Raw genomic sequence first — 72089 nt, forward strand, 5'->3', positions numbered from 1 at the left:
CCCCCCCCCCCCCAATTTTCAATTACTAAATTAATGGTAGGACTGTGGCCACTAGAACTGGTCTCTGGTCAGCAAAGGTCTTGAAAACAGCATAAGTGTGCTTGTGACATGCGTGCCACCCATGCATGTGTATAGGCACGTGTCTCAGCAGATTTTTGAAATCTGAATAAAAAAAATAAAGTTTGTAGTTATCGAGTGTAACATGTTCTTAGCAAGGGCAGACTTTCATAAATAAAGGTTTATTTTTTTAGCAAGATATTTGGTCAAAAGCTAGTGGTCATCCGTCCCTCTGTGCAGTTGTTAGGCATCTGGCTGCTAGCAAGTTATGTTCTCTTGCTAATTTTACTATTCATCTGAGCTGAAATAAATATTGACTTTTTCCTTTATTATCTTCGCCAGAATGCACCAGAATGCTTAGATTACATGTTAAAAACACAAAAAAATCTTCTGGGGGGGGATGCCCCCAGACCCCCCTTCAGGGGTTTAGTTTTCTGACAAACATTACAATGGATACTAACATGATTTGGGCATTTGGGATTATAAATCATCTTTGAATTGGTTGTACAGCATATCACATGCTATTCATTCAAGGGTGCGATGGCCACCCCACTCTAACTCTGTGGCCCACCTTGGCCACCCCCAGTCAAAATTTCCTGGAATCGCCACTGTGTGTACCCGTGTGTACGATGTGGCTCTTTGCAGTAACACAGTAAAAAATGTGGCTCTTTGTCTCTGACTGGTTGGCCACCCCTGGTCTAGAACGTTTGCCTGGACTGAAATAACATAGGTAGGAGAATTTAGTGCATTTGGGCTACTTTAAATTTAGTAAATTCCCGTTTATTCCCGTTAATTCCCAAAATTCCCGTTAATTCCCATGGAAAGTTTCCAACTTTGAAAATTCCCGGAATTTTGCAACCCTAGTTAGGTAGCACATAGGGTTTTTTTTGTGCTACCTATGTGTTAGGTAGCACATAGGGTTTTTTTTTGTGCTACCTATGTGTTAGGTAGCACATAGGTTTTTTTTGTGCTACCTATGTGTTAGGTAGCACATAGGGTTTTTTTTTTGTGTTACCTACAACATAGGTTTTTTTTTGTGCTACCTATGTGTTAGGTAGCACAAAAAAAACCCTATGTGTTAGGTAGCACATAGGTTTTTTTTTTATTGTGTTACCTACTACATAGGTTTTTTTTTGTGCTACCTATGTGTTAGGTAGCACATAGGGTTTTTTTTGTGCTACCTATGTGTAAAGCTGGGAACACACCGCACTGGCCGCCTGCGGCGGTTGGCCGCGTGGACGCAGGAGGCTCGCCGCTTGATCATTTGGGTCATATTGGGCCATATTCACCGCAGCCGCCACCGCGGCCGCCGGCCGCCACATCGAAGGCGGCGGTTGGCCGTGTGATCGAAAGAGGCTCGCCGCTTGATCATATTGGGCCATATATTCCTGACGCCGACGCCGAAATCAGACCCGTCACACTTACGGTGCAACAACAACAACATGGTCCCGCTGTGCCAAAAAATACAGATGTAGGTTCACTGTGTAACCAGCGGCAGTCATGTCACAAATAACATTAAAACAGCATGAAGACGCACCCCGATCGCAAATACACACACATTAACAGCAATTCAGCAACATATCTAAACACAATAACAACAGCAGTGTGTGCTCAGCGGCTAAAATAAAGGCAAACATCAGCCTACCTGAAAGTGAAAGTGTGCCGGCTGACGGAGGACAACACCGGTTCTTCGCTGCACTATATTGGAATTCCACACGGACACCGCCGTCAAGTTTGGGTATATTATCCTCAGGAACACCACACAGCTTGGTGAGTTTCACTATGCTAACCGGCGCTACCTTGGCTAAAGTACAACCAACAGCTAAACAGATGCAAAATAGCCTACACATATTTGCAGAATGTATTGGAAGCCCGATGTCCTCACTCCACACGCCCACCTCGTCTTGCAGACCACCGCCACCGGGCAATCTCAACGCTGATTGGCTGTGGAGGCGCGGTGCCCGGCGGCGCTGCAGAAAAAGATGAAAAATTTCATCTTTTGATGAAAAATTTCATCTTTTTCTGCGGCGCCGTGCTCGCCGCACAAGCCTTCGATTCACGCTCCTTCGATGACACAATTTCTATGCGCCGCTAATGACCTCTCATGAGGCGCGGCCACGCGCGAGCCCCCGCCGCCGGCCGCTGGACGCCGATTATTGGGTGGACGCGCGGCCACGCGCTAGTACATTGACTTTGTATGTAATCTCGCCGCGCGGCCAGTGCGGTGTGTTCCCAGCTTAAAACACCACAGAAGAAGAAAAAGCTAGGGGTTCCCACCTGATTCATTTGATGCAGGAAATTATTAGTTTGAGAACGTCTGAACCCTAAGTGAAAAAGACTCTGATCTGAATCAGTTTCTGTTTTCACCCTCTCTCAAAATAAGACTATACTTTCAGGGATCATTTCTATAGTTTCTGACTTGTGAAATGTGTTTCTAAAGTGATTTGTCGTGATATTCCCTTCTGAGCGTGAAGTGGACAGAGAATAATGACTCAGTTCATATGTTCTCTGTCATTGATGATCGTTCATTCCTTCCTTGTGGAGCTTTGATGAAAGGAATATGATCAGAGTGGTGGAGAAATTTTATGAGAAAGAATTCAATACAAACAATATCAATAACTCCTCAATAAAATGTTTTGAAATACATATTATTACTATACATCGGAGAGATTTAAAATGGTGTTTGATGCTGCCAGAAGATTTTTGGATATTGTGGGTATTTCTTGAGAGGAACTTGACACTGCGCTGAGGGAAGGATATGGAGATCAGCAAACAGTCGGGACAAGGAAGTAGGATGTAAAAGATAGTAAAGGAATTAATATTTTTAAATTATTAGATTTTACAGAAGATTGTTATCCAGCAGATTGCGTTAATTCATCGATTAGGTATGCCAATCACCATAAAACACCACAGAAGAAGAAAAAGCTAGGGGTTCCCACCTGATTCATCTGATGCAGGAAATTATTAGTTTCTGAACGTCTGAACCCTAAGTGAAAAAGACTGCTCTGAATCAGTTTCTGTTTTCACCCGCTCTCAAAATAAGACTATACTTTCAGGGATCATTTCTGTAGTTTCTGACTTGTGAAATGTGTTTCTAAAGTGATTTGTCTCACTAACCACGATGATGAGTTGTGATATTCCCTTCTGAGCGTGAAGCGGACAGAGAATAATGACTCAGTTCATATGTTCTCTGTCATTGATGATCGTTCATTCCTTCCTTGTGGAGCTTTGATGAAGGGAATATGATCAGAGTGGTGGAAAAATTTTATGAGAAAGAAATCAATACTAACAATATCAATAACTCCTCAATTAAATGTTTTCAAATACATATTATTACTATACATCGGAGACATTTAAGATGGTGTTTGATGCTGCCAGAAGATTTTTGGATATTGTGGGTATTTCTTGAGAGGAACTTGACACTGCGCTGAGGGAAGGATGTGGAGATCAGCAAACAGTCGGGACAAGGAAGTAGGATGTAAAAGATAGTAAAGGAATTAATATTTTTAAATTATTAAGGTGCGAACACACTGCACAGCGCGGCGCGGCGGTTGGCCGCGCGAATCGCAGGTTCCGCGCCGCGTGGTCATTTTGGCTCATTTGTGTCCGCCGCCGGCCGCCGCCCGATGACTCATTGAATGTACACGCCCAGTTTCTTCCCGCTATTTACATCTCTCTCATCATCGTCGTCATCCTCACTGATTTGTTTTTGTTGGGAGCGTCTCTGAAGTAGGCTATTCTGCCTTCATCATCTCTGCCATCGGCCCTTGTATTGGTCTCACTGCACCTCTCACACATTTCTCCCCGCCACCTGCCACCCAAGCTTCGTAAACACACCCACACATGCACCCACACACACATACACACACAACCCGCCCACACGCACACACACACACGCACGTATCGATGGCCGTGCATATAGGCTACACATTCACGCCGGCATATCAACATGTAGAGAAAACCCAAACAGATTTTCAGATGTTTAGGGAAATGTTTGGAAGTGTCAGTTGTCGTATTTAGTTTTTATTGTCTCTGCATATTCACTCATCTGCAGTAGGCTACATCTTCCCTGGCTTTCTCTCCTTCTCTCTTCTATAATGTGAGTCTATTCCTTGCTCCTTTTACTAAAAGGTGTCTCATTAAACTGCTGTCATACATTTTATCGATGTGTTGGAACTTTCTCTCTCTCTCTCTCTCTCTCTCTCTCTCTCTGTCTTTTTCTTCTTTTTTCCCTTCATCCCTCCTTTCCCGACTGCACCGCCAGCCAGGTTTCACGTGTCTTGTAGCTCAGCAGACTCACCCGAGTGACGTCGGGAGGAGCTCAACGACGGTGATTGGCTATCGCGGGGCGGCCGGCGGCGAAAAGTTCAATATTTTCAACTTCTGCGGCGGCCGCGCCGCCCCATTCGCGCCGCGCCGCGCCGCCCCTGGCCGCGCCGCGTGATCCGCTCTCCGCCGGCCGCCGGCCGCCGGTTCGCGCGGCGGCGCTCGAAATACATTGACTTTCTATTGAAACTCGCCGCGCGGCGATGTGCAGTGTGTTCGTACCTTTAGATTTTGCAGAAGATTGTTACCCAGCAGATGGCGGTAATTCATCCATTAGGTATGCCAATCACCATAAAACACCACAGAAGAAGAAAAAGCTAGGGGTTCCCACCTGATTCATCTGATGCAGGAAATTATTAGTTTCTGAACGTCTGAACCCTAGGTGAAAAAGACTCTGCTCTGAATCAGTTTCTGTTTTCACCCTCTCTCAAAATAAGACTATACTTTCAGGGATCATTTCTATAGTTTCTGACTTGTGAAATGTGTTTCTAAAGTGATTTGTCTCGCTAACCACGATGATGAGTCGTGATATTCCCTTCTGAGCGTGAAGCGCACAGAGAATAATGACTCAGTTCATATGTTCTCTGTCATTGATGATCGTTCATTCCTTCCTTGTGGAGCTTTGATGAAGGGAATATGATCAGAGTGGTGGAGACATTTTATGAGAAAGAAATCAATACTAACAATATCAATAACTCCTCAATGAAATGTTTTGAAATACATATTATTACTATACATCGGAGAGATTTAAAATGGTGTTTGATGCTGCCAGAAGATTTTTGGATATTGTGGGTATTTCTTGAGAGGAACTTGACACTGCGCTGAGGGAAGGATGTGGAGATCAGCAAACAGTCGGGACAAGGAAGTAGGATGTAAAAGATAGTAAAGGAATGAATATTTTTAAATTATTAGATTTTACAGAAGATTGTTATCCAGCAGATGGCGGTAATTCATCGATTAGGTATGCCAATCACCATAAAACACCACAGAAGAAGAAAAAGCTAGGGGTTCCCACCTGATTCATTTGATGCAGGAAATTATTAGTTTGAGAACGTCTGAACCCTAAGTGAAAAAGACTCTGCTCTGAATCAGTTTCTGTTTTCACCCTCTCTCAAAACAAGACTATACTTTCAGGGATCATTTCTATAGTTTTTGACTTGTGAAATGTGTTTCTAAAGTGATTTGTCTCGCTAACCACGATGATGAGTTGTGATATTCCCTTCTGAGCGTGAAGCGGACAGAGAATAATGACTCAGTTCATATGTTCTCTGTCATTGATGATCGTTCATTCCTTTCTTGTGGAGCTTTGATGAAGGGAATATGATCAGAGTGGTGGAGACATTTCATGAGAAAGAAATCAATACTAACAATATCAATAACTCCTCAATGAAATGTTTTGAAATACATATTATTACTATACATCGGAGAGATTTAAAATGGTGTTTGATGCTGCCAGAAGATTTTTGGATATTGTGGGTATTTCTTGAGAGGAACTTGACACTGCACTGAGGGAAGGATGTGGAGATCAGCAAACAGTCGGGACAAGGAAGTAGGATGTAAAAGATAGTAAAGGAATGAATATTTTTAAATTATTAGATTTTACAGAAGATTGTTATCCAGCAGATTGTGTTAATTCATCGATTAGGTATGCCAATCACCATAAAACACCACAGAAGAAGAAAAAGCTAGGGGTTCCCAACTGATTCATCTGATGCAGGAAATTATTAGTTTCTGAAAGTCTGAACCCTAAGTGAGAAAGACTCTGCTCTGAATCAGTTTCTGTTTTCACCCTCTCTCAAAATAAGACTATACTTACAGGGACCATTTCTATAGTTTCTGACTTGTGAAATGTGTTTCTAAAGTGATCTGTCGTGATATTCCCTTCTGAGCGTGAAGCGCACAGAGAATAATGACTTAGTTCATATGTTCTCTGTCATTGATGATCGTTCATTCCTTCCTTGTGGAGCTTTGATGAAGGGAATATGATCAGAGTGGTGGAGAAAATGTATGAGAAAGAAATCAATACTAACAATATCAATAACTCCTCAATGAAATCTTCTGAAATACATATTATTACTATACATCGGAGAGATTTAAAATGGTGTTTGATGCTGCGAGAAGATCTTTGGATATTGTGGGTATTTCTTGAGAGGAACTTGACACTGCACTGAGGGAAGGATGTGGAGATCAGCAAACAGTCGGGACAAGGAAGTAGGATGTAAAAGATAGTAAAGGAATTAATATTTTTAAATTATTAGATTTTGCAGAAGATTGTTACCCAGCAGATGGCGGTAATTCATCCATTAGGTATGCCAATCACCATAAAACACCACAGAAGAAGAAAAAGCTAGGGGTTCCCACCTGATTCATTTGATGCAGGAAATTATTAGTTTCTGAACGTCTGAAACCTAAGTGAAAAAGACTCTGCTCTGAATCAGTTTCTGTTTTCACCCTCTCTCAAAATAAGACTATACTTTCAGGGATCATTTCTATAGTTTCTGACTTGTGAAATGTGTTTCTAAAGTGATTTGTCTCGCTAACCACGATGATGAGTTGTGATATTCCCTTCTGAGCGTGAAGCGGACAGAGAATAATGACTCAGTTCATATGTTCTCTGTCATTGATGATCGTTCATTCCTTCCTTGTGGAGCTTTGATGAAGGGAATATGATCAGAGTGGTGGAAAAATTCTATGATAAAGAAATCAATACTAACAATATCAATAACTCCTCAATTAAATGTTTTCAAATACATATTATTACTATACATCGGAGACATTTAAGATGGTGTTTGATGCTGCCAGAAGATTTTTGGATATTGTGGGTATTTCTTGAGAGGAACTTAATCCGTGTACCTTCCGTTCAATCCATATCCGTTTGGAAATCAAAACACGAAAAACGAAAAGTGACCTGTTTTTTTGATAATCATCCTCTCATCTACATTATATATTATACTAAAACACGTTTTTATTCATTTTTAATCACAATTCATGACCAGGATATCAAATATGAGAATAATGGCCTAAATGTCGATTTTGAAAAATACATGTTTCAATTTAGTGAAAGAAGTGCGTGCGCACACGTGTGTGTGCGTGTGTGTGTGCGCGCGCCCAGAGGCGAACTTAACCATTGCGCAAAGGCAGGCAATTGCCTTGGGTCTCATAATCATCTAATAAATGTTTGTTTTACTCTTCATTCATTAATCACCGATTACGTGCGGACGTCAGCATCGCACTGGGAACTGAGGGACACATCCTACATTATTGATAATGTTACTGATACTCGTGATCAGCTGAGGCATAAGCCCCAGTGCAGACAGCTGCATATGAAAGCATTTTTATTGGTTAGGTCCACGAGTGAAAATTGCGTCTGAGGCGATCGTTGTCTCTGTCTCTCTTTTTTCCCTGTCTTCACTTCACTTGTAGAGTCAAAGTGGGCAATCACCCAGTTTAAGGGTGCGCGCGCGCGTCTGTCTGTCTGTGTGTGTGTGTGTGTGTGTGTGTGTGAGTGTGTGTGTGTGTCTGTGTGTGTGTGTGTGTGTGTGTGTGTGTGTGTGTGTGTGTGTGTGTGTGTGTGTGTGTGTGTGTGTGTGTGTGTGTGTGTGTGTGTGTCGAGAAAAGAAGAAACTTGTCTAGGCTATATTTTGTCCACGTTTAGGCTGGCTATCTGAATTGAGCTTTTTGTAAAATAAGGCTCTTGATGGCAGCCAGCCAAAATGTGTTTCCCCTCTCAATAAAGATTAAACATTTGGTGGTTTGTCTCGTTTCGATCTGGATCAACAGCTGTATGTCTGTCGCTGTTTAGATCATGCCTCGTTTCCTCTGAGCAGCACAGTTCGGTTCGGCACGGTTCGGCAGGGTTACCCTACTAGATCTGCCATGCGTTTCCACTACCGACAAGAGGCTTTAGCCTACTTAAAAGACGGAGATAGCCACGGTCAGAAAACAGTCTATGGGTCAGAGCCATCACGGCGATGGCCGCGCATAGCTCGTGGCATTGTGGCAGCGGGACACAGTTTAACCCGCTGATTAATATAAATTATTATTTGGAACTTCAAAAATGAAAATGCACATTTCTTACATTTTCTGTTTGTCTCCTTTCCCATTTTCGTATGTAAAGGGCGACATGGAAAATAAAAAAATAAGAAATGGCAATCAATTCATGTTTTACAGGCATATTTTGAATAAAACAGTCAGTTTTTTATTTTTTTAAATGAAACAAATAATTAAAAAATTAAATCAAACAGTTTTTTTTCGTTTTTCGTGTTTTGATTTCCAAACGGATATGGATTGAACGGAAGGTACACAGATTATTTATGTTAATATAAGTGTTAAATCGCTCTTTATTCATACAGTGATCACTTACATAATGTGTGCGTTTCATAAAGCCGATCTCTCAGTCAGCTACAGATGGGTGAATGTTTATGCGCCTACAATGGCGGGGCAGGTAAAAATCCTTCCCAATGTCTGTTTTGATGGTTTTTTATCATGTTGTATCACACTTATGGATCTGAGATGATGCTAGATAACTCGCTGCTTGGGTTTAATCCAATGACAGTGCTAGTGATTTATTGTATGCTTTATTGTGGAATGGCTAAATTAAAGCTAAAACAAAACTAAAATGTGTAATCTCAAAGAAGAAACAGAACAAATTTTTACGCACTGGCCCCCTGCGGCGGTTGGCCGCGTGAACGCAGGGGGCTCGCCGCTTGGTCATATTGGGCCATATGCACCGCAGCCGCCGCCGCCGGCCGCCTCATCGATAGCGGCGGTTGACCGCGTGAACTCAAGAGGCTCGCCGCTTGATCATATTGGGCCATATATTCCTGACGCTCCAGTGACTATTGGTAGCGCAGACTGTAGTTGGAGTTTTGCACATTGAGCTCCAGTTGTTCCCACTTTCGTTTAGCGATAAAAAAAAAAAAACGTTAACCCAATTCCTTAAACATGTAAGGTGTATCCACTAATATGTACACTCTAAGAAATTTCCCTGTAAAAAAACATTAATCAACTGGCAGCAGGGTTGCCATTTTCTTACTGTTAAATTAACATTATTTGACTGTCACTAAAATTGACAGGATTATACTGTTAATAAAAAAAGGGATGAACCTGGACTAAATGTGTGTTATGTTGTTTGCACCGTGAGCGAAGGGGATGTTATATTTCATTGGGCAGATGTGTTTCATTCCATAAGCAAATTGACTTTGTCCCCTATTTGTTCAAATGCTAAACATAGACAGCAGCTTCTGTTTGTGACTTCAAGACACTTTTTACAATATATTAAGTTCAATGGAATGATTCATTTCTTTTGTAAAATGTCTCCCGAGTTGAATTAGGGATCTTGTTTAAGATTTCCACAAAAAACCGTTTGTTATAAACAAAAATAACAGTTAGTTCACACAGGAATGTTTTATTTAAACAAAATGCATAGTGAGGTAATGGAATGAAACATCCCCTTCACTGAGGGTGCAAATAGCAACATAACAAACGTTTAGTCCAGTGCAAGTCATTGTGGGAAAGGGGGCGTCTCTACAATACACTTTGTTGTGCTTACTTGATTTATCTAAGGCAATCCGTTTCCTTCATTCTATTGAGTAACACAACTCTTCAGTTAAGTAAGACTAACTCGGTTTAATTACGTTAACTGCACTTTCCATTTCCAAGTAGATATAAGTTTACTTAAAGTTGAGTTATATCATATAACTCAACTTTAAGTAAACTTAACCAGAGGATATAAAGTAAACAACACTTATTAGTTGAGATGTGGATGGATGAGGATTAATGAAGAACATTGTATAAGCTTCACATGTGCAGGCAGCTCATGTCAAGTTGTCCCTTCTAAGTTTGATGGTAAATTAACAGGAAAGTTCAGTATTTTTGAAAAACATTACCGTTCCGTAAAATAACAGAAAATGACCATTATTTAACAGACTGCCTTTTATTTTAACAGTTAAATGCTGTTTTTATAAATAACAGGTAAATGCTGTTGAAATCCTGCTGTAAATTTACAGCAATTGTTTACAGTGTAGGCCTATTTCAAAAAATGTCATTGAATCATTGAGGAGTTATTGATATTGTTAGTATTTATATCTTTTTTACAAACATGTCTCCAAGCAAGACTCTCCTGTGAATACATTTCTGTTTTCACCCTCCCTCAAATTAAGACTACTTTCAGGGATCATTTCTATAGTTTCTGACTTGAGAAATGTGTTTCCAAAGTGATTGATAGAGTTAAAACTATGATCATCATTTATATAAGTCCATTAGTTCTGTTTGTTATTGCATGTTGTAGGAATGTTGGGAACCAATCCTAGCAATGCATGCACTGAGAACTTCCTGTGTTTTTACAGTGTTATACAAAGTTCACACTTTTTTGTTGCTATGATATATCATATATTGTATAGTACCAGCGAAGATTGTAAAACTACAGTGTAGTGGACGTACTGGACACTTTTCAGTGAATATGAACTCTTTCTAAATTCAATGCAGCTATAATTGTACGAATAATGTTCACCAAGGCAAGTTCTGCAGTTAATAATTTAATGTAATATCTAATATTTGTTCAAATGATAATAAAAGGCTAGGCCTATATGTTGTGGCTCCATTGTTCTTTTAAAAGTCACATTATCCACATAACAAAAAAGGGACTATGGTCATTCAAAAGGAATATCGGTAGGTCCTACATATTTAAACTTTTGCAGAAAAAACAGCAATGTATTACGATAATTCTCATTGAACACACCCCATGAATATAATTCAACAAAACCACCAAAGATCATCTGCAATAATAATGACTTTAATAAAATGCTCAATAAATATCTGTTTACTAAAGGCTCAGAAAGGTAGAAAAAATGATGCAATAAAATTCCCGAATAAATCACAATGCTTTCTATATTTAAAAAAATCACTTTTTTGGGGCGCTATTTTATTATGAAAACATAAAACAGGAAGTTACGCTTTACGTAGACCCTCCGCGTGACGTCATACGTAAATAAGTTGCTCAAGCTTCAGCGGCTTTCCTCGAATGGTTGTTGTTTAGCTCAAATTACCTTTCGCTTATATTTATGACAATGTTAAAATTACATACAAATTGACAGAGATGAAGCGGAACTGACATTTTCTCCGAAACATAAGGATATACCATTGGTAACGTAACTTCAAAGTTAGCCTCGTGAAGACAACAAACCGAGTCGCTAGTCAACCAGCTAACGGTGTCAGCGCCACAAATCTCAACACCGTGCGCTGTACAGGCTGTGCATGCTCACTTTTCTACGTCTGAAGTCGCTCTTCAGATTCTTTCACCAAGTTCAGTCCGTGGTTTCGCCCAGGAGAGGATGAACTGGCTTTTCCCCTTGTCCAAAGGCTCCGGACCGCTCCCTCCTCTCAACAGCCTACAGCAACAAAGACAGCGGCAGATTGAGTCGCTCAAAGCTGCTCATCCCAGGTAAAATGAACGGCAGCATACCCCGGTGCTGCTGATTAGCTAGTTAGATAGAACGTTATGTTCTAAGACCCAGAAGAGAGTCACCACAATGCCTCACGGCCACTGGACATATAGGCTACCTTCATACAACATGCTGACTAAGTTTACACTCAGTTCACATATGAAACAAGGTGGGATAACCAATAGCTCATACTAGACTTTTTTTTGTCGCAGACATTCGTCCATGCGATTCTTCAAATATGTCTCGAGATGCCACGGATGCCGCCCGAGAGACACAGTTTTACGTGAACTGCTACTTTGACACGCATTTGTGTGGTAGCTGAGCGGCTAATGTTTGCTCTCCTTCCTCGTAGCCAACAAGCTAGTGGGATTCTGCCAGGGCGCCGTGTTAGCTTGCTAGCTAAGCGTCACCCAGTGAGTTACGATGTCTATTTTTAGGGTCGTTGATACAAGTTGTATTTGGCCTTTCGTGTCCTGTGATCACCATTGTTGGCCACGCCAACCTGTCACGCACATAGTTTTAGGTGGAGCCAAGTGACTAGAGAGATTAAAGTTTTAGCCTTTGTTTACTAAATAGCTCTGTCATCCCAGTAACACTTTGTTTTGGCTTTCTACTCAGGCATGATACGCCTTTAAACAGACGGTTCCTGTAAGTCTTATATTGTCAGAGACATCCATTAAATCAGAGTCATCTGCCTCTTTGTAAAGTATGCGGAATGTGTGACGAAGAAATATCATTACACACTGATTTAATAGAATCGTGCCTTTCCTACTGGTGTGCCGTTCATGGGATTTCAGAGGCCACTGAGGCTAATGTGCAGTGGTGAATGCTTCTCATGGCATTTCAGTGGTGTTGAGAAATACGTGGATGGGAAAGAGAATTCAGACTCTTCGAATTGAGTATGGAGCAAGTGTTAGGTCAGAGTTCTTGACATGCAGCTCAAAATAAGCCAAATGAGGCTGTGGAGGAGCATTGACTTAAAGTTAGTCAACTCAACAGTGTAACATATTGTAAACTTAAAAATCAGTTTTTATTTTGAGAGTATAGCATAGCAGTTAGTTACTGATTGCATTAGTATTGAAATGTTAACAATGGGACATAGCCAAATATTGAGACTAATAAATAGTGGGTAGCAGCAATTATCACACTGAAAAGGAAGTGACCAGTTGCTATAGTTTGACAATATAAAAAATAGCATAGTTGGAAAATGGAAAGGAAAAATGGAAATTAAGAATGAAAAGTTGTCGTATTTGGTCAAGTGTATTGTACTGTGTTTGTGCCATAACATTGACACATCTGATTTGAATAAAGTCTATTATGAATTGCAACATCTCTGAGGAAATATGGAATCAGAAATCAGAAAATATTTCAATTCAAATTTTAAAAAGTATTATACATTGTACAGTTTACACTTTAATTGATTAATCCAATACTGACCACTGTTTCTCAGCAATTAAATGTCAGTCCCCGCTCCCCATGCCATATACATAGCATTATATACCTGTAGGCGTAATCCCCAGCGCACTAAAAGATGCAAGTTTGCAGATCATGACGTTCCTGTGTTACTGTTTCCCTACAGCCTAGCAGAGATCCAGAAGGATGTGGAGTACAGAATACCATTCACAGTCAACAACTCCACCATTAGTGTTAACATGTGAGTACATCTTTGCACATACAGTCACAGGGTCAGAGTACCAAATGTTGCAGCAACACCATAAATTAAACTTACATTTTCTGATTTTGACAAGAATTAGCAGACGGACTTGAATAAAACAAAAACAAAATATTATTATGATTATCATGAAAAATGAGGCTGTTTTAAAGATATTTAAATGTTACTCGTAGTGGCCTTAAGGTGCGCACGCACTCGTCACCGCCGGCTGTTGGCCGCGTAAACGCCAGTGGCTCGCCGCTTGATCATATTGGGCCATATATTCCTGACGCCGACGCCGTTTCTGAGATCAGACCCGTCACACTTACGGTGCAACAACAACAACAACATGGTCCAGCTGTGCCAAAAAATACAGATGTAGGTTCACTGTGTAACCAGCGGCAGTCATGGCACAAATAGCATTAAAACAGCATGAAGACGCACCCCACTCGCAAATTAACAGCAATTCAGCAACATACTAAACACATTAACAACAGCATTGTGTGCTCAGCGGTGAAAAATAAAGGCAGACATCAGCCTACCTGAAAGTGAAAGTGTGCCGGGTCTGGCGGAGGACAACACCGGTGCTTCGCTGTACTATATTGGAATTCCACACGGACACTGCCGTCAAGTTTTGGTTCATATTATCCTCCGGAACAGCACACAGCTGGGTGAGTTTCACTATGCCAAACGGCACTACCTTGGCTAAAGTACAACCAACAGCTAAACAGATGCAAAATACACATATTCGCAGAATGTATTGGAAGCCCAATGTCCTCACTCTCCACACGCCCGCTTTATCTTGCAGACCACCGGGCAATCTCAACGCTGATTGGCTATCGCAGCGCGTGGACTCTGAAAAGATCAATATTTTCATCTTCTGCGTTCGCCACGTTGCAAATGACGCGACTTCAATGACGCGCCTTCGAGGACCCGAAGTCTACGCGCTGCGCGAAACGCCGCCGCTTGACGCCGATACGCGGGTCCACGCGCTTGTACATTGACTTTGTAATCTTGACGCGCTGCGAGTGCAGTGTGTCAGTGTGACGGGTCTGATCTCAGAAACGGCGTCGGCGTCTGGCATATATGACCTAATATGATCAAGCGGCGAGCCACTCGCGTTTCTCGCGTCATCCTACTGTCATGGAATTGAAATACCAACCTTTAAAAGATGAGAATATAGTCAATTAATACGAGGTGACACAATGTTTAAATACAAAAATAGAACAGATCTTTAATGTTTGCAAACATGAGTCAAGACAACAATCAAGCAATGGGATTGTGTGAAATGACCACCGATAGGCAGTCAGACAGAGAAGTTATAGCAAAATCTAATTACGCACGAACCTCATCCTACGTAAATAGCTTTCAGGGTTGGAATAGTGAGACATAACAACCTTCACCATAAGGTCAGGTCAGAACTTTTGTTGATTAACTTCCGTTTATTTAGAGTCAAGATGGCATTAGTCTTATATAAACACATAATTATTATGACTGTAATAAAGAATTCCACAACACTACGCTGGCGTCGAGTGCAGTGTGTTCGCACCTTGAGTCCACACAGCATGAACTATTCGAATTTGGGTTTCTCATGACAGCTGTTAATGTAAACCTTTACCACATATCTTTCATTGTTGCCAAGGTTTCAAATTGTATCACTTGTGTAGCCTCAAAGAGCATAGCATTACAGTACCATAATAACTTATATTATAATATTCAAATATATATCACATATTATGTACTTTGTTATATATTGTCTTACTGGGATTCCTGAAAGCTGAAGGTGTTTTTTCTTCTCTTACCCGTAGTCTGCTGCCTCCTCAGTTCCCCCAGGAGAAGCCGGCGGTTAGTGTCTACCCCCCTGTTGGTCATCATTTAGTCGACAGCAATAATGGCACCATGATCACTAGCCCACTCATCACTAATGTAAGTAGTCATTTTCTAGGCTTTCGCGGGGGCGGCAGTGGTGCAGTGGGTAGGGAGATCGTCCTCTAGAGTGCAGGGTTGGAGGTTCAATCCCCCACCTACCGGCCACATGTCGAAGTGTGCCTGGGCAAGACCCTGAACCCCACATTGCTCCCGATGGTTCAGAGAGCGCCTTGCATGGCAGCTACTGCCATCGGTGTATGAGTGTGTGTATGAATGGGTGAATGTGGTGAGAAATGTAAAGCACTTTGGGGCTGAGAAAATCAGCTAAGAAGCGCTATATAAGTCAAGTCTATTTACCATTTTACCATTTTTATCATCTACTGGTCTTTTGTATGTTGTAGTTTGGGATGCATTCAGATCTGGGTAAGGTCGTTCAGAGTCTGCTGGACGAGTTCTGGAAGAGTCCTCCTGCCTTGATGTCCAGTGGCACTGCTGGCTTTCCATAGTGAGTCTCCTCATAATTTAATTTACATTAGTGACAGAAGTGATTCCTCAAAGGCAGTTAATCATCAATACTATTTAACTTTGCTTAGTATTCATTTAAAAAAAATATATATATATTTTTTTACTTCCAAACAAATCATATGATACGTGATTATTATTTTTTTTTAAACCTGATTGAGCCCGGTTTGTCTTTGCCTTAATAGTCCCAATTTGAAAAACGAGTTGTTTCCTCAATGTTCATTGGAAGATAAGAGCAATTTAGAATTTTTTCCAAAAATACATTTGATGTGTTTACTATCCTTAAGTGAAATAATCTTAATTCCTTCCACGTTTCCCACGGCAGTATGTACAAGCAGCCAGGCATGGCTCCTTACCCCACTCAGGCTTACCACTATGGTCCTCGCCACGTGGGACCTAGTCACACGCTGCCCGCCGCTCCCATGCCTCACACAGCTGCCGATAGTGGCCACGGGCCCCCTCGAACTCCAGCCCCGTACGGACTGATATCTGACCTGCCTCTGCCTGTTCCCACTGGAGACTCACAGGTACAGTGATAATGCATAACTTAGGCAAGTGTGTTGGCAACATACACTATATTGCCAAAAGTATCCGTATGTCACAAGTGCACAAAGCAAGGTCCATAAAGACATGGATGAGAGAGTTTGGTGTGAATGAACTTGACTGTCCTGATCTCAACCCGATAGAACACCTTTGGGATGAATAAGAGCAGAGACTGAGATCCAGGCCTTCTCGACCAACATCAATGTTGGGGGCGACTGTGGCTCAGTTGGTAGAGCGGGTTGGCCGATGATCAAAGGGTTGGAGGTTCGATCCCCGCCCTGCCACCTGTGTCATAGTTGTTGTGTCCTTGGGCAAGACACTTAACCCACCTTGCCTTGTGTGAATGTCGATAGTTAGCCTGCTATCGGTGTACGAATGTGTGTGTGAATGGTAACGTGGGAAAGGAAAACAGGTCTCCCTTGCAAAAGAGTCTTCGGTCTCAATGGGATATACCTGTATAAATAAAGGTAAAAAAAAAGAAAATGTGTGACCTCACAAATGCGCTTCTTGAAGAATGGTCAAAAATTCCCATAAACACACTCCTAAACCTTTTGGAAAGCCTTCCCAGAAGAGTTGAAGCCGTTATAGCTGCAAAGGGTGGACCAATGTCATTAAACCCTATGGATTACAGTTTTTTTCGACAGCTAAACCAAAGTGGGCACACCTGTAGCTCAATGTGCAAAACTCTAACTACAGTCTGCACTACCAACAGTCACTGGAGCTGAACAGTTCACTTCACCTGCAAAACAGGCTCAGTGCAGCAAACACTATGAACCAGCCTCATTGAGATAACACATACTGTCACTCAGAACACACTCAGAGTATAAACACTAGCATCAAACCCTATGCACAAATGACACACTTTTAATCTTTACAGTTTTGAATAATTTGAGTTACTTGACACAAATTAGGTAATGTTTTCTTCGAGGAAAAAGTGAAATTCTTTCACATGAAATTGTTTATTTTAAAACATACCAGTTATTTTAGGTAAACAAAAAGAAATAAATCAGAAGCTTGCTTTACATAAATATTTGTATCTGATATTTTATTGATAACATGTGCAAATGTAGTATTTATCTGTGTACATATTCCATAATTGTAATACAGAAATACATTCCTGTAATGTTGTCATTTACTGTAAGGATGCAACTCTCACCTGTTTGTTTGCTGGAACATATGTTTTACAGATGCAACGTTAGTCCTTTGCAGATTGGGTTGTATTGAAGAATGTAACTCACCTACTGTATAATACTGCTGTGTGTTTCAGGCCGGACTGAATGGACACCTGTACAAGATGCCTGAGATTCCTGAGTCTTTTCCTGAACTCTGTGACCTCAAGTAAAGTATTGCTAGAATGTTGTCAACTTTTAACATCTTTGAAATTGTTTGATCCGCTCATACTGTGTGCTTGAGATAAACATTGTGCCAATGATACATGTCTTTGTTCTCTTGTTCTCTTACCTAACTGCTGCACACCCCGTCCCTGCTGTTATCCATCCTAAGTCTGACCCAGTTGTCGGAGATGTCTGAGAATGAGGACGTGTTGCTGGAGTTCTTTGTGAGTTTACCACAGCTCAAACAGGTCACCAGGGACAAAGAAGACCTGGTCAACAGTATAGTGGACATGGCTAGTAAGTTCCTCAATGGTCAATCATATCAATAATGAAAGAGAATTTCAGGTTTAGTGGAGCCTAAAAATAGTTGTCTGTCTCTTTTATTTACAGAAAGAAACCTTCAGATGGAGCCACAGCTGGAAGGAAAACGACAAGAAATGCTCTACAAGGTCAGATATCATATCCCCTCTCTTTTGCTCTAGCTCCCTCTCTCTCTCCCTCTCTCTCTCTCTCTCTCTCTCTCTCTCTCTCTCAGACAGACACATTCATGCTATTATGCAGCAGCTTCTGATGTGCTTTTTCCATCCGTTGACAGTACGAAATGCTGACTCAGATGAAGTCGGCCTTCGAGACAAGGATGCAGAGACAGCATGAACTCAGCGACGTAAGAGGCTACACTCATCACACTATGATTTAATCCATAACAGATTTGAGTGGAAATAATTTTTTAACCATTTTGATCATTTGAAATACTGAACTTTTGGGTTCTACATTGAATGTAGGAGGCCCAAATAAATACTTTTTAAATGAAACAAAAGGATATACTGAAGAATTCAAAGAAACCCAGCCAAACCTGCCTGAACATGGTGTTCAATGCATTTATTTGATCTCCCCCTCCAGAGCTGCAGTCTAAGTACTCTACAGGCTCGGTTAAAAGTTGCAGCCCATCAGGCTGAGGAGGAGTCTGAAGAGACGGCTGAAAGCTTCCTGGAGGGACGCACAGACATCGACGAATTCTTGAGCAGCTTCATGGAGAAGAGAACGGTAAAAAACCACAAGTGTAAAATCTGCGTTGAGATAACTGTAGCCACGTTTCCACCTGCGGTTGAAGCGAATCGATTGAAAGTTTGCATAAAAGAATAAAAAAGGAAAAGCGAATTGGGTGGGTTTCCATCAGTGGTCGGAGCGGATTAAACTACATGCGCTCTCTCCAGCACCAAACAGCACACAGGAGGAGGGGCATTACGCTCCGCCTGTGGCCGCCTATCAGCCACTTCTCTCGGATACTTTTGCCTGGCAGACTTGGCCGGAGAACCAAGCAGAGCTGACAAATTCTTAGCTCTTTGCGCATATCGAGTTAGGCGTATGAGTAGGCTACTTATAATTATTGATCAAAATGAGATAGTGACGCTACAAGTTAATGTCGGCGGGGTTGCTATGGCCGGTGTCGCTATGCGGAAATCTGAAAGACGTGTCGGTCGTGTGTTCAACGTTCGCTATGTCACAACTGTTTCGAAAAAAGTGTTTCCATCTCACATTTTGCGAATTTATTCTCTTTTCGCATAAGTCAAAAACTACCTTTTTATAAACTTTTTTTGCGAATTAGAGGATTTTTATTAGAATTTTGGTGTTTCCATCACCGTTTACTGAATCGATACTTCAAAATTTGCATAAAAGCAGGGGGATGGAAACGCAGCTTGTGACACATTGTTTTAGTCTGAATGGAATTGGAAGCATATTTGAACCATTTGAGGAGGAAATGTGTATTTTGTGTTTTTGTGTCATTCCACAGCTTTGCCACAGCAGAAGGGCCAAAGAGGAAAAGTTGCAACAGTCCATCAACACACATGGCCAGTTTCCCACCAGCCACTAGAACACAAGGTACTACACACACAAACAGATTGCTTAACAAAACACATGCAAGTGTGTGACACATACACACACACACACACACACACACACACACACACACACACACACACACACACACACACACACAGCCAATCCGTTTGTTGGTGTCGATTAAAATGAATTCATTAGGAGCTGGTTAGTTTCTCATTAGTAGAAATAAAATCAGTGCCACCTTCTTTTACTGTTAAAGGTGCAGTCAGCGATTCTAGGGAACACTTCTCGTGAATATCTCCTCACGATCCTCTACCTGTCCCTACTGTGTGTGGGGTGAAAAGAAATCCAGTGTTAATACACAGCCTAGGGTCTGTAAATGGGCATTTTGCTAGCAATGGTGGGCCCCCTTTTTTTTTTACATAACCTTTGTTTACATAGCCGTACAAAGCCTATGCTGTGTATTAACACCAGATTGTTTCCAATGCACACATAGTATGGACAGGTAGAAGATCAGGAGGAGATATTCACTCAGTGCGTTTCCATGGGACAACTAGATTGGATGATCACATATACCGAACTTGCCACTCGAACGGACCGCGTCACTTGTCTGAGTATACATGGCCTTTCAAATATTCGATAAATGTCCGATGCATGGCTGTCTCCACTATGCTAGGTGACGCTGTAGCCCTTTCAACAAGTGGTTATAGAGCCACGTTCGGTTCCTTTCCAGCAACAACCCTACTATTTTTTACGTTGTCTCCTTCCACTTCCTTGTGAAATCCTCTGCAGGGATTCTCGAGTAAGCGCAGAACGAGAACTCCGATATGCGACATCTGATCCCTGTATAAATGCAGAGAGAATGCCGACTATGAACGAGTTATCTACGTGTTCTTATCCGACTTCGCTTGTCCGTTAATGTGCCGATTTGTGCGCAAAGTAGATAAAGGTGTTTACATGCATTTTACAAGTCCTGTTGAAGTCTTATTCGTTTATTTACCCGATTATGACTGATTTAGACAAAAAAGCAATTTTGACAACAAGCGTTCCCAACAACATTTAAAAGGGAAACTAGTGATTCTCAGCTGACCCCTTCTCAGCCCTTCTGTTTTTTTGTGAAACACTTGACTTACCTCAATTTATATCAGGAAAAATGTATTGGTCTTCTTCTTACTTATTACATCTGGCCCTTTAGGTTTCGTGTTTTCTCAGCCAACTGCTGCCAACTGAAAGGATGGAGACGTTCCAGACAACGAAAAGCACACCGAGTCAACCATGGGCACTTTGGAGAATTACGAGGACTACGATGGCGATGGATGGGCCGTAAAAAAACTAAATAATCAGAAGAACAAAACGCAGCGCACTGTGCCCAGATTTGAACTTAAAAAAAAAAAAAAAACTGTTGTATTGGGATTGTGTCAGAGCAAGACAGGGAAGCTTTTGAGTCATCACAAGACAAACTGAGTGAAACCTCTAGCTTTTCCAACCACTTACTGAGGATTGGTAACATAGTGGATAATTTCTGCCGCACATGCAGTTTTTTCCGGTTTGGAGTTGACAGTGGGGGAAAAAAACCTTGTTGTTTCTTTGCAGAATTCATGTTGTGTTTCTCATTAGGAGCAACACCCTGATCAGAGTGCTTGGTGTTTTTGAACAAGTTTGGAAGACAGTACACATTTCTTACGACAGTATTCTCAATCTTCCATTTTCAATGCAGTGAGCAAGTTCATATCACTTTGAAATCATTTTTTAAAATGTTAACACTAACAGTGGTGTCTGTACTTCCTGTTTTACTGAGATCATTGTCAAGTCCTTGCTTTATTTTCCCAGAAAGGTCCCAAATCTTACTGGACGGACAGGACCTTTTTTTTTTGCACTGCAGATCTCCTGTTTACATCTGACAGGTTGTTGTAGACCTGTACATATGATACCAAGCAATTGCAGTGTATCTTTAACGAGTCAAGATAATCTCTCCATCACAAAGGACCGGGGATTGTTGTCAGTAGACCTTTAAAACTCTGCGTATGAATTGCAGAAAGTGATCGACCCTTCAGCAAGCTTAGTGGGTTTCCCTATTAAATAATGTCAGCCTCAGTATCGGTGTGTTTTCACAATCATTAATACTTTGATTACATTTGGCAAGGCAATGCTTTGATTCTCATAACATTGTAAACTGAGTTATCTCTTGTACATCAAAATTAGAGTCAATGTAATCCAAAAAACAAACCTAGTAACTGGTCAGGTTTTTTTTTGTTTTGTTTTTAGGTTTATGGTGGGCTGATGAAATATTTCCTTGAGGTGGCCGCCAACTGTTTGAGCCATTGACCAAGTGATGTACACTGAGGTTATCATGGAGTAACTCAGAGAGAAAGCCACTTCAGTCACACTATTCCCCTTTATTCTGAGGTTTCTTACTTGAATCAAGTTATTAGTGAACATGGACACACACTTATCACTTTGAGCAAAATTATAATAACCCGACTATTTTCTGACACCGTTTGAAGTTGATTTATTTATTTTTTTAATAAAGAGCCTCCGAAGATTTTGGATAACTGCTGCAGTAAAACACAATGACATTGGATACTGTATTTAAATAATGTTAATAATAAGCTATATTGTAATCAGACACCTTGTATTATATGTTCTTATTTAATTTGTTAGGGTAATAAAGCATTTAGAATAAATTGTGTTTGCTTTAGTTGCTGTAAGACTAACACTGATGCATTGTCTTGATTTGAACAGTAATGTAATTGAGTTCTGTATGAATACTCGTAATATATACAGTAGATTTGGGAAACAAAAGGGACAGAATAAAGTTGTAGCACAAGTACTCAATTAAACGATACAACCTCTCACAGATATACATAGCGTCTAAAGTTGACAATCAAATACACGTAACATCATAAAGTGCATCATTAATTTACATCAACATAATTGTTTGTGCTATTCATATATCAATTGTATTGTGAAATAGAAATATTTTTATAAATCCTGCTTCCGGAGCAGCAGGGGGCGTTCACGCGCCGTTCACGCGTCATCTAGCGGAAATAAGCAAGGAAGAGAAGTAGAAGGAAGAAAAATATCAACACAAGAGGAGAAGGCCCGAAGGAGTGAAGTGGTTACACCTTCCCACGACTTACTTGTATGTATAAGTTCCGATTCTGCTACGTGTTAATATACAGTATATTGTTCAATATTTGAGAAGCCGTTAAACTAAACAGCAAATTACCAAGGTGAAGCTAGCTGTCGTTAATTTGTTGAAACACTTGTAGTATGCATGCGTGTAAGTTAGGTAAACTGAGTTACCAACCAACTTTACTAAGCTAACGGCTAAAAATGCCAGTTATCGATATTTACACTCTAAGTTAGTCAAAGTGTTGCTATGGTCACATATTTTGATAGTTATTAGCTAAAGTAGTTTCTATTTAATGGGGCCAGGCAGACATCTCCAAGCGAATTTGTGAACCTTTTGACAGTGTGTTTTCTATTAAAGTCATACTAGGAAATTCTGGAGAATGTTTGTTGAATCACCCTTTGTCAAAATAATTTTTCAACATACATTCTCCAGTATTACCTGTTATGTTAAAATTGACATATTGTTGGTATTGTGCGTGTAGGTCAATTTGGAGACATGTCACGACAGATGGGGGACAGCCATCGACGGTTCCTGCAGACCATGATGTCCAACGGCATTGTCGATGAACACGGGGCGAAGACACTCTATCAATATTGTTGTGAAACCCACAACAGTGAGTCATTTTAATTGAGAAAATACAGTTACTGTGATGCTAATAGTCGATCGTTTGTCTCATTATCTGTCACAGCACATCCTGTCCTGTGCATATTCTTCAATGAGATGATTATGTCTCATATGAAAGTCCTCTCAGCAAAGGACATTGATCATTTTCACCTTTTTGAAGTTTAACTGATCGGTTCCAATGCCCTATTCACAAAGTATTTAAAGTGTATTGTATATCTATTGTTTTTTCTTTGTCTTTTCTTACAGCACAGCACGCGCCCGACAAGCTGGATGAATTCATTGATTCCATCAACTCAAAACTGCAGCCCATGTTCATGCAGATTAGTAAAGGGATGTCAGAAGACAACGGCCAGCAGTTCTATGCCTTGGTTAGTGGGTTCAAATCAGGTGTTTTGCCTAACTAGTGGCTACTTTAAAGTCGCACGGTTTTGTGCCACAGAACAAGCCTGTGATGATAGTGCACGGATATGGGGCTGTAAAGAAGAACGAAAAACATTTCTATTTGCCTAAATGCTCTGCAAAGTCGAACGGCACAAAGTCACAACCAAATCATGTAAAACAAATATGGTTATTTTAGTTTTAATTATGCTTTATTTCCTATACAGTATTTGACACATTTTTAAAGATAACATTTATATGTGTCAGTCTGAGTTAGTTGGTCAGTAGAGGCGGGGTATGAAATGTAAGAATAGGTGCAAATTGATAACGGGAATTATAAACCTATGATGTCAGCAGGAAGATGTCTGAATTAATACCATATTAGGAGGCATTATATTTCACAGTTTCGCTTTAATCCTATTCAGGTAAACATGGCTGAGACAGATGTCACCAGATTGTCGTCAGATTATGCTGACAATGAGCTGGAGCTGTTTGGGAAAACGGTGAGTTCATGTTCAAAGAGGAAAGTCCTGCGAGGCAACAGTTTGGATAGACTTTAACCTGAAAGCCTTTTACAGCACAGTTACATGTGTTGGTGCCCCCTAAAAGAAGTCCCACCATGAAACAATTGCTGGTGACTCATGCTCTGGTGCTGCCAAGTAGCGGTGCTGTTTATTTTCTGTTATGAGTGTAATTATGTTAAATGACATATAATGCACAAGTCTACTACCCAAAATATAACTGCAGAAAGGAAAAGTAGCAAGCAGACAGAGCTGAGGGGACAGCTGTTTCCAAGAGAGGGTAGAGTGTAACTATTTTCTAGACTATTTTTTTGTGGTTCTAACCTGTGGCGGTTTGACTTGTGTCAGCAGTTATTTAAATTTTAGGTTTTTCCCACTAGAAAATGTGTCATGGTTAACTCAAGCTTTTTCTAATTCAGATGGACCTGATAGTAAACTCTGAAAATGGAAAGGCCTCCTCCACTGACATTCTGAACAGCGCAGACACTCTGACCACCAAAAAGCTGAAGAAGAGTGAGACAGAGCACCTTTTGAACAGACTCGTGCATGACAAATGGCTGAATGAGGTAAAAAAAAAACAATGTCCCAATATCAAAATCAATTTCTTGTGAACTTCTGCTGTTAAAAGAAATATGTGTTTTCGTGAATTTAGTTGAACTTAGACTTAGTCAGGCTTTCTACACTACGCTATCCTAAACTAGCCATCCTCTGACTTTAGCTTCATATTTGCTGTACACTATATTAACATGTACTGTATTTTTTTCTTCTTCACTGGTTGAGTTGGTCTCTCCTTACCTGCACTTTGATCATCAGCACAGCGCACTGGTGATGACTTGAAACAATCCATCTAGCGATCCAGTTACCGCGTTCCAAAGATGAAGCCTCTTTAGCTGAATATTTAAAAAAAAAAAAAATTAAGGTGAAAAAGAGAGGTCCTGATTCAGACACAAGTCAGTTCATCCGCTGGCAACATTTTCACTCAAACAAATAATGGCGATCTCCGTGTGGTGTCTCTGGAAATCCGAGCCTCATGATTCAGTTTGCAATGTATTTCTGCGACGTGTTTCAGCAATGAGGCCAAAAAAAGACAGTTAAAAACTAAAAAGTATCTTTGAATGCTCCGTCGAAATGCGCAGCAGGGTTAGTGGCATGTACGGCCTTTAAGTGACTATTGTGCTGTATTCGTGTCAGTTTGAGTAGATGTTCATTAGAGGGTGATATGTACAACAACAACAAAAACACTTTCTGCTGTTAAAGAGGACCTATGATGCTTTTTGACTTTTATGACCTATAAACGTTCAGGGTTCAACATAACTTTTTTTTCCTACTGGCCCGCCGGGCCAGTGGATCCGAGTTTTACTGGCCCCTTGTATATTTTCACTGGCCCTGCACACACTTTTTTTTTCTTCATAATTTAGTGTCAATAATTATAATACCTGTATTAGAAAAATAAAGAAAGATAACCAGATCTAAAGGGAATATCTATACTGTAACAGTATAGATATTCCCTTTAGATTTGGTTATTTTTCTTTTAGTTAATTATATGAAATGTTGATATTGCTCATACACATAATATAAAACCAGGCAAACATATTGAATTAGAAGCCTACAACTGAAAGTATGTTGAAGGGGTCGGCCAGTATTTTAAAGTCCAGTAGTTTGATGGTTGTTTTTATTCTTGAATTTGGGCAGTTTAATGAATAGTTCACCTGCAGAAGTCATGTTCAAACATAAAAAAAAAATAAGAGATGAAGGTCTGATCATTTTTTGTTGTGTGGTAGGCTGTTTTTATTACTTTCTCTATATGCATTAGGGATGTGAATGTGTCGACCGTTTTCCACTTGCGCTCAAGTTGACTTTAAAAATAGAATAGAAATCCGAAAATCAGTGGGTTATGCCGTTTTTTAATGGGAGATTTCACCGTGTATGTGAGTTCACGTCTGGTCGTGAGCGCGCTGCAGGAGTGTCACTTCTCCATGAAGTGTCAGCTTCACATATAAGAGTCCGGTGTGGGACCATTTTTTCAAACTATTGATAAAAAACAATGCAGTGCAAAATATGCAGCATAAGTTAAACGCTCGTCTAAGACTATGACGTTAAATCACCTTAGAAACACACAATGCCTTCGTCAGATCACGGCAGCGTTTCACCGTGTGATCTCGCCAGCGAGTGAGCCGCCGCGCAGATGAACTGTGGTTTGTGGCTAAAATAATAACCGGGGATATTCTCCCCGTTAGCGATTTCAATGGGAAAGACTTCCGCGATCTGATTGAATGTCTCGAGCCTGAAAACACAGTGCCAAACTGCGCGACTATAGGAACTGTACAGTGAGCGGAGTCCCTCCGTTCGTTTCTGTCTACAACCGACACAATCACCGGAGACGCATTCACAGCGTTTAAATAACGCCTCTCATTTGTATTACCATTGGGGCTTGGATGCAAATACTGTAACATTACGGCGGCAGATAAAGGAAAAGCGCAGTTATCATTTTCTGCACCTCAACCTCTGCTGTGGGAAGAAAGAAAGGGGGCAGAGTAAGTCGATTGATTTGTCGACTCGCAGGCGGACAGTAGGCAGCTCTGCCAAACGGAGCTAGAGTGCAACCGCTTGTTGCTCCGCCTGTCAAAACGCCCACGCATCGGTTGTCCACTGGCCTTTCATTAAAAAATATATTTTATATTAGGTTTATTATATTGAGTCTTAAATAAACACTGCTTTCATTACGACTCTGAACGCGCATTTCAATGAACCATGATGTAGTCTACAAAAAGATACTGAACTGTGATTGGCCAGTCACTGGCCCGGGCGGGACAGTGACTGGCCAATCAACTTGCCCTGCATATGATTTTACTGGCCCCGGGCCATCGGGCTATACGTTATGTCGAACCCTGAACGTTGTTATGATGATTCATAGTCATGCTTAACCATACTAAATTATCAAATAATGACTTACATGCATTTCGACGTATTCCCTGCTGACCGTCTGGGGTGTCTGTGCCTAGCACTAAACACTATTCTAGCCAGTGGAGAAGTCACGTCTTCAGAGCGGTCTAACCCTTTGTAACCCTATGACGTCGCATGTAACCCTGGGACGTCACCACGCGGATGTTTCCATGTATGGTAATGCTGTCACTTCCCTGTTCGCGTCTGCCTCGCGTCTGCCTCGCGCCCTTATAGGTCCATGCTCGCGCTTCCCGCCACTGAAAGTGTTCCGGAAGGAAGGTAACCAATCACAACGGAGTGGGGTTTGCAGGAGGGGGGGGGAGGGTAGCGGAGATGGCCGATGCACAGGCGGAGGGAGCGGAGATTGCCGAAGCACACACACTCAAGTGTTGACAGGACGTGCTGGATCGCCAAAATAAGAGAAAGAGCTTCCCGAAAATCTACATAGTTTTTTGTGATGTGATTCGTGTCAGGTTGCTCTATAGCAGTGTAAAACAAGAAATTAAGACCAGAAAGGTAGTATAATAGGTCCTCTTTAAGAAAAGAAAGAAGAGAAGTCAAATCAGGTGCTTATGGAACCAACTGAGAGTCTGTCTATTTGTTATATTCCCAAATTCCAGTCTTCAAATCATTGAGAAGTAACATTTAAAATCAATCAACCCAAGTCAAGTGAACATACTATATTTTGAATCTAGATTTATCTTTCAAAGCAACTCAAATCATATTTGCTGCTAAGTCTATTAGCCAGACCACAGTTTGCTAATGTACCTAACCCCCTATTGCCCCTGCTTAATGAGTTCAATCTGCTGTGTAATACATTTCTGTTCATTGATGCAGAAACGGGGTGAATACACTTTGTCTACGAGATGTATTATGGAGATGGGGCCATATCTCCGTGCAATGTATCAGGATCAAGTCAAAGTCTGTCACATCTGCCACAACATTGCTTTCCAGGTAAACTTTTCCTCTATGGCTGTTACTTACCTTATACCCCTGTGTCTCTTTCATTTAGAAGCTTTCAGATACTAATTTCATTAAAGTAGAAATACTATGCGAAAACCTTTTTTTTTTTTTTAGATTGAAGCTACTATAGTTACATCATTCATGTGTTTCTGCAGTTCAAACAGATACAATAAGTGCCTTGTGTCATAGTGTTTGCCTTTTTCTGTCATGTTCAGTTCCTATGTTGGGTTGTAACAGCTGTGTTTACCTTGCATTGACAGTGAACAAATATATTTTTTGCTAAAGATCAGTTTATGTGTGACAAATCAATTCTAAGTGAGTTTACTCACAGAATAAACCTGCTCTGATTGTTGTTTAAACTTTTCCTCAGTGCCAAATTTGTGAGAATCCTACATGTGGCATAAAAATACACAACCCATGTGTGGCCAGATACTTTAAAGGAAAAGCAGAGCCGCGGTGTCCAGCTTGCAGTGACTTCTGGCCACATGAGATCCCTGGTATTTATTGATTATCTTTTATGTTGTTTGCACATGCATGATGTCCTTATATTTTGCTTTTCAGAAAACAACATTTTTCTTTTATTACATTTTTTGGGAAAAAAAATTATATTTGGAAATCTTTGGTACAATATACTGATTTAATGTATTTATATAGGAAGAATATATGATCAAATACATACTGTCAACCATCATTAAAATATGTTACCCTATTGTATTCTTTTTAAATTATATTAGTCTACTTTATGAGACAAGTTTTAGATGTATTAATGAATAGCTGTATGAGGACAAGTCAGTTGAACAAGAAAAACCTGTTCATATCATATATTTTTTCTTGTGTTCATTACAGAAGTCAGACGACCCCACTCTCAGTCCAGAAAATGATGATGTCTTCATCAATTGGATTTTAACATAACACTGTAATTAAACAAACTGTTGATATATATTTCTTTATATATTTTTTTTTCTTTTTTTACAAAAAATAAATTAACTTGTTTCAAATAACTGTTTTTATTATATTTATTTACACACAATCGTCACTAAAATCTAAACTATTCTATGCTAAGTCACATCAACCTCGTTAAAGTCCGGAGGGGATACGTTTTTATTTTTTATTTATCCTTTATTTAACCAGGTTAGTCTCATTGAGATTAAAATCTCTTTTTCATAAGAGACTTGGCCAAGATGGACTGCAGAACACAGTTACACATAAAATACAAGTTCAATATTAAATGCAGTTGTAAAAAATAAAAATAAGATTATTGACTAAAAACATTCACATTTCCCGATGGAGTCCAACTTCAAACTTATAACAACAGCCTTAAGTGTCTGGGGCCTCATTTATAAACGTGGTGTACGCCCAGAAGAGGGCGCACGCCAATTTCTACGCAAACATTGGGATTTATAAAAAGCAAACTTGACAGGAAGATGTGCGGTCCTCCACGCAAACTCTGACCCATGCGTACGCACAGAAAGTGGAGAAAGGAGAAACGGCGACTCCGTCGGCACATGTATGAAGTGCGAGAAAGAATGTGTTTGTGTGAAATGAATCCAGATATAGGCCTATTAGGGTGTATTCACACTGGGAAAGTCCGCTAGTTCACTTGCTTTGGTCCAGACCAAATAGAGTTTAGATTTTTTTTGTTTGGTGTGGTCCACTTTCATATTGCCCCTTTTGCAAGTGAACCAGCATCACGAAGCAAAACCACACGTGATCTGAGGTCATTCATTCATTGGACAGACATTCTGGGGTGGAGAGAAGCAGGTAAAACGAAGTAAAAACTGCGAAATATATAACTGATCCGATATGGGGTTAAAAATAATAAATAAATAAATAAATAGGCCAACATCTAGCCTATAAATAAAATTTAAAAAAACATCAAATTAGTGTTGTTTCATATGGTTATAATATGGCTTGTAGCCTATACGATGTGAAACATAATATTTACTGTATTTTTGCTGCTGGACGCGCAGCTCGCGAGGAATAGGCTCAAGCTGACACAGCTGAATTAGCCGTGTGTCAGCTGGGTGTGAGTTCGGCGCGGCTCAGCTCCAAACTGACACAGGGGTAGTATTGACGGTACCGTAACATGGGATGCAAAGTAAAAACACGCACTTCATACAAAGCGCAGCGTGAACCTGTTGTCACTGTGCGGGAGACGCTCCCCTCTCCTTCATCTGATCGCTGAACACATCAGCATGTTTACGCGTCCTGTCTATCAAATGTAATATATTCGCTCGGGGCTCCCGGTCAAACCACAACTAATCTTCCTAACAATGGCGACAACAACACTTTCCTATAATGTGAAGCTGACAGCGATTTATTAAAAAAGAAAAGGCACAGTGCTTCCTGCAATTGGGTCGGATCGAGTCCGGCCAAATTCACACCACAAACGAACTGCAGCAGAGTACGTTTTGAAGCGCATCGAGACCACCTCTTCAACTGGGTCTCGGAGCGTTTGTTTGGTCCGCCCCCGAGTGCGATTGCTGTATTCACACCTGTCTGAAAGATGCGCACCGAAGGCGGAAGTGCATCTGAGTTCGTTTCAACTGAACTAAACACGGCATGTGTGAATACACCCTTATAAGCCATGTAGGTCTATTATAGGGAGTTCCTTTGCAAAACGGATGAAGCCATTCTTACAAATAATAACAAAATGCCTCCACGGATTTTTCCATGGAGTGATACCAACAAAAAACAAAACGAATTAGGATCTTAAATAGCCTACAAACAAAAAAAACGTTTGAAGAAGCTCTGCATGTTATTGGATTCATTCTGATAATATTGAGGTGGAATACAACCTATTACTTTTACACTGACGCTCGATGCCTCAGTCAGGCAGACAGGAGTGCACAGTTTCATACACTAAGCCTATTGTACATCACATACTGTGCTAATTTTTCGCGGTTTTTAGTCCGTTTTATCTATGTGTTTTTCTTTGTGTTTAAGCACGTCGTAACTGTGTTTTGAAAGGAACTGTGAAGTTTATTATTATTAACCCTCGGCCGCCCGTCACTGCACCGGAATGAATTCTCCGAATCTGTATCTCATGGGGGATCTCATTGTCCCCCGCTCGTGGCACAAACACTGCTGTGTGAGGATATGCACTTTTTTGCGTCCACTTTTATGTCGGATCGCTTCTTTTTATTTCGTTCACAGAGATCGCCACAGGCTGCACTATGACGCCTTTACCCTCACACTGTGCCACCAAACTATATTTTCCCTGGTCGCCACTTCTCCAACGGGTACTTCGGCGTGACCGCAGTGATCCACACCGTGTGGATTCTATTTTTCCATTTCCCTTTCAGTCGGCAATTGCCACTACCGCCTTCATGCACTCAGTAAATGATATTAATTCGGGCGTGTCAATGACTATATGGTTAAATATGGGCGTTACGTGAAGCCCGCAAAGGCTGCGCCACATTTAGAGTTGATTGTGATTTATATAGGGAAACGGGCGTAGGACGTGAGTGCGTACTGTTTTATAAATCAGAATATTTTTGTTCGCACGTACATCCTACATTTCTTCCGTACGCTAGCTTCCACGTGAATCCCACGCAAAGCTTTATAAATGAGGCCCCTGGTATCTGGTAATTTCAGCAATCAACGCACTCCAGTTAATGCAAAGAGTTAGCAACATACACTCACCGGCCGGCCACTTCATTACAGTATCTCACAAAAGTGAGTACACCCCTCACATTTCTTAAAATATTTCATTAAATCTTTTCATGGGACAACACTGAAGAAATGACACTTTGATAACAGTGTACATGTACTGTCCCCTCAAAATAACTCAACACAGCCATTACAGTTTTTCTCTATTGCTAAAACACAAAACCCAGTACTCTAAACCAAATGACCAGTTGCCTAAACACATTTAGTAAAACTACCCCCCATTTGCCACAACCACGAACACAATTCACCTGTAGACACTGTTCACAAAACCCATCCCCTTTTTCTCAAAACTCTAAACACATTTTGCCTTGCTAAAACACATTTTGCATATATCTCTGCTCCAATATGCATTGTGAAGCTCATGTGATGCAAAATGCCACCCACAGTCAGCAACACTTGAACACAATGAACATACCTGGTGTCATTCAGTAAACACAACGACTCGTAATTGAAAATACCTGTTGAAAATGATGTGACCACACCTATATAAGACCCCGTTTCCATTTGTCTTTAACATCTGGTTTTTGTGATCCGATCACGTGAATACAGCTCTAACTACAGGTGAAAACACTCTCAAGGCGCATTGAGATCGGATCACTAAAACCACATTCGGAGGTGGTTTACGTCGGTTGTGTCGCTTGTGTCCGCATTCATTTGATAGTGGAAACAGCAAAGTGACTTTTGTCCACATTAGGGACCTCCTACTCAACTGCCGCCACCTGTCTGAGCGGAAATACGTTGAAAATGCATCACTGGCGTTCATGCAGCTTTTATAGAAGCCTCATGAACGTTAGTTGCATCCGCCAGTATTGCAAATGACAAGCTTTCTGTCCCCCGTTTTCATTTCACTGCATAAATCTGAAAACACGGAAATAGCTGCTATTGACTGGAGAGCTGCAAGGCAACGACTTCCTGTTCTTATCTGCTTAAAAATAAAAGTCAACTCGCGTTTGGCTAGTAACAGGCTTTTAATGTGAAGGCGCACAGGCAATATTCTGTTCGCACGTAAAGTAACTTAACTACATATAGGTGGTGGTGACAAGAGTGTAGCAGACGTTAGAAAAGCCGCCCGGCAAACACACATCTTTCACCAGCCAAAGTGGCGTAATAACTTACTCGCCCAAGAGTTTTTACTTTTATATACTATGATATTACCCGCATTTGGCGAGTGTTAATGTAGAGCCCTCTAAGCAGAGTTGTGCATCGCTCCTCCTTGTCTATGAGACAGTAGCCTATCTCTTCAACCTAGACTTGTATTTATCTTCGCATGTAATGCATTTTAATAGCAAATGCGATTAAAACTGTGGCACTGTACAGCCCTGTATGTTTACTTGTTTGAACCCCACCGGTTAAAAACAGCAATGCAAACGGAAATGATGTACGTGTTGATTTAAATACAGCGCGGGTAAATGGAATCGGATCACAAGTAGACAAAGAAGTCACATTTGAAAATACAAGTGTGAACAGACGGACTGAGAGCTGTCCACTTGTAACCAGATTCAAAAAAGTAGATGTTAATCCCAGGTGGAAACAGGGTCTAGGTCATTGCAGTTTGCTGAAGGTTCCAAACAAAAATGGATGATCAAGGCAGAAGAAGAGGAGTGTGTGTCAGAGGAGGGAGAGGAGCAGGCCGAGGAGTGGGCGAGAAGCAGTCCAAAGAGGAGCAGGCCAAGGAGGGAGAGGAGCAGTCCAAAGAGGAGCAGGCCAAGGAGGGAGAGGAGAAGGAGGGCGAGCAAGACAACACATTTTCATTACAGATGAAATGAGAGCAACAGTCATTGACCACGTCATTGTCCACGGCATGACAATGACCGAAGCGGGACAACGAGTCCAACCAAACCTCAGCAGATTCTCAGTGGCCACCATTATTCGGGCCTTCAGAGAACACAACAGGTACTGTATGCAGTCTAGTAGTTTTTTAGTCACTACACTAGATGTTTACAGTATACAGTAGTATAGTGGAGTGAACCTACATACAGACAAGTGCAATCATGGTTACAGTCAAAGTGTGTACTGCAAGGACCATTTCTGACCAAATTACTGTATGTTTGTTTCTCTAGAGTTGACAGATTGCCATGTGCAGGTGGGAGGGCTTCCAGATTCACACCAGCCCAAGACATCCTCATTGTGGATGTGGTTTGGGAGAACAATGTGATGAGACTATGGGAGATACGGGAGAGGATCATTGGTGACAATTTGAACTTTCCGACCATTGACAATGTCAGCCTGACAACCATAGACAGAGTCCTCAAGCGCCAGAGAGTACGCATGAAGCAGGCCTATAGGGTACCCTTTGAGCGCAACTCTGACAGAATAAAACACCTCCGTCACCAGTATGTGCAAGTAAGTACAGTACAATCCATGTACACGGTGGCCTACAGTACTTTACATACAATGTGGCTGTGGAGGCGTTCCAAGGCTGGGTGCGGCATGCCAGGGCATTCTTCCCATGTTGTTAGGCTATGGACAATATTGCTTGTGATGTTGATGAGGTCCTGTGGCCCGACCCAGCCCGACGACGTGATGACTGTCTCACACTCTGAAAATTGTGTTTTCAATTTTTTTGGTAATGTGGTTAATGATGCTCAGTAGTGTTTACATTTTTGCAGACCTTGAGCGGTATTGTGGTGTCAGAGTTTGCTTTTGAGCATATGAGCAACTGTTTTGGTGTGATGGGTTGGTTTTGAAAAGAGACTGTGAGGCTGTGTGTACGTAGCTTTAGAAAAGTGTTTTGTGTTTAGAGTTTTGTGAAAAGTGAGGGCAGTATCGTGAAATGTGTTTAAGCAATAGAGAAAAACTGTAATGTCTAAAGTGCTGGCAACAAAAGTGAGTACACGACTAAGTGAAAATGTCCAAATTGGGCCCAAAGTGTCAATATTTTGTGTGGTCACCATTATTTTCCAACACTGCCTTAACCCTCTTGGGCATGGAGTTCACCAGAGCTTCACAGGTTGCCAATGGAACATGACGATATCACAGAGCTGGTGGATATTAGAGACCTTGCAATGTTCCCATTTTCCATCTGAAACTTTTCACCTTGCATATATAAACATGTATATGTATGTGCATAATGAAAAATACGCTCCCAAGTTTAGGCATCTCTCTTAGTCATGTGGCTTGTCAGACACTAGATGGCCCTGTTGATTAAGCTGTGGGCACACTGTAAAATACCGAGAGAGCTTTTCACTTTGCCCCTAGAAATCTTTCTCAGTGGATCCATTAAAGGGATAGTTCAGTATTTTTGAAGTGGGTAGTATGAAGTACTTGTGCATAGGTACGCTAATACCTTATGGAATCTGGAACCTTACAGAAATAAAAAATAAATATCGGTTCAATTATACGCTTTATGTGGGATTTTTTTGCTGCTGATTTACGGACTTATCCGCTGCACTGCACTGGCAGACAGACAACCATTAATTTTTGCATTTTTTTAAGCGTAGTTTGGCCATGTATTACTACGCCAGCTTGTGCTGTATATAAGGCCATTCAAAGTACACAAGTTAATAGACTTAATATGCATACCTCATACAACCCAACTTCAAACTATCCATTAAAGTGTATTTCTTCTTTATGATTGTCTCCTTTATGCAACTTCAGTTTGGTTTTATATTGTTTGCAACATGTCCATTTCAACTCCCCACTTTAGTTCCAGTTGTTTGTTGTCCAGACTAGCCATAAAATCCCAATAAAATAAATGTATGTGTGTGGTTGTACCGTGACAAAATGTGGAAAATTTCAAGGGGTATGAATACTTTTGCAAGGCACTGTATTTCTAATCAGCCAAATATACAGTATATTCCTGAGTGGCCTGACATGTTTAAATCCCAAAGTCTGTAACTGCTGCTTACATTATGAGGGCACTCACAAAATATACAGCAGAGGGCAAATCAATCAAAAATATTTGTTTTTTTAAAGTGGAATAATGTAGTGTAATAATAGTGTAAACATGATTCTCTACTTTTAAAGGCATCAAATGAATGTAAATAATAGGATTATTTTATAAAGCATTCTTACTCTTCTTTTTTACAGTTTTTCTTGATAATAAAATAAAGTATGCAGTGTATACATAATTAAAAAGAGTATTGTAACAAGGGTTTAGAAAGCCTTTGTAGTAATAGACTATAAAAGACATTGCCTCACGCTTTACACAGCATGTACTCTTCTGATTACCCCACGTCTTATATTTCAGGCCACTTCACTGATGTTCCTGCTTGTGTTTGGAAATTTGAGTTGCACAAAATGAGAGCCAATTATCTGATCCCAAACAATATCAAGATGCCAAAAAAAAAGAAAAGGAAAGCCATAGTCGTTGGTGTTTTCTTGTAATACTTGTGTGACCGTGCAGTAGAACCAGGATGAAAATGCTGAGAAGGAAACTGGGAGAGAGCGTGAGAGATGGGATTTTCATAGAGAGCTTATTGTACAGTGGGAAATGGGCAATGTTGTTTATGAAATGAGTTTTAAGACTTGGGACAGCTGTTGAGCCAGAGAAGAGGTGATGGTAGTCCGTCGGGCCGAGGAGAGGGGTTTGTGTGTATTCATTTAAAGGTTGGTTAGGTCATTTACTGTGCAAAGATGGGCTCTAGAATGAGGCTCTGAGTTTAACCATAACATTTCAGCTGTTTAACAATTTTATCAATTGTTCCCCTCAAATTAATTGTTGCATAGTGTCTTCGAAGACTAGGAGTATTTTGATATGATTACTACATTCAGTAAATGAATGTGTAAGCCCGCTTTCACTTACAATCTATGTATTTTATAAAAAAAAAATAAACCTAAATGTTTGGGACCCGAAAAAGTAAGAACCGTGAACCAAACCCTAATCCCACATATCAATCCAAAACAAAACCTGAAACGCCAACAAATTCTAGTGTTCATTACAAATACTAATCTGTAGTTCAGTTTTAAAAATATCCCTTCGGAATTCTTCTCTGAAAATCCATGTGGTCTTCATACACCACACTTTAACCAAAGTTAACGGCGGTGAGAAAACACTGGAGACACAAGGACACACTGCGCTTCCATTGTTTATGGTGAACACCAGCGTCTGTTCCTCTTTTTTTCTTTAACCACATCGTCAGTGATCTGCCTCAAATAAAACAACAGAAAAGCTTCAACTCCACAGTAAGATAAAGTGTTACTGAGCGAGAGGGAAGTGCAGTAGGAGCCTGTGGAGCCATGCTTTAATGGAAATTGACATATGACTGAAAATTCAACAACTAAGAAATAACTGCCTGTTTCTGTACTATAAAACATTATCTTATGATGAAAGGAATCCCATCAGTTAAGAATATTGAGTGGATACATTTTTATTTAAATCTAGTTTTTAGTTTATTATGCATTACCTTCGATGATCTTTCCCTTCACCATCAAATGCCAAAACTCACTTTGCCAGTTGGAAACAATGCACTGTGGAACAGTTTTGGTGCTTGTTGGTCATAGGAGCAGTTATGTTTTCTTATATTGCATCCTAGGAAACTTATTAGAAATCTATAATAAGTTACTAAAAGGTCACTAAATTAAATAATTAATGACATTGTCTGACTCAACAACCATAAACTGGACGTCAGTTCAGAATACAAACAAGAATGACATGATCAATATTAGCATACACAATGAATAGTTTTTTGTAAAACAAATATTTTACCATACGTTTAACATGCTATGGAAACCTGTACATAGATCACGATTATGTAAGATTTAAGTAGGAGTTAAACTTTCTTTTTAAATGGAGAATTTGAATTTGTGAAATCTAATAATTTCAATGTCTCAAATAAGCTTTACAAACAAACTGACGCATACACAAGCAAACATGCCCACACATTACAGCGCCCGGTTTCACACAGTTTTTCTTCCATACGCCACGGCCTAATTGATTCTCATTTTAATTACGTTGACCCAGACTCCGTCTCACTTCTTCACTGACAACAAAACCAGCGCAGGCCGGCAGTCTGCCTCTCACACTGTGAGGATGACACCTCCGTCTCCTTACAGAGGATCCACTTTGATGTCACTCCCCCCGCAAAGGAAAGGTCAAAATAATAAATGTAGGCCCAATTGATGGGTTGGCAGGGGGGCGCGGGGGTTTTTCAGAGCTGATTTTTGGACGAGTGCTCCCCTAAAGGCATAATGAATTCATACAGTCAGGCACGGCCAAAGAGGAAAACAGCATGGGTCCTCTTTCAATGAAAAGGTTGATCTAAATCTGCAGACGAGCCTGGCTCCTTCCCACTCATTCACCAGCACATCCCTTCTCTCCTCCCTCTCTCAACCAGTCTCAAACTCGCACATACACACACACTTATGAAAAGATGGTACTCAGAAATATCCCTGCCTTTTTTTTTTACTTCTATTTGGCACACACCTCTGAATATGCATCACTTTCTCTTCATCAAACACAGCACCGGGGATATATAAAAAAAAAGACCTCTGTGATCTCCTCCACCTAAGTCTTCAATAACCCAGAAATAAGCAATTATGCTAGAATGTGTCTTTGAAGATTCCTGAGGTCCTTCGGGTCATGGGATATCTGTTAGAATAGGTCAAAGTTAGCTGAGCTACACCAAGCCTCTGGCCTTTGACTTTCTGTCTATCATTAACAAATGTAGGTTTTGCAGCTGCAGAATTTCACCTCATATTCTTGTCAAGATCTCAACCTTCACAAATATGCAACAAAGAATATTTACATTGCAACTCAAGGCATCACCTTGGGTTTTTGAATGTGTTATGTAATGTCAGTGAAAGTAGCAATATCTCGGTGTAGAAAAATACTCCATTGCAAGTGAAAGAACTCATGAAGTTGAAAATGATACGTCGTAGAGAATGGCAACATGCGCTTAAAGGATCAAAATAAAAGTGCTTGGTATGCAGGTTTTGAGAGTCATATTATTATGGATCCATGGCTGTGTAAGCAGACTTTAAATGTTAATTCTAACTATTTTATACACACTGTCAAAAAGGTCAAATGTCAACTTTTCAATAAATGTATTATGGTAGATTGAATCTTAACCTGTAAAGTTTAGGCTATAACATTTTAATTTGTGTCCCCCTATTTATCATTTAAATGCAATTCATAAACATGTTTACAACATAAAAATATATGGTTTACAACACAATATTATACACTTGTAAGCCAATACAAGAGGTTATTAATGTTTACTATAACTCCTCCTGTGGGCATTCAGAAGTTGAAGCCTGGGGTATGAACAGATAATGAAGGACATTATTGTAAAACACAGCTGTAATAATATACAATAGGCTATGTCTTCATTGGACAAGGATCTATTCAGTGTATAGCCTAGTGGTGTAGGCCAGGCCTATCATCTGGAAATTACATTGGTCTAGGCCTAAATGTAGTGGGAATATCAGTTTTACAGTAGGCCTACTGTGAAAGTGAAAGGTGAAAAGGAGAAGTGAGCTCACAACCAGTGAGTAACAATGCAAATTGGACAATATGATAAACTGTCTCTATTAGTAAATGAATGGTCAGTTTCGCTAACTTCCTGTCAGTGACTGCAGTTAGCAGTCCCCTCCGTCGTCCCCACGTCACCACATTAATGCACTGCGGTTTTCAAACAGCGAGTTATCTAGCATCATCTCAGATGAGTAAGTGTGATATAACATGATAAAAACCATCAAAACAGACATTGGGATTTTTACCTGCTCCGCCATTGTAGGCGCATACACATTCACTCATCTGTCGCTCTGCGAGGTTTGTAACGTTCTCTCTTCTGATTGGATACCAGTTTCGGGATCCCCGAAAAGATTATTTGCCGATTACATGTGCAGAGCGAGTGACTGAGGGGCACTTTACACGACAACACGAAACGGTGCAAACGCGGAAAAATTCCCGCGGTTGCACTATATCATTTACAAGAAAACAGCAAACGCAGGCATGAAACCGCAGGTTTTTGAGATCACCTCCCAGGGAGGATTTTTTGGAAAACTTAACGGTTTTGGTTTCCTGTAAACACCGAAACCATTTCCCCTGATAACGCTGACGTCACGGCTCCACCCTCACACATGCGTAGTCTATAACATTTGCTGTCAAAATACCCACAACAGAAGCGAGTTATAAAGTTAGAAGACAACATGAACGGTGTCTCCACGGCACCATCACTGTGATCAGCGGAGAGTGACGTGCAGGGCTAAAATATAGCCCAACACTCGCCAATTTAGTCTAAGCGATTAGTAAGTTATTGAGACCACCGGCCACTTTGTCTGGGGAAAGATTTGTGCTCTGCCGGTTTTTCTAGCCAAACAAACGTGTGTAGCTTCTATGCCAGGGCAGGGACACGGCTCTCTCTACATTAAAAAACACTATCCATAGTTCAGCGCGCAGCGGTTAAGTTACTGTTCAACAAAAGGAGCATTAAGGCTACGGCTTCACAGTAAAAGCATTTCACTGGCTAAACATTAATAGCATTTCACTGGACACACGTGAGTTGACTTTTATGTTGAAGTACGCCTAACAGGAAGGTATCCGCTCACGAAGCCCCTTCACTATCAGCAAGTCTTCTGTTTTTACGAGTTCAATGCGGTGAAATAAGAGGACAGAAAGCTTGTCTTTTACAATATTTGTAACCCCAAGCTTACACCAACCGCTTTATGAACGTTAGTGGCATTAATTTTCGGTTACAGTAAGGTTTTATGCATCAAATTGTACCGGAAGAGCTATCTACTAGGCTGTGTCACCGCTGACTATTGGCTTGGCATGGCTGCTACACTGCTATTACAGCGATTTCGGCCCGTTTCCTCTGAAAACATGTGTACGAGTGAAGATGTCAGATAAATTGTTTCTGAACGGGTTTTTTTTTAAACCAAAAACGGGAAAACTGTCACGTTTTCACCGTGTAAAGTGCCCCTGAGAGATCGGCTTTATGAAACGTGCACACTAAAATTAATAAAAAAATTATAAGTGATCACTGTATGAATAAAGAGCGATTTAACACTTATATTAACATAAATAAATCGCTTACTTCACCTTTAACTGAAGAGTTGTGTTTACTCAGTAGAATTAAGGAAACGGATTGCCTTAGATAGCCTAAATCAAGTAAGCACAACAAAGTGTATTGTAGAGACGCCCCCTTTCCCACAATGACTTGCACTGGACTAAACGTTTGTTATGTTGCTATTTGCACCCTCAGTGAAGGGGATGTTTCATTCCATTTTGTCTGAAAAAATAAAAGTGTGTGAACTAATCATAATTTTTTGATTAGGCTTATAACTAATTGGTTTATGGACGTCATAAACCAGATCCCTAGTTCAGGAGACATTTACAGTAGAAATGAATCATTCCATTGAGCTAGATGCACCAGGCCATAACAAGTGTCTTCAAGTAACACTCGTGACCTGCATCCTATGCTTGAATCTTAATCACTACAGGCCATATCAGGTACTTATTAAATATAATGAAACACATCAGTTCAATGAAATATAACATCCCCTTCGCTCACCAAACATTTAGTCCAGGTTCATCCCTTTTTTTCATTAACAGTAGGCTTATAATCCTGTCAATTTTCAGTAGGCCTATTATAATGGCAACCCTGCTGCCAGTTGATTAATGTTATTTTACAGGGAAATTTCTAACAGTGTAGTCGCCAGAGATATCTATGATAGTCGCACTCTTGGCTCACATTGTATGCCTCTATCCAGGAAGCCTTCAAGTCCGTAACACCCTCTATAGCCTATACCAAGTCCTATACCGCAATATTGACAAACACTAACATAGGCCCGAGATATGATTCATTCTCACAGAAGAAATGCAATCTCCTGATCAGCCACACGAGCCGCGCGTTTAGATGCGCTTTCACGCCGAGCTGCCAGTTTCCTCTCCAGGCGACATCATAGCCTGCTATCTCTGGGCTTCATGCGCAGTGCTGCCGTCAACCACACATCACCACGGCAACCGGCGTTCATACCGGTTCATACCGAGTCCCCGTCCCTCAGCATCAGTAGGGTCCGATCCCGTCCATAGGAGCACAGACGAGCACAGTACGTTTATTTCCTCCTTTCTTCATATGCCTGAGAGTAGTCCTACCGCCGTTTATCTGTGTGTGTGTGTGTGTGTGTGTGTGTGTGTGTGTGTGTGTGTGTGTGTGTGTGTGTGTGTGTGTGTGTGTGTGTGTGTGTGTGTGTGTGTGTGTGTGTGTGTGTGTGTGTGTTGTCAGACCTGTTTGCGGGTAAAGATAGTCTGTAGGCTATCGTTGCGGAAAATCTTTCTTAAATATAGCCTTAGCCTATGTATAGCCTACATAGGCTACAAGAGGTAATTCTTTGGGCCTATGACAATTGATTAGTGCGGGTCAATTCATGAATGTGCTTTAGGGAATGATTGTAGGCTACGTAAGCATCACATCTGTAGGCTATTCGGTCTGTAGGCTATAAGCATGGGACCATATGAAATGTTGAATTGGGTTGTATTTTGCCGATAGGCTACCTCCACATTCGGCCTTCATATAAAGCTATAATGAAACAGGCATCCATTGATTGTCCAATGCCTTTAGGCTGCAATAATTAAGTTAATTTGCTATATTAAAAGGCTTGTTTTAAAACAAGCCTTTTAATGGAGCAAATCCTACAGTGTGGGCATTCAAGTGTATGCAGTTAGCCTTAGCAGATAAAGGGATCAATAATAATAGCCTATTGAAAAACAGCCTTCTTCATATCTGTAATTAGATATAAAATTGATGTTATCAGTCTTCTGTGTGGTTTATATAGGCATACCTACAGTATGTTAAATCTCTGACTATGTGATTCCAGGGCACAATGTCTGTCTTGTCGCAGCTGTCTTCAATGCAGCATGTTGGGATATGCAGAACTTGAGAGGCACAGGCTGTAAGCGTGCAGCCCCACTCTTACCTGTTTATAACGCAGCATGCCGAGAGAGCGGATTCCTGCCTGTCCTGCTGTATAGTTGACACAAATAAAGTCAAATTGTGGAATAGAGTATAGATCGGGCAGACATTCTGATACTAACACTATACAATGGGTGAAAATGTGCATTTAAAATAATTAATTTGCAGCTCCCCTTTATAGGGATGTGTTGCCAGAGTGTGGGTGCACTGAGTGTTTGACATCAACAACAGGCTCATTTATTAATCACAGATTTCAGAATGGTACATCGTACTCACACTTCCCTTCAGCTGTGGTGAGGAAAAAAATAGTAGTCAGCAGCACAGATTGACCACTTAGCCACCCACCTACCAAGCAACAATCATTGTTGTTTTTTTATAGAACGTTCAGGCAAAGAACTTCCGCGATTGGTTCAAAACACTTAATGTTTCATAAGAACCAGAGCATAGCCCGCCTCGTCTAAACCGAATTTTCATAGTTTATCAAACTTCAATGACAAAAACTTTCATTTTGGATCGCCTAACTCATTTCAAATGCTTACTAGCATGTGAATAACTCCCCACATTACAAAGTTAGAAGGATTTTGTGGATTTGGGTTTACAGGGGCTTTGAGCCTGAATTTAAAAACTCAAAATGAATCAATATGATTTATTTGTCTGCTTAATGACAGTTAGCCATATGTTTCTGTCTTTAGCAGATCATTTATCCACAGTGTCCGGCAGCCTTTGTTAAATGTTCCTGTATCTCCTTTATCAAAAACACATTTCCTGTGCATCAGGGAATTTACATGCAACACAAATACTGTAGCTCTTCTTGGCCTCCTGCTGTGCGCATCATCATTGTGAGTCAGTGGCGTCCACGGTGCCCATGGGGTCTGTGGGCTGGGGGAAGGTGTTGTGTTGCACTGTGTGAATGAGATAAGTGGTACCTCTCCTCTCTCCTACACATTTAGATCATCATTTGACCGAGGGAAGAAAAACAGAATCAGTATCGTTGCAGAGAGGCGTTTGGCGCCATGTTGTTGATCGTACACATTGATTACGGGCTTCGAAGATAGAGGAGATGGGGTTCAGATATACAAGATTAATAGTACGCCATGACTATGAAAATGATTGACTTTAAACTGTTGGATTAGATAAACAGGAAGAAGAAAGTCTTACTTGAGAGGATGGTTGCAAATAGGTACGTGGAAGGATGACATTCCAGCTGGGAGCAGTCGATTAGCTTTGCTTAGCATAAAGACTGGAAGACAGTTAGCTCTGTCTGAAAGTAACACAATCCACCTAGAGGACATGTAAAGCTCTTTGAGTACCATGTTACACTCAACAAAAATATAAACGCAACACTTTTGTTTTTGCTCCCATTTTTCATGAGATGGACTTAAAGATCTAAAATTCATTCCAGATACACAATTGTACCATTTCTCTCAAACATTGTTCACAAATCTGTCTAAATGTGTGATAGTGAGCACTTCTGCTTTGCTGAGATAATCCATCCCACCTCACAGGTGTGCCACATCAAGATGCTGATCTGACATCATGATTAGTGCACAGGTGTGCCTTAGACTGTCCACAATAAAAGGCCACTCTGAAATGTGCATTCTTTTGCTTTATTGGGGGTCTGGGGACTCAGAACCAGTCAGTATCTGGTGTGACCACCATTTTCCTCATGCAGTGCAACACATCTTCTTCACATAGAGTTAATCAGATTGTCAATTGTGGCCTGTGGAATGTCGGTCCACTCCTCTTCAATGGCTGTGCGAAGTTGCTGGAGACGGCTTATGGTGGAGAAATGAACATTCAATACACAAGCAACAGATCTGGTTGACATTCCTGCTGTCAGCATGCCAATTGCACGCTCCCTCAATGCTTGTGGCATCTGTGACATTTTGCTGTGAGACAAAACTGCACATTTCAGGGTGGCCTTTTATTGTGGACAGTCTAAGGCACACCTGTGCACTAATCATGATGTCAGATCAGCATCTTGATGTGGCACACCTGTGAGGTGGGATGGATTATCTCAGCAAAGCAGAAGTGCTCACTATCACACATTTAGACAGATTTGTGAACAATGTTTGAGAGAAATGGTACAATTGTGTATCTGGAATGAATTTTAGATCTTTAAGTCCATCTCATGAAAAATGGGAGCAAAAACAAAAGTGTTGCGTTTATATTTTTGTTGAGTGTATATTACATGTTTTAATCCATAGGCTACAAAAACTCCTGTGTAAAAACTACATGTTGAGGTTTTTTAGGAGTTGTGCCAGACTCCGTTTTATCTCTGTGCAGTTACCATGCAACTAGCAGATACTCCAGGAAGTCAATGCTATTTTTTTATTTAACCTTTATTTAACCAGGCAAGATTGCTTGAGGTCAAATGACCTCTTTTACGAGCAAAGCTATGTTTCCTCCTTTTGTGAATTGACTGTTTTGTTTTAATTAGCTGACACACTGTAAACAATTGCTGTAAATTTACAGCAGGATTTCAACAGCATTTACCTGTTATTTATAAAAACAGCATTTAACTGTTAAAATAAAAGGCAGTCTGTTAAATTACAGTCCTTTGCTGTTATTTTACGGAACGGTAATGTTTTTCAGAAATACTGAACTTTCTTGTTAATTTACCATCAAACTTGGAAGGGACAACTTGACATGAGCTGCCTGCACATGTGAAGCTTATACAGTTTTCTTCATTAATCCTCATCCATCCACATCTTAAGTAATAAGTGTTGTTTACTGTATATCCTCTGGTTAAGTTTACTTAAAGTTGAGTTATATCTACTTGGAAATGGAAATTGCAGTTAACGTAATTAAACCGAGTTAGTCTTACTTAACTGAAGAGTTGTGTATACTCTAGAATTATGGAAACGGATTGCCTTAGATAAATCAAGTAAGCACAACAAAGTGTATTATAGAGACGCCCCCTTTCCCACAATGACTTGCACTGGACTAAACGTTTGTTATGTTGCTATTTGCACCCTCAGTGAAGGGGATGTTTCATTCCATTACGTCACTATGCATTTTGTTTAAAGCATTGCTGTGTGAACTAACTGTTATTTTTGGTTATAACAAACGGTTTGTGGAAATCTTAAACAAGATCCCTAGTTCAACTCAGGAGACAATTTACAATTGAAATGAATCATTCCATTGAACTTAATATATTGTAAAAAGTGTCTTGAAGTAACAAACAGAAGCTGCTCTCTGTGTTTAGCATTTGAACAAATAGGGAACATAGTAAACAGATCTGCCCAATGAAATATAACATCCCCTTCACTCACGGTGCAAACAACATAACAAACATTTAGTCCAGGTTCATCCCTTTTTTCATTAACAGTATAATCCTGTCAAATTTAGTGACAGTCAAATAATGTTAATTTAACAGTAAGAAAATGGCAACCCTGCTGCCAGTTGATTACTGTTTTTACTGAAAAAACAGGTTCATACAGTTTTCTTCATTAACAGCATAATCCTGTAAATTTTATTGACAGTCATATAATGTTAATTTAACAGTAAGAAAATGGCAACCCTGCTGCCAGTTGATTAATGTTTTTTTACAGGGAAATTTCTTACAGTGCAGGACTACAGCCATGCTAGCAGCGGTACTTAAGGTGCCAACACACTGCACGCCGCGGCCGCGCGAATCGCAGGTTCTGCGCCGCGTGATCATATTGGGTCATATTGTGTCCGCCGCCCGCCGCCCGACCAGAGTAGCCTTCTCTACTCTGGGGATATGCTGGCACTGGTGCTAACCGGTGCTGAGAGCACCAGTCTGCTGTGCTGATGGTGCTTTACCCAAGCTAACCGGTGCTAACTTGGTTCATAAAGCAAAACTGATTGCTTTTTGAACCAAGTTAGCACCGGTTGTACACAGCAGGCAACAGACACAGAGGCTATTCACAGAACTTATGGGAGCAAACTGTGACTATTATGTTTTCATCCATCTTAATTTCCTCTGTCAGTCGTACCGAAGCGAGTGACGTCGGGAGGAGCTCAACGCTGATTGGCTATCGCGGCGCGGCCGGCGGCAAAAAGTTCTATATTTTAAACTTCTGCGGCTACGCCCTAGCCGCGTAAACCGCTCGCCGCGTGAACCGCTCGCCGCTGGCTGCCCATTCGCGCGGCAGCGCTCTAAATACATTGACTTCCTATGTAAACCCGCCGCGCGGCGGTGTGCAGTGTGTTGGCACCTTTAAAGGTTCAGTGAGCGGAATGTTCAGTTTAGCTAACGTCCTGTCAGTTACTGCAGTTAGCAGTCCCCTCCCTCGTCCCCACGTAACCACATTAATGCACTGCTGTCTTCAAGCAGCGAGTTATCCAGCATCATCTCAGATCCATAAGTTTGATAAAACATGATAAAAACCATCAAAACAGACAATAGGAAGGATTTTTACCTGCTCCGCCATTGTAGGCGCATACACATTCACCCAGCTCTGCACGTGCAGTCGTGCACCGGCAGTGAGACGGGTGCCGGTTTGTAGCGTTCTCTCTTCTGATTGGTTATCAGTAGTAGGATCCCCGAAAAGTTTATTTGCCGATTACATGCAGAGCGAGTGACTGAGAGATCGGCTTTATGAGACGCGCACATTATGTAAGTGATCACTGTATGAATAAAGAGCGATTTAACACTTATATTAACATAAATAAATCGCTGACTTCACCTTTAAGCACACGGTAGCTCAACACTAAACGCTAACGTCAGCATTCTAGCATACCCACAATGGCAATGGCAAACATGCTGATGTTTAGCACGTACATTTTTCGCCATCTTTGTTTAGCGGGCTAACATGGTAAATTTTTTAAAACTAAACACAGAGTATCCTATAGCTGAGGCTGATGGGAACATCATTAGTTTTGCAGGTACGCCTATTTAAATTGGAATAAATAAATAAATTAGACGTACATGATTATGGTGACCTGATGATCAATTACATTATTACATTTTATATCGGCCTACTGTAAAAGATTTCATAGCAATTCATCCATTTATTGAAAAAAAACACACACACAAAGTAAAACGTCTTCTGGATTCAACCATTAACGTTTGCAGAAACTTTTGGCACTAGTTTATTTATTTATTTTTTATAATCTTTATTTTCAAAAAGGTCTTGCAGGTGTTCAACAACATACAGTATCCTCTGCCAACAACATGACAGTAAATTCACCAATCGTCACTAGTTGTTTCGTCACAGGTTCTTCAGTGTTCACCAAAGTGGTGGACTACAGAAGACTGACATTGCATCTCAAACTAATTTCTTGCTGCATCACAAATAATTAATTTGATTCTATTCTTGGTGTGGTCTATATTAAACTCCTGTCGCTTCCGTTTGAGCAACAAGCAGCACTGTCACAGTTGCTCACAAAGCACACAGTCTGAGTCACTTTACCTGAGCTGTATGTCCCTGCTCTCCAGATCGATCCGGGCATTTTTTAGGACAGCTGAGCAGCCATGGTGAAACTAGGCAGCAATCTGTCGGACAAGTTCGAGAAGCATCCGTCTGTGGACGATGGCTTTGATAACATCCCTCTCATCGCACCCCTGGAGGTCAACCAGCTCCAGCAGCCGTTTGCAGAGAAGGTAAGTATTCAGCAGTAGCAGCATTAATGTGGGCGTACTCACCTTCCAAGCAGAAGCCCCAACCAGACATCTGTATCTACCTTTCCTCACCTGTCATCCCAGGTTAAAACTTTGGCCGCTGCACAAGAAATGCAAGAACCTCTTTGAATGGAGAATGCAAGAAAAAAGCCCACGCCATTTGAATTTGGTTGGATAATGCTTTCAGCAGAACAGGATTTTCCACATGTTGATTAGGTTTAATGAATCATTGACAAAAAAAACACTTTGTAGCTCCCCAATGTGTTTTTAGTGAATCGGTTAAAACTGAGCGCATTTGCAAATAAGGCTGATGTATTTTTAAACATGTTACTTGCCCTGCGTTCCAAATCACATACTTTTTCTTTTAACTACACTACATACTAAAGTACAGAAGAATTTTAGGGCCACAGGAGAGAAAAAAATAATCAGATAAGGAAGTTTTTTTTTTCGTTATGTCGAGAAATGTCAAGAATAAAGACAAATACTCCAACATGCTATTGAAGTTAGTGGGGCAATTGTGTATTTTCAGCATACTACAATTGACGTGCATGTATTGGGACATCCTCAATCTTTTTCTGGCATACTAAATAGTATATAGTATGGGGATTGGAACGCACGGATAGTGTTTTCAGTGGACACAGGATCCGCGGACCTGTGCTCTGAAGAGGTGGTCATCCATCAACCATGACGTGAAACAAATCATGGCTAAATGCTGAGTGCTCAGGTTTTCAAATGTTACCATGACAATACATTGTTTCTGCCACAGGTCATTGTGAAGACGACATCACAATATCAGCTGCAGCAGAAGAAGAAGTATGCGCCCAATATCAAGAAGCTGAATATCAACTTCTACAGTGATGTTTCAGATAAAGCCAAGGTACAACAACTGACAAGGGATGGATCACACTTACAAGTGTTCACTGTGTATTCAAAGTCTGATATAGCTTATTCATCAGTCCACGGAGCATCTTTATACACTTTTGAGGTGTTTTCAAATACATATTATGTGTTTCAAGATTGAAGTAGAGTGCCACAGACAGTTGAGACTAACGCATTGTTAGTTTGGTCTGTTTATAGAATTGGCAAACCTTTACTATGCCGCTTGTTGGTAAATTGTGTGTGTGTGTGTGTGTGTGTGTGTGTGTGTGTGTGTGTGTGTGTGTGTGTGTGTGTGTGTGTGTGTGTGTGTGTGTGTGTGTGTGTGTGTGTGTGTGTGTGTGTGTGTGTGTGTGTGTGTGGGTGTGTGTGTGTGTGTGTGTGTGTGTGTGTGTGTGTGTGTGTGTGTGTGTGTGTGTGTGTGTGTGTTGCTCAGATCACAGGTCTGATTCTCATCACTTTGGGCTTCCTGACCAGCCTGCTCCTACTGCTCATGTACAAAGCCATGTGGTATGACCAACTGACCTGCCCGGAGGGTTTTATCCTCAAGGTAACACACACGCGCGCACACACAGACACACACACACACGCGCACACACACAGACACACACACACTCACACACACATATTTGTATACGCATGTATGTACATGCTTAAGGGAGAGAGAGAGAAAATCTAAATGTTTTGGCCAAACGTCATCTAATCGTCTTGCAGTTTAGCAAAGACCATCAGAGGCAGCTCGTATAAGAGTCTCATCCTTGGACACAAGACCTCTTCTTCTGTTTAATTCCATTATCCAGGTCGAAATGGTCTCTGCTACACCTACTCAAATGGTACTTACACTGTGTCCAATGCAGCTGGCGCTTTGTTCCCTCGTCACACCCTCACATCAATCACAGGATTCTCTGAAAAACTGGAGCTGGAAAACCTAAACTCATTATCTCCCAACGACACCTTGGTGAAATGAGCTATAGCGCCGCCACGCACGTTAGTGAAGGAGCCTGTTTTCATAAGAGAAAATGAGAGAGTGGGAGACGCGGAGGGAGAGTTTGGGGAGGAGGGAGAGCTCGCTTTTTGGTCAGGCAGAGATTGGGACGCCCGCCTGTGAATCGGAGGGTTCTTTAATTAGGGCTGAGCGTGACTAAACTGTGATTAAAGGCTTAACAGTGAGGGGGGAAGCGCAGAAAGGAAGGAGGGGGGACGGGGGGGGGGCTTCCGGGAAAGGCTTTTGAAGTTTTTTTTGCCAGTTACAGTTGCTTTCAGCATTTTCCCTGCTAATGCGTTGTCTGAGACATAAAGAGAGGAGTGAGGACGGAGGGAGGCGTACAGTCACTGCTGTGCTTTTGAGAGGTTGGACTTCTCGCCGCGAGGGAAGGTCAGGTAGCAGATCCTCCGATTGGGAATGCTCGCATTCTAAAAAAGAACATTTAACAGGCGTTCAGTTATATCGGTACGCAGCTTCACTCTCCTCACACACAAGTGAATGTGAGTTTAAAGATGTTCCAAAGGATGGAATGGTTGTTTCCTTTAGTGAGGGCTCATCCTAAATACACTTTCTATGGTCACGGCTTCGACTGGCAACCTTGGTGTGTTAATACTGTCAAGTAAACATTTGCTGTGTGTATTAGTGCATCTGCCAGCAGTACACATTACACCTCATAATCATCGGCTTGTACAGCTTCTACTGATTACAGTTTTTTTCGATTGCTAACCCACAGTGGGCACAACTGTAGCTCAATGTGCAAAACTCTAACTACAGTCTGCACTACCAACAGTCACTGGAGCTGAACAGTTCACTTCACCTGCAAAACAGGTTCAGTGCAGCAAACACTATGAATTGTCCTCACTGAGATAACACACACTGTCACTCAGAATATGCTCAGAGTACAAACACTAGCATCAAACCCCAATACATCAATTACAAACGTTTAATCTTTACAGTTTGAATAATTTGAGTTATTTCACACAAATTACATAATATTTTATTTGATGAAAGGGTGAAATTCTTTCACATGAAATTGTTTATTTTATAACATACCAGTTTTTATAGGAAAACCAAAAGAAATGAAAATCAGAAGTTTGCTTCAATAGATACACATTTTGTATATTTTATTGAAAACATTTCCAAATGTAGTATTTATCTGTGTAAATATTCTATAATTGTAATACAGAAATCAATTCCTGGTATGTTGTCATTTACTGTAAGGATGCAACTCTTACATTTTTGTTTGCTTGAAAATTCGTAATACAGATGCAACTTTACAACTTTGCAGATTGCGTTGCACTCTCAACCCTGCCTCTCTCAATGAGAGACCATGATTCACAACAGGGTTTTCAGTGTAGCCCTTACTGTATTTCATCAGAAATTACAGATCAATGTTTTCTAGGTCTTCCTCCACACATCTGTCTCACTAGCCCCTTTTACACAGCTAGCTGGTCATAAGGTCCGCTGCTCAATCCAAACCCCCACGCTTCATTTTGCAGAGTGTATGAGTCTATTTCTGCCCAGGGGAAGTTGTACAATGGGAAAGCTAGGCTAAGCTAGGCTAGGCTAAGCTAGGCTGCGACTGGATCGCCACCGCTATTATTATCCTAAGTCTGAGCGTATATCCACACTTTATTTCTGTCTACAGTAACGTGACTTCACACACTGTGTGTATGTGTCTGATTGGCAGATCGCTGCCCTTACAAAGAGACTCGCTCACAGCAAACCTGTCACACAAACACACACACACACAGACAGACAGACACAGAAGTGAAGCAGTGAGCAGCGGAGTGATTTTTGTCAGTTTGGTTAACAGTCCCAGAGATGTTGGACTCAGCGCGTCGCGAGATCAACCGGCACATTGTGGGGACAGTAAAATACGGCCCTCTTACTGCAAGCTCCAGCACTTCTGCTCTCAATTCACCGGCCAGTGTTGTTGTTGTAAAGCAGGTGACCGGCGCGGCGCTAAATGTTTACGTCCCACCTGACGCTGTTTACAAGCACCTCTTTCATTCCGGAACTCTGTGTAAAAGGGGCTACTGATGCGCCAGCAGGCCGGCGTTGCTTGGTTCTGTGTAAATAACACAGAAGCAAGCAAAGCCAGCATATTGGAGTGATGTTGTTCCGTCAATATGCCGCAATCTCTGTGTAAAAGGGGCTACAGCTTCTCTTCTCCCTCCAACAGCCTGTCTTCCTATTTTTGAGCTTTCCCTATACTGTATACAGTATGTTCACTAACCAGTCTAAAACAAGACACCTTCTTAGTGTTTCAGTTGAAATTGCAATCAGCAGTGTTTGAAATGCACTATGCTGATATCCATTCTGTTTTGAATGTGTGGTCTACAGTTGTGACCGCAGTGTGTTAGCATTTGAACAAAGTGCTAGAAATCCACAGTGTTGTGCAGGCTGAACCGCTGCTGTGCATAGTGTAATTAGAGTTTTGCACTTGTCGTTCCAGTGTGGTTTAGCGATAAAAAAAAAACTGTAATGTGTCATGTATCGCTAAAGCGAGCGATTTATTTCCACCATTAACCAGCACGTTTCGGCTTGTTTTTCCGATCCTGGATCTTGGCAGTAAGGGTCCAGGACAGTGGGCGCTCTCACAGCTGCTGGTTGCCGGGCCGGCTTGTGCAGCTGAGGGCTGACCTGTCTTGCCAAGCGCATCTGTCAACCCTTAAAGCTGGGAACACACCGCACTGGCCGCGCGGCGAGATTACATACAAAGTCAATGTACTAGCGCGTGGCCGCGCGTCCACCCAATAATCGGCGTCCAGCGGCCGGCAGCGGGGGCTTGCGCGGCGCATAGAAATTGTGTCATCGAAGGAGCGTGAATCGAAGGCTTGTGCGGCGAACACGGCGCTGCAGAAAAAGATGAAAATTTTCATCAATGGCCGCGCTCCTGATTCACGCGCCTCTCATGAGGTGGACGCCGATTATTGGGTGGACGCGCGGCCACGCGCTAGTACATTGACTTTGTATGTAATCTCGCCGCGCGGCCAGTGCGGTGTGTTCGCAGCTTTATCATTCAAATCTCTGTAGACGTGTATTTCTTTCATGGGGGAAAAATCAAGAAGTTGCGTCTCCCCCCCCCCCCCCACCACTTATATTATGCCCGCACCTCCAGTTGGTGTTGCATTTCAGAGCAGCAACACGCTTTTTTTAGTGGCGATTTTTAAGTCTGACCACTTTTTCTTCACCTAGGCTATGTAAAGAAATTGCGACATAAAATTGTATTTGCTATTTTATATCATTTAAGCGACAACACTGATTTAAACCTAAAATTCACAATCCTCAGCTGCAGATTATTTTAGCTGCAGAAACTTTATTTTATTTTTTCTACTTTCGCTGTTATTCTGTCAATTTCTACTCTACAGAGAAGTTCCTCTTCTTTGCCGTAATGTGCATATCCATGTCGTATAACCTCTGGGCGAGGCCTCTAAACTGAGAAAATATAGGGGCGTGATATTCAAATTACGATTGTTTTCAGCCACCGTATTTATCAATAATGGTCTGGCGTACGCTGAGATTGGCGAGATACGACTGTTTGATAAATCCCACGTGATACCTGGCATAGGATGATATTTGCGCCAGAATCTGCACCAGTTTCCACGCAAGTTTGATAAACCCTGCACCAGCAATTCATTGGCATCAACACAGTCAAAAAACAAAACAAAAACAAGAAAAACAATCCTGTACTAATAATACTAATAATGGTAATATAATATTAATAATAAGACAAAAATAAAAAATAACGATAATAATAATAATAATAATAATAATAATTATTATTATTATTATTATTATTATTATTATTATTATTATTATTATTAATAAATAAAATATTTAGAAATCATAACATCATTGTTGACAACCTACTTCAGAAAATTCTTCCAAGCAACAGATCAATGGAATCCAAAATTCATGAAAAATGTGGCCACGATTGCATTTTTCCAGGGTTAGTTTCTCTAGTGGTAAAAATTTTGACATTTGTTCCAAAAAAAACTTAAAGGTTGGCAGAGATTCATTTTTCCAAAAGAATAATATACATTTCTTTGTAAAATAGGTTATAAGTATTAATATTCTGCATGCTGCGACCAAAGCTTGAAATGAGTGACGAGCCGGACACACACAGCAGACCTGCTTCCTACGGTCACTGCACTAGTACAGTAAATACATAGAATATTTCAGACCAGTTTGTTGCCTAAATTGAAAGAAACAAACATAGTAGTTATGTCTCCCTTAACAGCAGAAGCACTGCACCCCGGCAGCACTGGAGATGTACTACACAGAGCAGCAGCAGCAGAGGGCAGGCCTCCCCGCGGGCCCCAGCACCGGGCTGTATGCCGCCCTCAGCCAACTCAACCACATGAAGACAACGGCCCCATGGCTACCGGTCATCAGCGCTCTTAAAGAAGCCCAGGCTAAACAAGGCAGCGAGCCGCTGACAGAGATGAGTGAAGGGGCTGATGGAAATGGTGTAAGAGGAGGAGATGATGATAGGGAGGTAGCTTAGGTTATTTCCTGACTGTGCGTGTGTGTGTGTGTGTGTGTGTGTGTGTTTGTGCAAGAATTGTATTCTTCCCTCAAACACTCCACTGAATCAGTTGTTTACACTGATGCTCCAAAACCTAAAAGGTGTCTGTATATCTACTGAATATCCAAATCAGCAACGTAAACCACAAGTTCAATCAACTTCACAGCAGTTGTTTTATTAAAATATGTGGTATGAGGTTGAAGGCAGGTCTAGTGTGTGTGTGTGTGTGTGTGTGTGTGTGTGTGTGTGTGTGTGTGTGCGCGTGCGCGTGTGTGTGCTCGCGCGCATGCTAGTTGTGGTTAGCGTCAGGAATGTTATTAAAGTGTTGGATAATGTGCTTGACTTTAAGAGTGTTAGTAAGTCCTGACTAAACTCTCCCATCTGCATCCTGTGTGTGTGTGTGTGTCTGTACACTCACGTAATTAAATGCTGTCTGTCATACATGTGAGTCAGTACACTTTTGCATACTTGTAATTATGTGCGCTGTGAGTGTGTGTGTGTGTGAGTGTATATGCACACATTTTTGTTCTTGTCTTAGAAAGTTGGAGGTGAGAGAAGTGAGGTGAGAGCTCTTTGTGAGAAGTGAAGATAACACGTGTTTAATAAGATTACTGAGTGTATCCTCAGTTCGCCATCATGGTATCACCATCTGTGCATTTAGTTTCAGGGGAAGAGTAGGACATCGTCAACAAGTGTGCTCAAGGTTTAACCATCAAGAAAACAAACTGTGATCACCTACATTTTTGCCGAAAAGGAGTTTCAATCCGAATCTCATTACCTCAAGACTGTAGATTGAAGTTTTGTGAGCGTCTTCACTTAAAGCCAGAGGAAAGTCCAATTCATTTGAGTTGTACGACCATAAGCTAAAGAAAACTTGTTTTTTCTTTGTCATTTGGGGTTACTTACCCCCAACAAAACTCTATGTAATCTGTCAATGAAACACAGTAAAGTGTTAAGTGTGTTAAGTAGAGAAAACATACACTTTACACAACCTCTGTTCTGTTACATTATGACATTAGCAACTTTCTGTATTTATGAATAAAGCCGAGAGCTTCGAATGTACAGTCCCGGACAAAAGTCTTGTCACTTATCAATTTTGTAGAAACAACAGTTTATAACCTGACTTTTAATTAATCCATTGGTTTTAGAAATGGCTCATATGAAAGCTAAAACCCTCCCAAATGATGTTTAATAAACTAAAATAAATTTGCTTCATTGAAGAAATATTGATCATTTAATGAACACAGAAAGGTCAGATTTTGGCAAGACAAAAGTTTTGTCGCCTACAGAGAGTAATGTGAACATTTAACAAATAATTTACTTCAAATACAACAATATGTTGCATAACATCAGTGAATTAAGTAGTGGTGCTGTGAGATCCATATTTAATATCTTGTATGACTTCTATGAGCTTGAAGGACTGCATCCATACGGTTTGACAATGATTCATACAATTTATTGATGAAGTCATCAGGAATAGCAAAGAAAGCAGTCTTACATGCCTCCCAGAGTTCATCAAGATTCTTTGGTTTGGTCTTCCACGATGGAGCAACCATGCGATGTAATTCAACCGATGATTCATCTGAGAAATCAAGGAAGAAGATCAAGGTGCTCCAGGACTGGCCAGCCCAGGCACCAGACATGAACATCATTGAGTATGTCTGGGGTAGAATGAAAGAGGAAGCATGGAAGACCAAACCAAAGAATCTTGATGAACTCTGGGAGGCATGTAAGACTGCTTTCTGCTATTCCTGATGACTTCATCAATAGATTGTATGAATCATTGTCGAACCGCATGGATGCAGTCCTTCAAGCTCATGGAAGTCATACAAGATATTAAATATGGATCTCACAGCACCACTATTTAATTCACTGATGTTATGCAACATATTTTTGTATTTGAAATAAATTATTTGTTAAATTTTCACATTACTCTCTGTAGGACAAAACCTTTGTCTTGCCAAAATCTGACCTTTCTGTGTTCATTAAATGATCAATATTTCTTCAGTGAAGCAAATTTATTTTAGTTTATTAAACATAATTTGGGAGGGTTTTAGCTTTCATATGAGACATTTCTAAAACCAATGGATTAATTAAAAGTCAGGTTATAAACTGTTGTTTCTACAAAATTGATAAGTGACAAGACTTTTGCCCGGGACTGTATTACTACACAGCAATGCTTTATGTTGACATATGTAATCTAACTGTAAAGACTTGTCATTAGGGTTGCAAAATTCCGGGAATTTTCAAAGTTGGAAACTTTCGATGGGAATTAATGGGAATTTATGGGAATTAACGGGAATTTACTCAATATAAAGCAACCCAAATGCACTAAGTCATTCTAACTATGTTATTTCAGTCCTGGCAAATGTTCTAGACTGTAAAAAGCAGATTTTTCAATTTAGTATTAAAATATTTATGAACATTTAATTTCAAATCAGATTTTTTTAAAGCCTATTGAGAAACCCAACTTGATATCATACGTTGATTTTTACTAGACTAGGTTTACAGAGGCTTAAACAGTGATTTTAAATATAGTTGGGGAAAATACATTTTAGCATAATCTTGACTTAAAACAACCAGATTTCAAGTAAGCTTGGCAAGTTGCACATAGCACACTGCTTACTGCAGTGGTACTGAGGCCACGCCCCCTACATGCACTGTGCATTCCTCCATCACATGGGGGGGCATTTTACTTAATTTATTGAATGGGTGGGTTGAGACAGATAAGTAATATTTTACTCAACTTTTATCTTTTTGTTTTCAGTGAAATTATTAATTGTTCATAAAATAATCAAAACTTGATAAAGTTCTACTTACAAATAAATCTGTTCAAATGTGATGTTTTTTTAAATGTATTAGTTTGCATGGATGTCTGCCTATGACAACATATAGTGTTTATATGTTTAGATTACTGTTTGGATATGAAAAAAAATTATTTAAATGACCGCCATTTAGTTAATTCCTATAATTCCCAATTTTGAATATTCCCAAAATTCCCGAGCGAAAGTTCCCGTGGAAAGTTTCCGGAAATTTACCGGAAACTTTCCACCCCTTTGCAACCCTAATCATGATCCATGTGCGTTTTGTTACTAAATGTTGTTTTTTGATTCCTGTTGCTGTGAATTTCCTGTAATGCACCTTTAAATGAACATGTACAGTATAACCACAGGGTCAAGGTCCTTATATGAATGTATAAAGTATTCTCTAGTCATGCAGTAGGTGTAATTCATCCGTATAATGTGCTATCTTAACATCTATTGCCTTCACATTTTCTATTTATTTAATTAACATTATTTAGACATGTATATATCAGTTGATGTCTTTTCAAAGTTGAGTCAACCATGAGAAACAAGACACAGTTCTCTGACAGATCTTGTAATCTGCCCCATTTACCTTTACACAGTCGTCTTTTTTTTTTAATGGCGGCTCTCTTGTTTTGTAACAAAACTCTTCCTGTGAGTAGGACCAGCAAGTGTTGAGAGCCTGATTAAATATTTTGGGTTTTTTAATTGAACAGAAAACAAATTACTCACTGTAAGGTCAGAACATTTAGTTTTTGTTTTGTTTTGTTTTTTTCATATTGAAATCATGAAATCATTAAATCAGCAACTAAGAACTTTTTGAAGATAAATGCAGTGGTCATAAATCTCAAAGTGCTGCACGACTCAAGTACAAATATTTCTTGATTTCAGAAGCAATTTCATACTTTTTACTTCACAAGGTTTATCCGGCGGTTGAAGAAGCATCCAGGCGCAAGTTGAAGTGCCGACCTCACATTATACTTGAATAAAAGCACAAAATGTACTTAAAGCATCAGAAGTAAAAGTTGATATAACTGTATATAATATAATTGGGTTATTATCAGGAGTAGCATTTTAATGTTGTAGATACATTGAACTACCTACTACATTATAATGTTGGACACAATATTTTATTATGATAATTTTTTATCTATAAGGTATTGTGACTAATAATTATAATTATATATAAAGACAATTCTAGTGGAGTAAAAAGTGCAAATGTGGTGTGTTAAGTAGCTTAAATGTAAGTTCTGCGGTAAGGTTCAAGTACCCTGTGAATGCATTGAAGTACAGTTATTGACTAAAAGTACTTCATTATTAACATCATCAAGATAACTAGCTATAGCATTTTACAGCTTAATAAGACTTGTAAAATCATTTTGACATGTATAAAATAGTTGAAATGATCTGGATCTACACCAGCATACAACAGTTTGATAAGCTCCAAGTGAAAAGTATTTCCCAAACCACTCCAGGTGTATTTTTCAGTTAATGATACGTGAACACAGAGCTCAGGTACTATGCTATGTTTTAATTCTAATAAGGTTCGAAGGTATCGTTGAATTTAACTTCTAAAAACTTTCTTTGTGAGTCTTTTTCCTCATTTGCTCAGAATGTGTGTACTGTGTCATTCAGAGAAGTTCCTAGTTAACCTCCATTATGTCATGATTATCTTCCATATTGTTTACCCATTGTCAGCCTCCTCATGATAAATAAAGCATCATCATACAAAACTTACCAATAACTGTGTTTGTGTGTGTGTGTGTGTGTGTGTGTGTGTGTGTGTGTGTGTGTGTGTGTGTGTGTGTGTGTGTTTAAACTTGCACACTTTATTCAGGTAAAACTTTAGAAAAATGCAGGTATTGTATATGGTGTACTTTTACAGTCTAGTAATTTATAATATTTCTTCCTGCCTTTCTCACCTACAGAAAGAAGCCAATGCATGTATGTTTTGTGAAACATTTGATATTCATTTTGAAGAAAAAAAACTAAAACCAAATCACCAGCATAAAGAAACTTGTAGGCCTACAGCTCCTTTTACATTATTTCGCTCAAAGATGCACAGTATGCATAGAATTCAAAATATGATTCCTTTCCTCCTCAAACTTTTCGTTTAGCAATTCAAAGCCAAGCCACATCCTCTCTCTCTCTCTCTCTCTCTCTCTCTCTCTCTCTCTCTCTCTCTCTCTGTCGGGTTCACTGCTGTGAGCCTGTCTGCATCTCATTTACCCTCACATATTTTCACACCATTGCTCTAAACCCGGGGATGTGTGGCTGGAAGTTTGTGTGTATGTGTTGCCTTATTATAAATGCATGTGTGACTATGAAATCCATAACCTACAGTTATGTGTGTTAAGTTACTGTGTGAAGGTATTTGTGTTTTATGTGTGTGTGTGTGTGTGTGTGTGTGTGTGTGTGTGTGTGTGTGTGTGTGTGTGTGTGTGTGTGTGTGTGTGTGTGTGTGTGCGCGCTCGTGCCTGTGTTTGTGTTTATGCCTTGATCTGTGAGTGTGTGAGCCCATGCTTGGCTTGTTAATTAAATCTATATTGAGCCCTGTTTAGCCTTTAGGTTTTTTTTTTCTCTCCTCACTGTTACGAGTGACATACTTAAGACGGCGTTGGCCCAGGGCATGGAACTATATAAAGTGCTAAAAAATATTTATTAGGGCATTTACAGATCCCATGCTTGGTCAAGGCATGGGATTTTGTGCCAAAAAAGGTTTAGACACAGGGCCGCAGGAGAAAAATACGTACAAATCCGCCAAGTAGTCATGTAAAGGCCGCCAAGCCCCATTTTCCTGCTTTATAGCATCAACAGATCTGAACAGTAAAATAGCAGGTTGGCTTTTTTAATTTGCCCTGAACGTTTGGGGTCCTCCTTCCCCCTCTTTCCCCAGCCTTCCCCCTGAAGACTGCAGGCTAGGCACGTGCCAGTAGGCATTTAGTCGTTAACGTCCCGCATTTGGATTCCTCTGAACCCTGATGTCACTCAAATGTCAGAGGTAGAAGGATGTTGATGTGTATACCGTGTCACTGCTTTTCTTTTCCTTGTCTATCTGACGCTGATAAGACATTGCAGCGTCAGCATTTCAGCAAAATGGAATATACCGTACAATAAAAAGACAGATGTGGATCTATTGGAGGATGAGGAGAGAGCACATTTAATAAAAGTATAAAAGTGAAGTTTTGAATTTGACACCTACTCACTTCCAGAAGGAATAGTTGGATATTTTGGGGAAATGAGCTTAATCCCTTTGTAGCGTAGGGTTAGATAAAAAGATAAATATCACTGAGGCTTCATGTCAGTACATTAGATATGAAGCTATAGCCAGCAGCTCGTTAGCTTAGCGAACCCCGGAAACAGGGCCAACTTGTCCGGCCAACAAAACAACAACTAAAGTGAAGCCCCTATTAAAAATGCAAACTGTTGGTTTTATACACAACACAAAAACACAAGTTGTTTATTATTGAGCGAACCGGCATCCACCTGTGTGGACATCACATTTTGGGCTGTCTAGATCGCAATACTACATTTTGCTCTAAAAAGGGCCTGGGGTCCACATACAAGGACAATATACTGCCACTTAGTGTTGGCAGAAGAGTATAATACATTATAGTTTAGATTCAAGATGGCCGACAACACACCCACATTCAGATGGCAACTCCCGATCCAAACTTCGACCAGGAAAGAAATCTAATCAAATTTCATGGCTGATTCTTGTTCAGATGTATAAAAGTGTTCAATGTTTGTTATGGAAGTAACATTTTACAAAGGCTAGTAACTGTAACGATTTACCATGCTGCTAAACATGATGTACACATATGTGGACAGAGGGACTTGGTTCTGTTAGTTTTATTGAAAAATCCTTGTATGTGGACAGCGGGACTTAGTTCTGTTGAAAATGTTTATATGTTTTCAATCAATCAATCAATCAATCAATAACCTTTCACTTTTCACTCAAGAGACACTGAGGTTGCCCTCATTTACAGTGACAATGAGTACATTTCAGCAAATTTCAACCCCAGGGCCAGGTTTCCGGCTCCTTACCCACGGGCCGGGGCCAGGGCCAAGGCCAGGTTTCCGAATACCAGGGCCAGGTTTCCGGCTACCAACCTAAGGGCCAAGGCCAAGTCTCCGACTACCAACCCAAGGGCCTGTGCCAAGGCCAGGTTTCCAGCTACCAAGGCAAGGTTTCCCGGCTACCAGGGCCAGGTTTACGGCTACCAGGGTCAGGTTTACGGATACCAACCCAAGGGCCAAGGCCAGGTCTCTGACTACCAACCCAAGGGCCAGGGCTAAGGCCAGTTTTCCGGCTACTATCCTTAGGGCCAAGGACAGGATTCTGGCTCTCCGGGCCAGGTTTCAGGCTACCAACCCAAGGGCAAGGACCTCGGATTCTGGCTACAAACCCAAGGGCCAAGGCCAGATAGCCGACTACCAACCCAAGGGCTAAGGCCATGGATTCTGGCTTCCAGGGTCAGGTTTCCGGCTACAAACCCAAGGGCCAAGGTCAGGATTTTGGCTACAAACCCAAGGGCCAAGGCCAGATCGCCGACTACTAACCGCGGTTAACCGCCGCCTTCGATGAGGCGGCCGGCGGCCACGGTGAATATGGCCCAATATGACCAAGCGGCGAGCCTCCTGCGTTCACGCGGCCAAGCATTAGACTGTTTCAGAAATATTTAAAAGTTCCTTTTAGCACATTAAGTTGATTTTGTTTGCAACTACTTTCTGTGCATCTTTCTTTTCTGCACTAAACGGGCATGTTGCTGGCCACTGTGGGCACTTTTTGTTTGCTTATCTTTTTACAGAGCCTAGGCTCTGTATTATGCCCAGCTCTGTTTAGTAGCACACACACAGTATACGTACAGGTAGCAGTGAAGAGATATTCACTGATTTTGACAAAAAGTGATTTTGACAACAAACATTCTCCAGAATCGCTGACTCCACCTTTATCTTACATAAAGTTAGTGTTTAAAATGATTGTAAAATAAATGTGTCTTATCCCTAACACCCAGCAGACAACCTCAGTCCCGTAAGTCTGCTCTTTAGAGAATTTAAGTGCGTTTCTCAGACGCTTGATTAACAGGAAACAGAGAGAAAGTGAGGTATAGAGAGAAAGACAGACAGCAGCAGAGAGATGGAAGGGAAAGCAGAAGAAAAGATGGAACAAGAGAGAAAGAGCAGATGAGAGGCCTGGGAAGGGAAGGGGGCAGGGGGGGTAGAAGAAGAGGCGGAGGAGGCCAAGAGGCACGGAGGTTGTGGAGGAGGAGGAGGGTGAATCCAGGCTGACCCCTGTGTCTCTGTGTGTTGTTGTGTGTCTCAGTGGGTTTCCTCTGCCCTGGCGCCAGCTGGAAATGCCTCCACTAAGCAGAGGCAGTACACACATCATCCTCCATTCACCCCCATTCAGTCCCCTTTGATGAGAGTAACACTATACATGCCCAGCGCGCCTCACAGATCCTATCAAGCTGCTGTTTAAAGGGCGGGAAGCGAGAGCTGGGGGCCAGCTGATCATAACTTATCGACTGTTCGAAACACACTGTCATCCCGTCTCGTTGCCCTGCGGAGCAAATAAAAGCCAGGACAATTGAGTAAGGTTTTGTAATTGGAGTGATGTTGTTGATACAGTGGTGTAGGTTTTCATGAGATACGCTGCCACCTAGGGGTCATCTCCCATGGTTGCAGAGAGGAATGTGGACTCCTCTCTGTGCTTATTTTGACCCAGTAGTTTGATTAACGGAATTGAAGTAGATTTTTTCTCAAAAGCCTTTAAAGTCACTAAAGAAAGCGGACTTGGATGCATCTTAATACACTTTGTTTATTTCCCTTAACAAGGTTTTAATAGCTTGTTGACCATACCTTTAATACCTGCTATCGGATTAGTCACAGACGCTCTTTAAAGTTAATCCTCATGATGGTCTTTTTAAAATGACTCAATAGCCATGAAATTAGTCATTAGTTTGTTATCCTGCCGTGATGTTCTCCTCATGCAACAAAAACCTCGCCAGTAAACAATTATCCCACCGACAAAGCGAGGTAAAGGCCCAAATCTGCAGCCCAGACATGCCGTGAGGAAGAAAAACAACCCGCTTTGCTCAGCTTAGCTTTAGTTTGCTTTGTTCTGGCCATTACCGAGCCGAAATATTGTCATTACTCATAGACCAAATCATTTTACGACATCCTACAATTAAACTTTAAACTAATAGGTTAATGAGACAAATGGAGTTTGAACGCTGGAAGTTGGTTTCTATTAAGGATGGCAATGCGGGGAGAATTGCACTGTTGCATGCTCTCTGCACACACACACACACACACACACACACACACACACACACACACACACACACACAAACACACACACACACACACACACACACACACGCTGTGTTTTTTCCCCCTGTGTGTCTCTCTGTGACACACACACAAACACAAACACAGAGAACAGACTGGTTTGATTTAGGTTTTTGCGGTCCACTCCCGGTTCAGCCTCAGACAGGCATAGAGGAGCAGAGCGGAGTGAACTCCAGTTCAGCCTGAGCCCGGGCTGTCTCTGCTAAGCTTCAAGTAGAAACCCTCCAAATTGGGTTTAATCTGTGTTTTGCTTTGCCAATTATCGACCCGCAGAGCTGCATGGCAAATGGGGATGAATGAGCTTTAGATGGGCCTGGTTGAGGGGAAGGTCACGGTGTGATTAATGGTGATCTGCTCAATCCATGACTCGGCCGGCTAAGACGTATAGCACGAGATGAGTTATCTCCAAGTGAGCATCTGCAGGAAAAGCATGATGCTTTAGGAAGTATGAAAATGCATATCAAACCTTTACTAAAAACAAAGTGAGTTCACTGCACAGTACATTTGTTTTTGAATCAACATGGTTTGTAAATGTGTACCCAGACAAGAGGTCTGGTTTCTGTGTCATGTAATACTAGCGCGGTGACAGCACACGTTTTATAAAGATGAATAGACTGTCTGTGAGCCTACTTTTCATTATAATCCCTCCTAATTATACCATGATCACATCATAGTCAAGCACTCAGAGCAATGGGACCATGTTCATGTGCTTTACTTGTGTGATGGTGCTTGTTCCGGATTTAGTTTTTTACCTCAAGGGACTGATTTCACAAACGAAAATCCCTTTACTCATCTCAAATAATTCTACTTCTCTTCTTCTCTGAAGTTAGCTTTCCTAAGTCTCAGAAAAAAATAACCCTGATGAAGTCGTCAACATTATCTCAGCCTGGTGTTAAGACAGCTTTACAAAACTAGAGGTGTGGGGGTTTGAAAGAAGTTGCCATTTGGGAGGGTGTGGTCCTAATGAAATATTGAATTGCATTATGGGAAATGTAGGAGCTTTAAACATACAGACTTAATGAAAGGATAGGTCAGCCCCTCTCTTTTTCAACTGTGTTTCTTGGAAGACCCTCATCTTTTTTGAAGTGAAACTGCTGGAGTGTTAGCCTGGCTCCGCCCGCCTACCTATTTCCGCTCAATTTTCATTTCACTTCAGTAGTCAGTCTGGGGCTGCGGTGAATTCATGGGTTCCTTCTCCAGCCAGACTTTTGGCTGTCCAATCAGCGAACAGAGCGAGTGGCTGAAAACGATGACATCGAAGTCGCGCTCCAGTTTCAGTTGAATGCTGCGTTCCTTTATACTCGGAACTCGGAAATTTCCGACTTGGTAGTTCCGAGTTCCGACCTGTCTGTGTTCCAGTGCATCTGCTCAGGGAAGTATGGACGCCTACAACCTTTCTCATCCTAATAACTAAACGTTAGCAAGTTACCGTTGCCAGACTACTAGCAACGGAACGCACCGTCAGAAGCCGGCTCATGACATACATCACGACTCACGACCAAACGTGATGCGATTGGTTGGCTGATCCAGAGTGGCACTGGGAAGATCCAATAGTTTTAAACTTCAACAGACACCCGCCTCCAAGTGAGTGAACGTTTGCCAATTACAGCAGCTCCAGACCTTCTGTACAAATGAAATGAAGTACGATGGTCTGGTAGCACCAGGCTACTGGAGTGTCCCTTTAAATCATCTACTTGTAACTAATGTAATCATTGTAACTTGTTTTACTGTGAATCAAACTTCAGCGAATGAGTACTTTTATTATCCATCAGTTGGTGCTTATTTTGAGCTCCAAAAGTTTAGATCATAATGAAGAATTCCCACCACAAGATCCTGTTCCCAAGTTTCCCAAACCAGATGATGCATTTTATGATCACTGGGACAAAGAAAAGCTGATTTTTGTTTTGGTTGTCGTCATTTTATCTTGAAACACAACTTTACGAGAGTCAGTATTAAAATAGTTTCCTATTATTATTTGAAATGAATGACTAATGATTTCATCCCCATAACTTATTCATCTGTGTCGATACATCTTTGCTTTATGTGGTCTCACCTGTGTTAAAACCTTAAATAGAGAAACCCTTTCGGTGGTGGGTTGTCTATTTCTGGATTTATCATATTTTCTGTCCGTCAGTCTCTTTTCATTCTTTGAGGATGTCCTCTCTGACCTGTCTTTTTCTCCTTCCTAGCTGTCTCCATCTACCTCAGCCTGTGTCAGTGTCGACACACAAAGCATATTTGGGATTCTTTCATTTAATTAAAGGAAGACAACGTTCATGTTGAATTGCTCTTTTAACAAAAGCTCATTCCCTCCTATTTCTCTTTCACAGTCCGTGAAACAGTGGCAGTGAAAGGGAAATCCTGATGACTACTTAATGCACCAAATTTACTTTGTTCCATTCAAAAGTGTCCAGATTGTCTGAAATATTAGAAGGTCAAGGCCCATCTTTTTAATCTTTCTATGATGCGCTAAATCTCGTCATTGTACTATTCCTTGCCTATTATTGTGTTTAATGTCTTTTTTAATCTTGTTTTGCTATGTGATGTGTCTGTCTATGTTTAATGCTTATGCCAAGAGCATGACTCTATGCTCTTGAAAGTTGCTTTATAAATAAAGTTACTTACCTAAAGTACTACCTACAAAAAGACTGATAATGACATAAAAAAGCATCATGTTTTAAAATTGTTCATCTCTGTACAAGCTTTCAATCCTTCCCCAAAAACGTGTTTAAAGTGAATGTATGACTCAAGCTCTGAAAGTAATATAGTTGATCAACATTTGTGCTCTCTCTTCTCTCAGGGGCTTCATCTATATTCCCCCACATCTCCCACCTGCACTGAAAAGACACAGTAATCAAGATATCCTCACATGCCATTCATAATAATACTATTAATAATAATGATAATAATAATAAATGTGTGTCCTTCCAAATATCCATTCAAGCATTCAGCCATTGAGCTAACCACTTGTCTATGCTAAATGCACTTTACAACCACACTGAACTTACTTTTGACCACACGTTATCTACAGTAATCATGATTATTAATGATGAATTGGAACTCATCGACATCATTTCTCAATTGAATCAAATCAAATTTGCCTGTTGATTACAGCCAAACATCGAAGAATGTTTGCCAGGTCCAGACCAGCAAACAGGGGTGCGGCCGCAACATTCATGGACCCCTGACAACATCTCACAACCCCCAACGAGTTTCTAATCCTTGACATGTTCCAGGGACCAGCATCTGTGCTTCCATAAACCGGGCGTCACAGACCAAGTTCCTCGACATGTAAATGTTGATCATTGGCTGCCGATGCATTGCTTCTTCCTGTCTCCAACCTTTATTGGGAGTATAGTTAGCTGCCTAGCTGTGCGCCTACACACAGTGACAACAAAAGATCCAGCGTGCTGAAAAAGATCCCACTTACTGTATTCCAAATATATTTACTATGACATGAAGGTCTTTCCTCAGTCTGCAGCTCGTGTGAACATCAATCCGACATTAACAGGTGAGTCCACGTCACTACGCTTGCTTTCAGAGAGGGTAAGAGTGTATGGGGGGCCCACCTCAACACTCCATCAGTTCCACTTGTGCTCTACATTGTCATTATCATGTGGGACCTCAGCTAACAGGCAGCTAAAGCACAGATTTTACAGGATTAACCATTGATTGCTGCTGCTGACAGATTCCCCCGAAATCCCTCTGTGGGGCGACTCAGGCAGCTTTCAGACTGAAGCCGACTGTCAGAAGACCCCACTGAGAACCGGTTAAAGCTGACACAGAGCGACTCAGAAGCAGTACTCACTCACACCCGCACAAGACAATCCCGGCCTTCTGTTATTAGGCAACTACAGTTTCACAGCTAGATATTCCTGCTATCCACAGATGATATATTGATTGATTGTCTTTTCGAACATGCAAGCGATAAAAAAACAAGTTTAAATATTAATAGATGAATAAATGAAAATAAAAAAAACACTTTCTACCTGCTCGAAAGGGGGTAGGAGGAAGTAAAAAAACGTATCTAGTCCTACCCCTTAATAGATCAATTTGGCTTGGATAGTTAGTATTATGTTATTAACATGTCAGTATGATAAAAAGCTATAATAAAGCATATATATATATATATATGAATAATGAAAAATTATATATATATGTTTATATATACATATATATGAATAATCAATATAATCACATACAAATATTATAAACAATTATATATATATATATATATATATATAGCCAAATTGGAGACGAGAAGATCTTAGCAAAACAGTTGGTAGGGCGTCCCCCCCATGGGCCTCGGCCAGCAGCAGACCCGGGTTCGATTCCAGCCCGCGGTCCTTCTCTGCATGTCACTCCCCTCTCTGCCCCATTTCAACTCTGTCCCTACACTATCAATAAAGCATAAAAATGCAAAAAAAATATATATAAAAAAAAACACATGAAGGGTATAAGAATATCCTCATAACTTTACCATAAACATACCAAAAATAAAGAACGTCACAGGCTCATTGCCTCACGGTGGCCTAATTCTTGACATGTTTTCACCCCTCACTTCATTTGACAGTGGTCATAACTGCGGAGAAATATTCCTTCGTGAAATCACAATAAATTTGGAAACGATGATGAACAACTGTCAACAAATAATGACAGTCGCTATTAAAAAACTGAAGCGACCCTCTCGCCACAAGCCTCTCTGGAAGGGGTACGAGGGAAGCCAAGAATAAATTGCCTGTCTGTAGTCATTTGAATGCAACATTTAACTGATTTATGTGAAGGCAGAAAAGCATTATGAGAAAACATTTTCCAAGTGCAACAGCTTGCAGCAATTTACATTATATGGGGGGAAAACCGCCGAAACAAATATTTGACTGGCCTCCATAATGAAATGGATATATTTATACACATTGAATTGAGTCAAAGGCTCTGTAACGAACGCATGGCTTCACCAGAGGACCTCTCTGCGCTCATGTAGTAAACATTTTACCGATGCTACAGGGGCCTCCAACGAAAGATATTAGAGCCATAATTCTCCCAGCAGGCCAAGAGATACAAAGATAATCCACATGAGAGAGAGAGGAGATACGCCAGAGGGAGATGAACGGTGTGTTTGAATCGGTGACAGAAAGAGATCCCGAGATTTTACTAATTCAATTTTAAAATGAGTTTGAGGCTGAAATAGATTTGCCTTTACAGCTCTAATTAGCGTGAGGACTGTGTCACCCTTTATTCCCCCGCATTTTTTTTCTCGTAAAAAAATTGCAGATGAAAAAGGGGGAAATACATTTGCAGCATATTTACCCCACAGTGACCTTGATAATAAAATACATTACAAGCAAGTTTTACTTGTCCAGCCTCCTGACCCAAAATGAGCACATTCGCGTCGAAATATGGTCACGTTCTTATTTGTTACATCAACAAACTTAAAACTTACACAAGAGGTTTTTTTAGAGATGTTTAATTATTTAATTTTTTTTAATGTGTCTGTTTAAAGCTGAACCAATCAATGTTTTGATATCAACAGAGAAACAAATGACTTTTTGACAATGGGAAAGCCATTTTTTGTGGTGATGATCCGATAGAGAACTATTTACCTGATTCTGGGATGTTTTAGCATCTTTCAGCTCATTGTTTAGATGTTTTCGACCCATGACTAGACGTCACCATTTCAACTCACACACTTTCACCACATCAACAGGAAGAGGTGGCTTTTTTCAGAAAAAAAAATTGTTTAAAAAATTCACTTCCTGCCCGGCACAAAATGACAGGCAGAGAAAGCTACAGTGTAAACAATTGCTGTAAATTAACAGCAGGATTTCAACAGCATTTACCTGTTATTTATAAAAACAGCATTTAACTGTTAAAATAAAAGGCAGTCTCTGTTAAATTACAGTTCTTTGCTGTTATTTTACCGAACGGTAATGTTTTGGAAGAGAAATATAGGGTTAAAAAATTACTGTGATGTCTTTTACTGTGACATCACAGTAATATTTACAAAGTACGTTTTTTTTTAACCCTATATTTCTCTTTCTGTGATGTCACGAGAAAGAGAAATATAGGGTTAAAAAAAACACTCTTTCTGCCTTTTCTCAGGCTAGGATGAACCGATTTTAATTTTTTTTGCACATTTATACTACATAGGATCTCAGAATTCAATACACCTTCATATTCAAACCGGTGAAGTAGGCCTAAAAAAATATTTAAAACTATAAAACATAAGACCTTCTCTTTGTTGTCTTGAGCTCAGCTCAGTGTCTGTAAAATTCCGGCTATTGCCCAGTTTTCTTGTTATAAATTTAAGCATGGTGTGGGTCTCCGTTAAACTTCCAGAATGAGTCATGTGAAGACATCTGTGTCTTTGTTTTTAAATGATAAGACGATGATTTACAGATGTGTACAGCTATTTTGTCCGTGTTTAGGACATAATGTAACATGAATGAAGCCACACACACACACACACACACACACACACACACACACACACACACACACACACACACACACACACACACACACACACACACTTTTGCAAGCAAGCATGCAGAACCTCAGCACTCTTCATGAAGGCGAGAAGACACAAATGCAACACTATAATTAATATGTCACAGAGAAAATATTTTAATGACTTACAAATGGGGGTGACTGCACACTGCCCTGTGCCATTTATTTACAGTGAGACTGAGACTTACTGGCATGAGGCAGCACATAGAGCAAATTCTTAGACATCTAAATTAGAGGGGGCCCATGAGTGTCGTGGCTTCAGATACGTGTGTAACCCCTGTGGTCTCCAAGCCCCCTCCTTCAAATTTGCGTCTTCCCTAATCAGTGCCAAATGGAGATTTTCTCTCTCCTCCCCCCGAGCTTGGGCAATATACAGAGAGGAAGGAAGTCATTGTATTCAATGAGAGCCTTCCATTTTTATGTTTTACAGCCGCGTCACATTCAGCCCCCCCTACCTCACATAAACGCAGCAACTCTTACAATTACCAACGCTTTCATGTGTCTCAGTCAGTGGTCGCTGGGGAAGGAGGGCCAATTGCTTATAATTAAGAGGTATTTGTTTTGGAGCTGCACGGTGCTAAATTCTTCACACACATGGCACTTTTTGCCATATACACCACGCTGTAGGACAACATCTCCAGTGCAAAAACATGGCTAAGAGTTGAGATACTGTACACTCTATGTTCGCTATGAGATACTATTGTTATTATGAATTTTAAATTAGATTTTAAATTAAGTTAAATAAATACATTTTATCAACATTTTGGCCTATTTCAGGAACAAGAAGCAATAGTGGACAGGTCTAAACAGCCATTGCTGCACTTTTATTCTCATTTGCGCCAAATGCAACAGTAAAAGATTTCCACACTTCAGCCAGCATATGCTAGTGATTATTAATTAGTGTTTTGCCTGCATTTTAGGTAATAAGAGAGAGAAGCAGTTAAATTGCAAGTCCTCATACCCAAGGCAAATGCCTACAATTAAAGTTTACTATGTGTTTGTTTTTCAATAGGTTTTTAAAGTTGGGCTGATGCAACAACTTGGCAGACACAGGCCTTGGAGCAGCAACAGTTTTGTCCTGCGAGACAAACACAACTGCAGTGAGTCTGAATGAGGGGGAGTTCAAAAAATTTAACTTTTTACGCTCCTACGCATGGCGATTAGCCGCGTTGGCCAATCAGCGTTGGGCTTGACCCGACGTCACATACATTGGCACGGTCGGAGAACTGTATACACAGAGGCTGAGAGACACCGAGGAGGAAAATGTATGCCAAATGCGGCCCAATGCTGTATGACAGCAGCTCGGGAATAGAAGACGTGGGCAAAGTAAACCAGGAGAATGGACTTCCTGGTTAATTCAGTGAATATGTGCAGCTGTGCTTTAGCCGATAAACCAAGTTAGTGCCGTATAGCATTAGTTAACTCACCAGGGGCCTATTGCATAAAGTGGTATTAAGATATCCAGGATGATTGATAAAGCCAGCCTTGACAAAGTCTAGCCTGGGCACTTTGGATTAGTCAGTTGCATAAACGCCAATCCAGGGGCCTATTGCATAAAACTAGGATAAGGGATTAACCTAGGATATTTCGGTTATCCTGGCTTGCGTTAGCCATGATCCGGTTGCATAAAAGCGGAGGGACAGAAGTTACCATGGAGATTTATCCTTTACGTTTAGCCTGGTCCCGACCAGGCTAAACGTAAAGGATAAACTTATTCTGTTGCCTGACTGGTTCAGTCAGCTGTCACTCCGATCTGAAAT

General features: G+C 40.8%; 3 protein-coding genes across 3 annotated transcripts; all 3 read left to right on the top strand.

Moving 5' to 3' along the window:
- Positions 1-11380: 11380 nt before the first annotated feature.
- Positions 11381-22229, top strand: vps37a (VPS37A subunit of ESCRT-I). The gene is made up of 12 exons (XM_080029203.1): positions 11381-11824; positions 13405-13479; positions 15285-15402; positions 15747-15850; positions 16193-16394; positions 17678-17748; positions 17914-18041; positions 18135-18193; positions 18340-18408; positions 18645-18788; positions 19537-19625; positions 20782-22229. Exons 1-11 carry the CDS (start codon positions 11715-11717, stop codon positions 19615-19617), a joined length of 1161 nt encoding a protein of 386 aa, XP_079885329.1. The 5' UTR covers positions 11381-11714; the 3' UTR covers positions 19618-19625; positions 20782-22229.
- Positions 22230-22637: 408 nt separating this feature from the next.
- On the top strand, positions 22638-29124 carry nsmce1 (NSE1 homolog, SMC5-SMC6 complex component). Its single transcript, XM_080029275.1, has 8 exons — positions 22638-22728; positions 23204-23335; positions 23593-23714; positions 24150-24227; positions 24665-24811; positions 28026-28142; positions 28522-28648; positions 28998-29124. Exons 2-8 carry the CDS (start codon positions 23218-23220, stop codon positions 29030-29032), a joined length of 744 nt encoding a protein of 247 aa, XP_079885401.1. The 5' UTR covers positions 22638-22728; positions 23204-23217; the 3' UTR covers positions 29033-29124.
- A 12600-nt stretch (positions 29125-41724) lies between these two features.
- Positions 41725-54643, top strand: caly (calcyon neuron-specific vesicular protein; the record flags this gene model as incomplete). The annotated part of the gene is made up of 5 exons (XM_080028912.1): positions 41725-41816; positions 48087-48251; positions 49036-49146; positions 49582-49695; positions 54377-54643. Exons 2-5 carry the CDS (start codon positions 48123-48125, stop codon positions 54641-54643), a joined length of 621 nt encoding a protein of 206 aa, XP_079885038.1. The 5' UTR covers positions 41725-41816; positions 48087-48122.
- Positions 54644-72089: the final 17446 nt, after the last annotated feature.

Source organism: Ammodytes marinus (assembly GCF_949987685.1).
Source record: "Ammodytes marinus genome assembly, chromosome: 6".
NCBI classification, from domain to species: Eukaryota; Metazoa; Chordata; class Actinopteri; order Uranoscopiformes; family Ammodytidae; genus Ammodytes; species Ammodytes marinus.

Bases quoted from the DNA above. Each gene is read 5' to 3' on its own strand.
- nsmce1 (XM_080029275.1), top strand. From the start codon at position 23,218: ATGTCACGACAGATGGGGGACAGCCATCGACGGTTCCTGCAGACCATG. The intron at 23,715-24,149 runs GTTAGTGGGTTC...AATCCTATTCAG, and splicing joins GCCAGCAGTTCTATGCCTTG to GTAAACATGGCTGAGACAGA. The intron at 24,812-28,025 runs GTAAAAAAAAAA...TCATTGATGCAG, and splicing joins ATGACAAATGGCTGAATGAG to AAACGGGGTGAATACACTTT.
- vps37a (XM_080029203.1), top strand. From the start codon at position 11,715: ATGAACTGGCTTTTCCCCTTGTCCAAAGGCTCCGGACCGCTCCCTCCT. The intron at 18,042-18,134 runs GTAAGTTCCTCA...TTTTATTTACAG, and splicing joins CAGTATAGTGGACATGGCTA to AAAGAAACCTTCAGATGGAG. The intron at 18,409-18,644 runs GTAAGAGGCTAC...CTCCCCCTCCAG, and splicing joins GACAGCATGAACTCAGCGAC to AGCTGCAGTCTAAGTACTCT.